General features: G+C 45.7%; 3 protein-coding genes across 4 annotated transcripts in view; 1 reads left to right on the top strand and 2 right to left on the bottom strand.

The window, feature by feature from the left end:
• The window catches only part of LOC149281444 (C2 domain-containing protein 2-like), a 20423-nt gene extending 2100 nt beyond the window's left edge, over window positions 1-18323 (bottom strand). The window contains exons 1-13 of the mRNA XM_089499296.1: window positions 18078-18323; window positions 17033-17131; window positions 14368-14487; window positions 12754-12861; window positions 11892-12008; window positions 10328-10451; window positions 9518-9626; window positions 8338-8402; window positions 7635-7756; window positions 5751-5919; window positions 4298-4405; window positions 3506-3633; window positions 1515-1812 (exon numbers count right to left, since the gene is read on the bottom strand). Coding sequence (XP_089355422.1) covers window positions 1515-1812; window positions 3506-3633; window positions 4298-4405; window positions 5751-5919; window positions 7635-7756; window positions 8338-8402; window positions 9518-9626; window positions 10328-10451; window positions 11892-12008; window positions 12754-12861; window positions 14368-14487; window positions 17033-17131; window positions 18078-18323 — 1813 coding nt within the window. The remainder of the gene's footprint in view (window positions 1-1514; window positions 1813-3505; window positions 3634-4297; window positions 4406-5750; window positions 5920-7634; window positions 7757-8337; window positions 8403-9517; window positions 9627-10327; window positions 10452-11891; window positions 12009-12753; window positions 12862-14367; window positions 14488-17032; window positions 17132-18077) is intronic.
• An 8415-nt stretch (window positions 18324-26738) lies between these two features.
• LOC149281443 (zinc finger and BTB domain-containing protein 21-like) lies at window positions 26739-29819 on the bottom strand. Of its 2 annotated transcripts, XM_089499314.1 has the most exons (2): window positions 28311-29819; window positions 26739-27725 (listed from the first exon to the last, which is right to left on the bottom strand). In XM_089499314.1, exons 1-2 carry the CDS (start codon window positions 29817-29819, stop codon window positions 26739-26741), a joined length of 2496 nt encoding a protein of 831 aa, XP_089355440.1. The 2 variants fall into 2 exon arrangements, with proteins under 2 accessions (XP_089355440.1, XP_089355438.1); XM_089499312.1 differs by having other exon boundaries at window positions 26739-29819.
• Window positions 29820-32108: 2289 nt separating this feature from the next.
• On the top strand, window positions 32109-57371 carry LOC149281442 (uromodulin-like 1). Its single transcript, XM_089499295.1, has 20 exons — window positions 32109-32257; window positions 35836-36121; window positions 36523-36673; window positions 42268-42510; window positions 44118-44239; window positions 44374-44560; window positions 45838-45978; window positions 46544-46636; window positions 46911-47168; window positions 47384-47496; window positions 48070-48268; window positions 48460-48600; window positions 49186-49227; window positions 51176-51955; window positions 52501-52751; window positions 53337-53488; window positions 53604-53840; window positions 54908-55067; window positions 56909-56999; window positions 57184-57371. The coding sequence occupies exons 1-20, from the start codon at window positions 32109-32111 to the stop codon at window positions 57369-57371; spliced, it is 3984 nt and encodes a 1327-aa protein (XP_089355421.1).
• Window positions 57372-71553: the final 14182 nt, after the last annotated feature.

Below are 71553 nucleotides of genomic sequence, written 5' to 3'. Positions count from 1 at the left end.
AGTATGAGGGGTATCACAGGGTTCTACAGACCCAATATCTCTCATGGTGTAAGCGTGAGCAGCCATATTACAAATAATTTTTGTTCCGACAGAGGAAGAATAAACAGCGGCTCTCGCGCCATCTGCTAAAACAATCCAGGCAGAATCCCGGAGAACCGCCACAGCTTCCTACTTTGATACCCTGGCTATGTTTGTGATATAAGCAGATGTGACATCCTAGATGGGAAATATAGCCCTGGACAATGAATTAAAGAAAAACTTAAAGCAAACGAAGGCTGGCTTTCGGTACTGGATTCCATTAGATGTGACAGTTCCGCTTTCAGGGTTTTAAATCTAAAAAGTGTATCCCTGACCCCCATGGCCATAAATAACGATGTTCAGCCTTGTTCGCCCGCGAAGCCATGCCAGCGCACATGCTCCAAATCCACGAGCTCCAAATCCAAAGCTACAACAGCTTAAATAAACGCTTTTTCAGCAGAAGTGATATACAGGTTTATCACATATACGCACGAGGAAGGGGTTAATGATTGGAACTTTAAAGCAAAACACTAAAGATGGAGACGTTTTCGCTCAATATTTCTTAATAAAAATATATATTTTAATAATGATGATGAACCCTAAAACCTTGCTGCCAACACTTATAAAACGTATGACCCGTACGGACGCCAGCATAACTTAGACAAAAGGGTTAACTGCTCGCTCCCGATTGGCTTATTTCATACATTGCGCACAATAATGCAAGAGGGCATCACCATATCAGCGTAATAGGAAAGGTCACGCGTGCCGTCCGGCTGGTTTTGTATGTGCCTGAACCAAAGAGCTAACTCTGCCCCACGCGCGGCTGACCCATCCCAACAAGAGGTCATCAAAGGAGGTCCACAGGCAACAAGCCCCAGTGGAATAGGTTTGCCCCAATCTCAGGGTCAGATTCTCAGGGTCACGCAATCCGACTCCTTCCTATTCCACCCCCCCCCGTCCTCATATATAAAAGACTCCTAGTTGGTTCCTTTACTCCCAGTATGTTATGGTTTCTATCCCTGCTTGATTGCAGGTGACTCAATTAAGTGTATCTTTAAATAACGAGGTCATTTAAAGATTTCCATGAGGGCCGGTATTAGAAACATTTGTGGTTAAAGCACATTTTGTGAGTCACTACATAGAATTCGCTATTAAAGGGTTAATAGTCGGGGTACAGTACCAAAAAATTAATTAAAGGTGCTGTTCCACCTAACGTGCTGGACGAGTCGGCCGAGGTTTTGCTTCGTTCAGATTTTTGCCAGGCCCAGTTATACAAGCGGCACGAAAGCAGGCAGCGATAGGCTGTTGCCGCAGAAACGGAAATCGCTGCTTTAAAAGTTTCTGCATTGTTTTTAACGCGATCAGCAGAAATAATGAAAAAAAGGGACAGATCCGCTCAGCACGAGGCAGAGCGCAAACATTTTTTTGTTTAAGTAGAAGAGTTTAAGGTGACCTATGACCTTTCGTCCCCGTTAAGAGAAGAAACTACCCCAAACCTTTGGATTTCTTGACGCTTCCGCTTTCAGAGATGCTCAGGTTGCTGACGGACATCTCTTCGCAGTCTGGTTCCACCGCTCCGTTGCCGGCCCAGTCCTCCTGGCGGCTGGCGTTCTCCCACTCCTCTGGGCTGGGGTCTCCCTGCAGCGACACGGATGCCTGCGAGGTGGGGGAATCGTCGGATGTCTCGGGGGTGGCATCGAAAGCCTCGGAATCAGGATAGCTTCCGCTCGTGCTGTCCATGGCGGCCGCGTAGTTAAGCATCAAAGTGGTTTCATCGTCCTGAGAAATCGTCGTCTGCGGAAAAAGCAATAAAACCATCAACAAGCGAAAAACAAAATCCGAATAATGTGGATATTTTAAATAGCGTACATTCCGGCGTATAAGTCGACTTTTTAACCCCAGAAAATCTTCTCAAAAGTCGGGGGTCGTCTTATACGCCGGGTACTAACCAAGTACTCACCGAGCCGGAGATTCCCACAAAGCCACGAATCTCTAGGGGAGGGGCGAGTGGAGAAGCCGCCTCCCCTGGGCCGGTCTCCAGGGCCACGCCAAGGTAGGTGCAAGATCGTGATCTCCCCAACTAGCCCTGATGAGCAGGGCTGGTTGGGGAGATCACGACCTCCCTCTAACTAGCCCGACATTAGGGAGCTCGAGGTCTGGCACTTCAGACCTCGGCTTCCCTGCTCCCTAATCACTACGCGCCGGCTATTGATGCCGAGCGCGGTGATGACGTCATGTCCGGGGGCTCGGCATCAGTTGCCGGCGCGTAGTGATGAGGGAGCAGTAAAGCAGAGGTCTGGAATGACAGACCTCGCGCTCCCACAACTGGATGGAAGATAGAAGATGAGAAAGTTAAGAGATGGGGAGAAAGGGGTGTGAGTGCAGTGTATGTGTATATCTGTTGGTGTGAGATGGTCAGTGTATGTGTATGGTCAGGTGTGTGGAAGAGCAGTGTAGGTATTTGTGTGTTTGTAAGCTGGTGTGTGTGTGTGTGTGTGTGTGTGTGTGTGTGTAAAGGCGGGGGTGTGTGGTGAGGGCAGTGTATAAATGTGTATGTATGGACAGGCGTATGTTAGTATGTGTAGATATATAATGTGTATGTATGTATATGTCTGTATAACAACCAGCCAATCACCTGTAAGGTACATCTCTTGCCGTGATTGGCTGGTTGTTGTATACTGGGTAGAGGGGTAGTCTTATACGGCGAGTATAGCCCAAACGCTATATTTTAACTGGAAAAGTTGGGGGTCGTCTTATACGCCGGAATATACGGTAATTTTATAATTTATACGTAGAGCATTCTGTGGGATATAATCAGCGGTATAAACGCTCCTTTATGTCACACCTACAAAGGATTGGGGTCACGTCGCTGTTTTCATGGAAAACAAGGACATTTCTGGCCGTAACATAATTACAAAATAATTTTCTAACTGGATCAGCGAACACAACGTGCCATTGGAACCCAGGAGTGATGGGAGTGATAAAGGGCCATTGGAACCCAGGAGTGATGGGAGTGATAAAGGGCCATCGGAACCCAGGAGTGATGGGAGTGATAAAGGGCCATCGGAACACAGGAGTGATGGGAGTGATAAAGGGCCGTTGGAACACAGGAGTGATGGGAGTGATAAGGGGCCGTTGGAACACAGGAGTGATGGGAGTGATAAAGGGCCATTGGAACACAGGAGTGATGGGAGTGATAAAGGGCCACTGGAACACAGGAGTGATGGGAGTGATAAAGGGCCTCTGTATGCTTATGAAGAGATTCCATTAAAAATCAGTTTCCAGCTACAATAGTCATTTACAACATTAACCCCATCAGTGCTGGATTTCTGATTACTTGCATTCCATGAAAAACAATCCCCTATCTCTATGCAGTAAGGGAAATGGATACAGTGAAGCTGTATCGGCCCGAGAGAAGACGGGGTCTCTAGTCCGGTCCCTTAAACTTCTGTCTAGTCCCTGTGCAATCGCCTATAGAGAGCGGTACCTTTGAAATGCCCGATATGATGATGGTGCTCTTCTTCCTCGGAGATTTCAGCGACTGCCGGGAAGATTCCCGAAGCTGCCGGATAGCAACCTCCGCAACAGGATCGGAGCCGTTCAGCATCAGAAGCTCTGGAATAACACAGATCAAGAAGAGCGAGGGGTAAATAACCTAAAAACCATGTTATGAATCATACAGTGTGAAGCGATTATTCCTTAGCACTTACGGGGGAAAAAGGGATGACGGCAGCTGCAGCAAAGCAGGACCGAGTACCGGACCTAAAACTAGGAATCTGAACGTTAAAAGGACGAGGGGCCCTGTGCCGCCACGCCGATGCAGAAGGTATATTAAATAGGGTCTTTAACATGGATTCATTAAACGTGTAGGAAAACAATAAAAGCCTTAAGGAGAAGCTACAGCTTCAGAGAACTGCGGGTGCGGGTCTATCCAGACCTTTGTGTACATGCGTGGAAAGCATTCCTGCCACCGATCGCCTGCTTCAAGCAGCCAATCACTGGCATGAATTATCGGAGCATGGAGGAGGACGACAGCAGGAAGAGCTGCAGCTTCTACTCAAGTGTTTTTCCCTCTTGTGCTTTTTAATGACAGATATTATAGCACTCCGAGGTCTAGGGGTACACGCAGATGTATTTCTTTTTAGAAGGGGGGTGTCAGGGACCCGTCACGTGATGACTTTCCCAGCTTTAAACAGAAGCTTGGACTGCTCCAAAGTCCTGGAATCGCCAGAAAACGTAACAGAAGCCGCCCTCTCCGCGTTACGATTTGGACGGTTACCTGTGTCGGAGGACGACAGGGCTTTGCTGACCCCGGCACTGTGGGAAGGACCTGCTTGATCCGAGAGATCTGGCTCCATCACTTTCGGAGACATCTTCGCAGGAGAATCTTTAATAAAAGACGAGGACCGTCAGACAGAGAAACAACTTTGAGATGCAGCATCGCCTAAACAAAAAAGTCTTCCATCATTAGCGTATCGACAAACTTCTCCAAACAGTAGGTATTCAATACTATTTCTTCATACGACTTACACATGGGACCGAAGACACGGGTCTCGCCTGCTCTCTCTGAGCCTATAGAGTCATTCAGGGGACGGCTGGCAAGATGGGCAAGAGGGCCACTGACCCAGAGCCGCTAAGGTTTAAATAGTCTTTAGAGAGTAATGTAAGAAAGGCCCTTTACCAGCTTCTATGTGAGTTTTGCCTGCAGTTCCCCCAGTGGCCACCAGGGGTCTAAAGAAACCGCAGATTCATGAAACGTTTGTACCCGTGCGGATCCATTCTGTGCTCATTGTATGGCTTTTCTTTAACATTGTCTGTGTGTATCAAGCTCTGCCCCGACTATCGAGAACATTTTAACTGAATGGCTCATGATACGCCCTAAAAACTCCAGCATGGCGGCTCCAATCAATAACAGCAGGAAACGTATGGTTTTAACACTTTTACTCGGAATTATGCCGCGCGCCCCGTTAGCCTGACTGACAGACATGCCGGCAGGATTCACAAACCTAAACTCTGCCCCTAGGAGACAATACCCCGGGTAACTGCATGTAAAAGTACCCCTTGGAAAAGAAATATCGCCATTAATGCCCTCCTGAAAAAACAATTAAATTCCGTCCAACTTTTGAGACGTATGTAAAATTTTCACTATATGGAAACCGTCCCTTTTAAGAGCCGGCCGGGCCTCCATTCACCTCTATACACGGATCCGCTCCCCGACGGAGAGCCACTAATTAATTATAATGAAAAACGGTGGGGTGTGCTACACCTTATAAGCAAATATATTCACTTATATCAGTCATGTTACGGTAATCAATAAACTCTGCATAATACACGTAAAAAAGAAAAAATTTAGATCACATGGGACAATTAAAAAATGTATACACCTGAAATGCAAGTATTATATTTATTTTTTTTATTATATATTATAGCTCTGGCTGCGCACGTACATTTCCATGCATGCAAATGCCGAAAGGCTGGCGGTCAAATGTCGGGAAACGCTCGAGTAAACCGAAAAGGGAAAAAAAAAAAAAAATTACAAAATAAGCGGCGCGCCCTCGAATGTTTGTGTAATGGTTGCTTAGCAACAGTAACAACATCCCTTATTCCCAACCCTACATTCTAAGCCGATCCTAGAGAAATCAGACAATTACGGCCCGACCTCTCGCTGTCCTTCTGCTGTTGCCTGGTCTTCAGATCGTGAGTTTCTAGGACCCCGCCGCGCGTCTCCTCACCTTGGTTCACCGCAGGGCCCTTCCCTTCCATGCGCGGCTTGGACGTCACGGACGTCACGGTGGTCACCACCGTACCGCAAGGCATCACCGTCCGGTCCTTCTCCACTTTCTTGGCCGAAACCGGGGCTGGAATTGGCCATTTCACTTCGTAAGGTTCCACGTATAAGAACTTCAAAGAAAGACACAAGAGTTTGCATTCAATACGCCCACAGCCGGTAACGACGACGCAAACGGGCGAGGAGGGTCACAGAACCGGGGGACGGCCCCTGGGCCTCGTAACGACGGCTCCTACCAGAGCTATTTTCTGTCTAACATTTCAAACCTAAGTTTTACGAGAGAAAAGCCGAAGATTTATCCGACTTAATAGAGAAACAAAGAACCTGCCGGCAGATCGGCCCCATTCCGGCCCCCGTCTAGTTGCCCGTTTCTCCTGCTATAAAGTTTTAAACCTTAATCAGTCGTTGGTCTCGTCTTCAGGAGCAGTATGTCTGCCCCATGCATGTTTAAATCCCCTCACTGTATTACCCTCTACTGCCTCTGCTGGGAAGCTTTCCCACTTATCTATCACTCTTGCAGTAATATACTTGACGCAATAAAATTTCTCAGTACCCTGAAGCGTTGCAAATACCGTATTTGCTCGATTATAAGACAACCCTGATTATAAGACGACCCCCCCCAATCTGAATATTAATTTAGGAAAAAAAGAAAAAGCCTGAATATAAGACGACCCTATAGGAAAAAAGTTTTACGAGTAAATGTTAATTCAGCTAAACTATTTTTTTTTTAATAAAAGCTATGATTGAGAAAAATATTTTGGTTTTATTTCCTTCTATTTTCCAACCTGCCCCCCAGTTATGCACATCTGCCCCAGAAATGTGCACATCTGCCCTTATACCCCCTATATGCCACTGTGCCCCATGATATGCCTTTTGACCCCCTATGTGCCACTCTGCCTCCAGAAATGCCTTATACCCCTATATGCCACTCTGGCATTTAGAGGGTTAAAAAGCATATTATGGGGAAGAGTGGCATATGGGGAGGTTTAAGGCATTCAGGAGGCAGAGTGGCGTATAGAGGGTTAAAAAGGCATTTCTGGAGGCAGAGTGGCATTAAGGGGGTTAAAAGGCCCCCCATTTAACACATCCCCCGTCCCCCACCCCAAACTTATTGGTGCTTCTAACTTCCCTGTCATGTACCCGGGGCAGCGTGTAGATCCCACGCACGTACGCTGCAGCCGGAAGGAGGCGTGGCTAGCAGCGGGGGTTGTCTGCGTCCATCGCGCAGACCTTCCCCTACTGTCAGAGATCAGAGTTCCCCCCACCGGTGCCGCGGAACTCTGATCTCTGACAGTAGGGGAAGGTCTGCGCGATGGACGCAGACAACCCCCGCTGCTAGCCACGCCTCCTTCCTGCTGCAGCGGAAGTTGTCTACGCGAATCGCTGCCCTAGCTACACACCGGGGACTCAGAAGTACCGGGGGGGTGGGGGGGAGACAGGAGGATCCAGGTCCCCTGCAGCTGCGGGGGACCTGGATCTTAGTCGTCTCATAGTCAGACCTATTTGAGCATTTGCTCTGAAAAAAACCTCGTCTTATAATCGAGCAAATACGGTACATGTGGATTTTTTTTTTTTATTTACATAGGGCCAACAGGTAACCTAATGCTTTGCATTTAACAAACAAAAAGGTACAATAAGTGCAGAAATCTTGCCAGCAGAACATACATATATACATTACTTGGCGTAGTAGATACTAGGAATACCCTCCCAGTACAGGGGAAGCAATTAAAGAAAGCCTGGGATATTCATAAAGCTCCCCTAATGAATGAAGCGGGCGGTGATTTCTTTGGCCATCGTTATCTGTGCATTTAAAGTCTTCATAGCCCACCTGTGCAGTTACCGATCCAGATTCACCGGCGCCAGACTCGCCGCTCAGCGGGAAACTCTGAAACCCAGAAGGCTGCTTTCTGAACAGATCCAACGGCACCGAAGCCCAGGCTACACGCGGACCTGCGATGGCAAATCACCGGGGTTACACAGAATACCCGGAACCGAACCCCGAACTCCCGGACGCCCTGCAGACGGAGCCGCTGTTCCGCGTCACGGCAGCCATCGCTAGGGTTTTGGCTTATCGCGTCCGCAAAAATATAAACGCAGCCGACAGCCCGCAGAATGGCGACAAACAGCGAGCGGGACTTTCATCAAACATGGAATTTAGACCCAAAACACAAGAAGGTAAAGAGCGAAATTTAAAGGGACACTCCAGCCATTCTCTGCGCTTCTACGAATACGATGGCCGAGTACCCGCTCTAAATGATGTATACGATGGCCGAGTACCCGCTCTAAATGATGTATACGATGGCCGAGTACCCGCTCTAAATGATGTATACGATGGCCGAGTACCCGCTCTAAATGATGTATACGATGGCCGAGTACCTGCTCTAAATGATGTATACGAGTACCCACTAAGAGGGGCGCTGCAGCTTCTCCTGAATTAATTTTTGTTCTACTGGGACTCCGGGGCGTACGGTTTAGTTTTATTTTATCGGAAGCCGGTCTGCCCCCCATTCCTTGTAACGCATCACACTTACCCTCCGCTGGTTTCTCAGCATCCTCAATTTGCAGCAGCAGCTCCCTGGATTTAGCGCTGAGTTCCCTGAAGGGAAATATAATTTCATTAATGAAGGGTTAAATTTCACAAGAAGGGTTAATTAACTAAAGGAGAGTTTGCAGGAGCGTTTACCAAGCGTAACCAGCAGGTTTCTCCACCGAGACAGGTTGAGCTGGCCCTGTATCGTGTATAATACAATGGAGAACTCTCGCTATTCATTCTACCGCAGAAGCTCATTGGAGTCGGCTTGGTGCACGGAGAAACCACAGCTCTCCGGCAAACTCTTTTTAGCGAATAAACCCCAACGAACGAAGAACGAAAAACAAAAATCATGCTGACCCGAATACGCCCGGCCGCACGCTACACAGGCACAGAAACAACGCGCGCGGCCCCTCATACCCAGTACGCCATCGGGGGCTGCCAGGGCCACCTCATCAGCCCCAGGGGGAAGGATATTCCAATGGTTGCCATAGCAACCGCTTTGGTTTTACAATTCTCCCCATTATTTCCTCTTATAAACAAGACAAAGCACTGGATTCTCGATGTTTACGACGCGACCTGCCGGGGCCACGCCGATTATGGTGCGGAGCAACCCGTCGCAAACCACGGAGGGCTCTTTATCGATTTACCGTATATTTCCTTAGTAGGTCGGAATGTTTTAGGAAAGAGACAGAAGAGGCCTTTGTGCTCCCTTTGAATACCTGACATTATTGCATGTCAGCGCAGAGCCATCCGAGGAATGCGTGTGTGAGACCCGACCCGGGGCTCTGTATAGATGTTTATCTTAAATCTTTGGTTTGAGCGCCCCCCCCCCCCCCCGACCTTTCCAAGAAAGCACAGCGCTTCCCGGAACATTCGCTACGCCGGTCGGGCTGGAAGCCGCAGGACGAGGGGTGTAATAGTGGAAATACCCGGCGTTTAGTACACCGAACCCAAACAAAAGCTCTCTTTCTGCGGAACACTTTTGCCCCGGGGGCCTTAATTGTTCTCAAAAAATAGTCCCAAAAAACCCAAAAAGTATTTGTAAATTATCAACATTATACCGTTCCAGGCCCCGCTGCGTACACCCGACGGGCGAGAAGGATTTCTACGGGGGCAGTTATAGCACAAAGAGATGAATATAGAGCAATAAATAATAAACACTCTTATAATGTACTTACAGCGAGAATTCTTCGTCCCAGGAAAGGCTCGCCGCCTTATTTACAGCCGCAGTAGTGACTTTCTGCGCCGGGTCATTGAGCTGGATGGAGCACGCAACGCGATCGAGCCCTAGAATCATATGACATCATCAATATTATTTAATATAATTATTTGAAATAATGTTAACTAGAAAAAATAATAAGTGTTATTAAATGGCAACTATTTAACATTACTATTCTTATATTTAATATCAGTAAGAATATTTAATATTAATAGAAATATCACTTTTATCATTACTATTTAACACTATTATTCTTATATTTTATATTGATATTAGTAAGAATATTTAACAATAAAAACTTTTAATCATTTCTATTAAATATTGAACTTTTTTTTTTAACAAAAAAGTTAATTATCACTACTACTAAATAATAATAATAATTTTAAGAAACAGGTGCTTTTTATGAATAAAAGTAGAGCTTCCCAGCCCCTCACCTTCTAGGAGAGACGGACAGCTCCTATATACAGCCCCTTAATACAGAAACCCTTAAAGGGACGGTATTTAAAGTTAAAAGCGATAAATCCCACGGAGGGACCAGCTATAGTCCAATTTGCCCAATATTACCCTCTGCTACGAGGGCAAAAGAGACCAGATAGAAAAATATTTATTCCCAAAACAGAAGTCTGAAATGAAACCATTTAATATTATTAACGCTAGAGAAGTCACTATTGCAATAAACGGAATTATTTGTTGCCAACGACAGTTTAAGGCATAGAAGGTTCTTGTACACGTATCCCCCATCACACGCGTGTTCAGCTGAGTACCGTACCGGGGGGGCACGAGCCGTCGGGTAACGACGCCTTGATGTTCTTCACCTGCAGCTTCAGTTCGTGAGCCCTCGGAGGTTTGGGGGGGCAGATTACCTGAGACGCTCCCCCCACGCCAACGACATTCTGGAAATAAACGTGGAACATTCTCTTAAGTTTCAAGGAAACGTGGAACACGGAACAATCATTGCTTCACCAAGTAGATCGTTGGAATTTTACCGTCACCCCCCTCGAAATAAATTATTTATTAAACAAAACTTACAGCCTAAGGGGAAACGAACCTAAATGATATGGCCCGTGACGGTAAGTTGGATACATTGTCTCCCTGACAGAACGGTTCGGCTGAATTAGGTTGCCGCGGTCGACCCACCGGACTATCTGCCGGGTTTATTCGTAATAAGGACCAAAGACGTCCTAAGAAAGGTCCCGATCGTTTCCGACAGTTGCCCCCCAAGGCGACATATAACAGAATTTAGTGCTGACGGCCGATGCTGCTGGGGGCAAATTTAGCAGCAACTCCAGTCTGACGAGTTTCTGACAACTCCAGAAACTATGAATTTACAGAGCGAGCGATGGGTTAATAGACCCGTGTGAACCCAGCGCATTCCGAGGGTAAAGCGCATCCAGCGATTGGAGCCACATACCCCTTCCTCTCCTGAACTTACGCCGACTAGACCCAGGGCCGGCCCAAGGCAAAATGCCGCCTGGGGCGAATTTTAAAATGCCGCCCCCCCCCCTTATCTACCCTTCCTCTCCCTCCGTCCCTGCCGCCCCCCCCCCCCCATTATCTACCCTTCCTCTCCCTCCATCCCCCCCCCCTTGTACTTACCCTTCAGCAGTCCTGCGGCGAGTCTCCCTGTTCGGTCTCGGTGCCGGCTATGAGGAAATCTTCCGGCACTCAGCATTACAAGCCGGCACCGAGACCGAACAGGAAGACTCGCCGCAGAGGAGAGAGAGAGGGGCGCCGAGCGGGGACTGACAGCTTGGTAAGCGAAAACCACTCGGCGCCACTTTCTCTCTCTTTCGCTTTTTTAAAAAAGTGCCGCCTGGAGCGGTTGCCCCACTTGGCTCCATTGTCGGGCCGGCCCTGACTAGACCAACGGTAACACTGTAGTTCAGGTCGAAAAAAACAAACAAAAAAAAAGACCTAAGACCAAGTTGCCCCCGTCTGCTGACCCTGCCTGCTGCTGGAAAAATTCCTTCTTGATTCCAAGAGTATCAGATTTCTCCTCAGATGGAGAAGCTCTAAAATCTTACTGTCTATTCCATCGTTTATACCCCTGTATGTTCTGCTTTTTAACAGTTTTGGTGGCATCCGTAGCATGTGAAAGAACCCCCTCTCTCGGCTGTGAATTCCGTAACTTCACTGCCCTCGCCGTAAAGAATCCCTTCCATGAAATCTTCGCTCTTTCTGTCTCAGAGGATGACCTCGCTAACATTTCTGAACCGGTCGCCGGACAGCTCTTTATATCGGCGTTATAATTTACCCATTTATCTGACATTTTCAGTCTTTATTCATAACTCATTTTGTAGGGCGTCTGTACACCGAAGAAGTGCGAAGCGTACCTGGAAATCCCGGACCTCCGACGGCCTCGCAGTTAATTCCACCGACGGGCGGACGATTCCCATTAGGTTTTTCAGTATATCCTCGAGGGTTTCCAATACAGCGCTCGCCCCGGGACCCTGCCGAACACACGAGAAGAATAAGCCGGCCACCTCCGGCGCGTTAATCCCAACGCATGACATTCAGACACGGAGCGAGAAAAACACGCGGGAACCTCCCGGTCCGCGTACCGATCACGGAGTCTTAACACGGAACGTTCTACAGACAAAACGTTCGGAGGCTTCTGCACAACAGCCCCGGTAATAAAAGGACTCGGACCTTACCTGTATTAACCCGTTAAACACTAGAGGGGTGAACCATGAACTTAGTCACACAACTCAACAGCAAAGACCATTCATGTATTTTTAACCTCTTAAGGACCCAGAGAAATATAGAATCTGCTGGCAGATCGGCACCTTTTCGGCCCCCCCGTCTAATCTGCCCATTTTTCCTGCTGTAAAGACATTAATCGGTCATTGGTCTTAGATTCAGGAGCCGTATGCCTATCCCATGCATGCTTAAATCCTCTCATTGTATTAGCCTCTACCACTTCTGCTGGGAAGCTCATCCACTTATCTACCACACTCTAGTGTTAGATTCTGGTCTCTTGTTGTAACTTCCCTCCTCCTTTAAAATAAATGTCCCTCCCGTACTTTATGTATTTAAATGTCTCTTTCTTCTCTCCGTAAGGTGCGGATGCGCAGCAAGGAACCGTAGCGTGTCAATGTTGGCCCATGCTGGCTTTTAACCCTTTTGGCGCTGTTGGCTAGAAATCAACCCAACTCACAGCAAATAAAACACGAACAACACAACTTACTCACTGACCTCCTGCTTAGCTTTTGGTTGAACCTGGAGATTAAGGCCTGAAAAATCCCCCATGGACCACGAGACGCGGAGGTTCCCACCATTCCCCTCCATCACGCGGAGCTCCAGCTGTAGGAAGCAGAGTCGTTAAACAGATCCGGATGCGTTATCTGCCCCCGGGGGGCATTCACTACAATAACAAGTTCGGGCTTTGCTTTTTTAAAGGGAGTACCTTCTACACATTGTTTTCATGGAAAAGAAGGGAATTTCTGGCTGTAACAGAATCGCAAAAGGAATTCTAACCATTAATCAGCCTTTTAAACTTCAACTTGGATCAGCGAACACAACGTGCCATTGGAACACAGGAGTGATGGGAGTGATAAAGGGCCATTGGAACACAGGAGTGATGGGAGTGATAAAGGGCCATTGGAACACAGGAGTGATGGGAGTGGTAAAGGGCCATTGGAACACAAGAGTGATGGCAGTGATAAAGGACCATTGGAACCCAGGAGTGATGGGAGTGATAAAGGGCCATTGGAACACAGGAGTGATGGGAGTGGTAAAGGGCCATTGGAACACAAGAGTGATGGGAGTGATAAAGGACCATTGGGACACAGGAGTGATGGAGTGATAAGGGGCCATTGCGACACAGGAGTGATGGGAGTGGTAAAGGGCCATTGGAACACAGGAGTGATGGGAGTGATAAAGGGCCATTGGGACACAGGAGTGATGGGAGTGATAAAGGGCCATTGCGACACAGGAGTGATGGGAGTGATAAAGGGCCATTGGAACACAGGAGTGATGGGAGCGATAAAGGGCCTCTGTACGCCTATGAAGAGATTCCATTAAAAAATCAGCCGTTTCCACCTACAATAGTCACAACATTAACCCCATCAGTGCTGGATCTCTGATCCACTTCATGTCATTTTAATGGACAAAATTTGCTTTTCGTTCAAAAAACAAGGACATTTCTAGGTGACCCCAAACTTTTGAACAGGAGTGTATTTCCTAGTTGCTTATCTATTGAACAATTCATTCATTTATTAAGTCATCTGACTTCAGGGAATTTCCATGCCTTCTGGTCTCCTGCCACAAGGAAGAACCTCGCCGTCCGTACAGAGCCCGGGGCGTAATACGATTATATATAGGATGTGCTCGGGGTCTGTGGATCGGGTGTAAGTGCAGCAGCCACAGAAAGATCGAAAAGGTGCCGTTCAAAATCGCAAATGGCGCTCTCTCGTGTATTACCCAGAATCCCGTTAAAGCAACACAGACCATCAAGAAGCTGCTTTTCTGCATCTACGGCAACAACTTATCAGTACCTGCTTTTTTGTCATTTCTACAGCAGTATTTACTTAGAAAAAGTGGGACAGCACCTTTAAACACGGCTGACAGCTTCGCGTTGGCTCACCTACTCCATGAGACTCTGATGAAGGGCATTTGGGCATCTCCTAGTCACACTAAGTGTTGTGAATTCACAAAAAGGGGTAATTTGGTGCAGAATGGGGGGGAATGAGGAATTTCTTTCATTACCATGGAAACCATTTGAATAACAGGACATGCTTCGTCCCACGGATGGGGGGGGGGGGAGATTTGGTCACAGAGGGTATTACGGGTTTTTTTGGGCGGACTCACGTTCAGAAGAAGAGGGGCGACCACCACGCTGTACACCTGGCACCCCGAGTTGGCGGGGATCGTCCGGGTGACGCGGACTGCAAACTGGATGGACTCCCCCACCACGCGGCACGAGACCACCTGAAAGACAAGAGCGAGGAGACACGCTGTAGACCACGGCAACGTACCAAGCACAGAGCCCCGCATCTACACATCCGCTAGTAACCTCCCCAGCACAATGTATAGACTACATTTACTAGCATAGCACCATCATATTCCACGGCCATGTACAGCGATTATTTGCCCTCTTTCCTCGTCTCCAGCTCGGCCTGCAGAAGATGCATTTCAATGGGGTCGCTTTCTTGACTGTAATGGGTGCGAAAGCCTGAACCACCGAGGGGGGCGGTGAGCTGTAGCTCTGGAGCTGCAGCTTCTCATACGGACGTTCCTGGGCCAACGAAGCGTCTTTTAGAGATTCAGGCCATAAAATGGAGACCAGGCAGTAAAACGACAGATGCGTTTCAACCAAGATAAAAGTAAAACGACGCATTTGGGGAAACATACAAGACTTTGGACATCAGCCTTATTTACTCTGGAAAAGGAACGCACTCGGCCGTACCTTCAACCAGTGAACTTTACAGACACCACACGCAAACTTTATATGGGGCTTTGGGGGGAGGGGTTGACGGTCAGGGCAGTTAAGATGCGGAATGAGCGGTCAGTTAAAGTACTTTTGGAGGACTCAGACAATACTTCCGAAAAGCTTGGGTACATCCCGACTCTACAAAAACAATATGCAGCGAGGGGGGCGCACCCTGAAGAGCATACACATTCAGATTCCAGGGTTGCTGCCAGAATAATAATGACCAATAAATACAGAAAACAGAGCGAGAATTCAGCGAATACCATTCAAAGAACACCTAAAGGCATAAATATTGGGGATTCTGTCACACTATACGGCCGTATATAGGGTCGCCCTCCGCTATATCAAAGCACCCCAATTCTGCCCAAACCTTAGGGTTAAGCCGGCCCTCCGGACACACAGAAGCCTCATTAACGGAGTCCAAAGAATGACAAATTGCTTTGGGGTTAAGGTGCAGTCCCACTGATTCCGCTCCTTGGTAAGCAATATAGTCATTAAAAAAATAAGATCAGACTCTCCAAACTTGGGGTACTTTGGCGAAGTGGGGGGGGGGGGGAGCGATAAATAACCCAGTAGTGTGACGGAAACCCCGATACCGTAAGTAACGGAGATACAGGAAAAATAAAAAGAAAAACAGAAGCTTTTTCTGCTTCCTGAATCATCAAATATGGAGAAATCGAGGTTTGATGTTCTCTGTTTCTTTACCCAAACCCAAGTAGCTATGAGAACTTATTTATGTAAAAAAACACATTTCTGGAAACAGCTCAAATCGCTGCAAAACATCCCGAGGGATAAACTTTGGAGACAGAACGTCGTATTTCTTCTCCTCTTTAATAATAAGAGCCGGACTCATTTATAGGAAATATTCGCCCAACCCGCCCCCCCCCCCCCCCCCATTGGGCCAAATACATCTCCTGCATGGCGAATAGTTGGGGGTGGGGGACGCTGCAAAACACATTTGGGGGGATTCCGCAGAAGCCCTCCGCACACCTGCAAGGCAGACCCCATGAACATTTAAAGGGACCGCTCTTATCGCATGCATTAAAGTACATACGAGGCAGGAGCGTCCCTTTAATCTGCTGGCCATAAGCCCGTCACAAAGGGTTAACCTACAGTGCGGGTCCCGCACGAGCCGACTGCTTTACGGCATTGCTGCAAAGTCCTGGGTCCTTCTACTCCTAACTGCCTTGTCTTGTGTAACATTTCTTATGCGAATGGACCTTGGACCCTGCTTGAAACCAGGTGTATCTGTTCCAAAGGCACATTAAAAACCCAAAGGGGGGGTCGAAGGCATCTTTTCTTAAGGAGCAGGAAGTCAGGGGTTAACAAGATTCTACGTCGGAAGTCTCTGAAGATAATCCGCTTACGGGGTCTTCGTGTTTTCAGCGGCAGATGGTTAATCAGCGGCTCGGGGGGCAGCCGGATCGTACGCCATAAGTGCCCCTACTTAACTTAATCGCCGTTACTGCAGCTTCTCTGCATGAAACGAGTAACGAGCATCCACCCGGGAGCATTCATTCAGCGGAGCTCTTAAACACCTCGTTAAGTTTACTACCTAATGAAAAGAGGAATCTGCCTGCCGGCGGAGCTGTAATAAAAGATGTCATCATGACTGCTGTATACAGAGTACATGGCATAACGGGGGGGGGGGCTTATTTACCACCACCCCCCCCCAATAGAGAGGAAAAGGTTTGATATCAGGGGCATTTGGATACAGAAGTTGGTTACTAGAGGGAAATCCTGGTGCTAAACTATAATAAAAAGAATTTCTGGTACAAAAAGTTAGAAAAATAATCACCATAGCAACCAATCGATCGACAAAGAACGGCCCAATTCGTCCCCATCTAGTCTTTTCTAGACTTAATCAGTCGTCGGTCTCGTCTTAGATTCAGGAGCTGTATGTCTATCCTATGCATGTATTACCCTCTACCACTTCTGCTGGGAGGCTGTTCCACTTATCTACCACCCTTTCGTTCTTCAGACCCTACTCCCGCAGTCACCCTCTTGGCAGAGTTCACGGTCACTCATATCTCCGCTTCTCACCTTAACATTTTCAGACTTCACAAAGCTGTCGACTTCTTTCACAGACAGCTCGAGGGGGCGGTCGGCATCGTCTTCCTCGAACGCCAGCCGCAGGGAGCCCTGTAACATGTATACGCATTATTAATATAATGATATATAGTAATAGGGAGCCCCCCCCAGAGTCAAATCACCATCACTCTCAGCCAGCACCCCACATTCATGTTCTGGGAACAAAAATTGGATATATCTGTCTTAGAGAAGAGCCCGGCTTGGGGGTGCACAGCACACGTTCTCCGACACCTCTGTCCGGAAAAGCCGGGCAGTTGGGAGTCGGCACCAATATGGCTCATGGCGGGCATTTACGGGGGTCTGCGGTGCCAAAATACGGCGTCCTATCCCGGTGGTCTGTATATCTTTATGAGAGTACGTCTGGCCTGTCCCTTTAAACGCAGTAGTGGATCTATAAAAAATGCATTAAACAGGGCTGGGGGTTCCCAGGGATTTGAAACAAAATGAATGTATTTTCTTTCCTGCTACATTGTATCCGAGAGGACGCAGCCGCCTTTTCCTTCCACGGACAGGAGTGGGCTCACATCCAGCCGCATTACTACAAGAGCCGCCCGTAACCCTCGCTGTGCCGGGAGCCATTCAGATACACAGATTCAGATACACCCCCCCCCCCCCAGGTTCTAACTGTTTAACTGCAGAGTGACGTGAAGGAGTTAAAATGCTGCCATAAAAGACTCAGACCTTAACCAGTCTTTGGTCTCATCTTAGATCCAGGAGCCGTATGTCTATCCCATACATGTTTAATACCCTCACTGTATTACCCTCTACCACTTCTGCTGGGAGGCTGTTCCACTTATCTACCACCTTCTCAATAAAGTCAAACACCACTCCATTCCATCTAAGCCTCCGACTTGTTTTAGATTATGATTTCTTGTGCATCCAACATGAGCGGACAGAACAGCGATCTTTATTCTAGAAGGGATGGGAGATGGAACCCGGCCAGAACACGAGAACATCACCGTAGACCCGGAACATATAGCATGTATACGGTACGTACCCCTCTTTTTCCAGCTTCCTCGTTTAGAGCTCTAATCCAGGCTCTCAGCCACTGGCTCTTCCAGCTGTGCAGAGAAAGGATCCAGGACAGGAGAGAGTTGGCTTCGCTGCGACTCGAATAGGAATCCCCTCTATAAGCCCAGAAGACCCTCGTGGCGTACTGCAGCAGATACACGGCGAGCGTGACGACGGCGGCAACGAACAGAGACACCAGGACCAACCACTGGGCTTCCCCAAACCACGCCATGGCCGGGCATAACGTGCAGCGAGGCCACAGGAAGAAGGCGGTGAGGAACTTTGACTAAAGCCAAGGAAAGCTCCTCAGGGAGTGCGGGTGGGCATCAGAACGAGGCTAAAAATACTAAAAAATCGTTAAAACACGGCGTGGGTGCCCAGCGGGTCTCGTTCCGGACTCAGTGATCCAGATTCCAAAGTAACGCCATCAATCCGGAACCCGTACCAGCTAACCGGAGAACCCGGCGGCATCACCGGTCCAAGAACAATTCGGCATCAGATCCTCCGAAGGCACGCGGCACCCCCGGCCCGCTGGGGTAGTCTTTTCTGGGGTGCCCCAACCGGCAGAGCTTCAGGGGCAAAAGTAACAACAATTCCAAGAGCGTCGCCTGTTCCCTGCGAGATCGTTACGAGATCTGGAAAAAATGCATCCTTCCCGGAACGCCGGAGATTCCCAGCAGACAGGAGCCGTGATCACTGTGAAAACATGCGCAACAAACACGTTAACCCAACACGCTAACCCATCGAAAGACTGTCCTGTCACTATATTCATTAGACAAATAACCGATCCCACATCCCTCCCCTTTCGCCGCACATCCGCCCCTCTAGATTGTAAGCTTGCGGGCCGAGCCCTCTCTACCTCATGTATCGGTTGGTATTTGTTTAGTCTGTTCTAGCTCTGCCGGACCCTCTGAATGTAGCGCTGTTGAGATTGTTGGCGCTATAGAAATAATATAACTAATTATTAGAATATTTTAAAAATATTTATAACAACATTTTAACAGTATATATTAATATTTTTATTACCAATAATAATATTTTAACATTTTTATTATTATCTATTTTTTAAACATTTTATTATTAACTAATAATATTTTAAGCGTTATTTATTAATAATACTAATACCAATACCAATAATAATAATAATAATAGACATTTTTAGATACATAGAAGTATCGGTTTTTATCCGCCCGTTTCTCCTGCTGTAAAGACTCGTTGGTCTCGTCATAGATTCAGGAGCCGTACGCCTATCCCAAGCATGATTAATACCCTCACGGTATTACCCTCTACCACCTCTGCTGGGAGGCCGTGCCACTTATCCACCAGTCTCATATCACATCCAAGCCCCTTGCGGCTCATTATAAGCGGAAGCGTCAGAAGGTTCCGCGGGTGTAAAGACGTCACGGCGCCGCTCTAGAACTCGCAGTTTTTTCAGTTCCAGTAAAGCTTTGATGACGTCACAACGATCTCATTTTAAAATGAAATGAAAAGCGTTCGGAAACAAAGCGGCGTTCACAAAAATCACATGACCGGCGGGGGGGGGGGTGTATTATTTTATAAACAAAACTGAAATTGTCAAAACGTTAGGTCTCTGGGTTTGTTTTAAGTGAAAGAGCGTCAGCTCCGCAGACAAACGTACAATTTTTATTTACGGGTTTCATTAATGGTTTGCCGAAGCGCGCGACAGAACCGCTACGGGCCAAAGCCGGGAGCTTGTCACAAAAGAATACAAGTGGAACAGCCTCCCAGCAGAAGTGGTAGAGGGTAATACAGTGACAGGATAGACATATGGCTCCTAAATCTAAGATGAGACCAACGACTGATTATTGGCCGAGTCTTTAACGGGCGACTACACGGGGGCCGAATGGGGCCGATCTACCAAATACTATGTTTCTAGAGCAGGGTTGGTCAACAGCTGTTGGACTAGATCTCTCGTGGGCTTCCCCTGGCAGCCTGGAGTTGTGGGAGTTAAAGTCTTCTGACTGTACCCCATGTCCGTCGTATTGCGCAGGTTTACTAAACGGCGCGCGGTGTCTCCTGATAACGTTTTAATCGTTCTAAAGATAAAAAGGACAATGAGTTTATCTAATTAGCTTCCCGGAACCCGCGGGGACTTCCCTCCGGGGGCCACCCGGCAGAATCACATCCAGACACGACGTTCAGGTCCCGGCCAGACGGGGGCAATTAATTAGCCAGATAATGAGTTTGTCAGCTAACATATTTACCCCTTAAAGGAACGCAGAACCTGCGGCAGATCAGACCCGCTCAGCCCGTTTTTCCTGCCGTTTCCATAGATTCAGGAGCCATAGGCCTATCCCACGAATATATTCATTTGTTCGCTGTATTAGCCTCTACCACCTCCGCTGGGAAGCTGTTCCACTTGTCTACCACCCTCTCAGTGAAGTAAAACTTCCTTCCGTTCCCTGTAGTGTCAGACGCTGGCCTCTTGCCCTCCTCCCCTTGAATAACCGTCTCTCCTGTACTTTGCTGACCCCCTTTCAGCACTGAAATGCCTCTCCCGTTACACGGAGGGCGGGCTGGTGGCGGGGGGGGCTCGTTAGAGTGGGAGGCTGAGTGTTACTTCCTGACGGAACAAACAGGAACTCGGTCCTTATTGTGAAGATCCGGAGCTGTAAAAAGTCACACCGAACACGGAAGCAAAGGTTACCCCGAGGTGCCCTCAGAGGGCTCTCACCCACACGGGCCCACAGAACTGCCTCCCGCCTCGGGCACTCAATAAACGGCGGGGTCTCCACATACAGTGACCTCCTATCAGTCATGATACGGGGTAACCGCTATCCGATACCCCTTCACTAATACCCCGCCGTGTTTATACCCCAGTGCCACTGATATGCCCTCTATGGCACCCACCCAGTGCCAATGTCACCCCACGCAGCGCCCACACACGAGTGGAACCCCACTTCCTACCTGTGCATGTGACTCAGCAAGCCCCGGCGCCAGGCCCGTTCTCCGTGTGCCACAGCAGCCGGTGGCCGCCTGATTACACAGGGCACGGGAGGGCGGGATCTGGCTACTCCGATTTGCATGACAAGAATCAGGCACAGCTACTGGTGGACCAGCTCAGAGGGCGGGACTTGACGGCCCTGATTTGCATAAGCGGAATAAGGGAAGGCTACTGGTGGAGGCGTGGTCTGACTGCTATGATTTGCATATCCGGAATCAGGCTTGGTTACTGGTGGAGAAGCGGCAGCGGGCGGGCTCAGAGAAGTAGGATTTCCCTAAACTGACTGGAGAAGAAGCTGGCTGCGGTTACGGGGTCCTAGCGCTGACTATAACCCTTAAGCGCCCATGATCCTGCCTATGGTGAACTACAAGTCCCATAATTCACCAGTAACAGTCCACAGAACATTTATGCAACAGCACCCTCTTGCCGCCGACCACAACTCACATTAACCTTAGCAAGCTGGATGTTATGGAGGGAATGGCTGGGCCAGGATTAAAATAAATAGCCATTCGTTAAAGAGAAGGCATGTACAGTCTTAGACTACAACACCCATCATGCTCCCAGATCGCGATCTTACATCACCGTGTCATATATCATTTGTTGATGAAATAAGATTATGCAACAATATTATCAGAGTGGTCTTCTTAATATCAGAATCATTTGGTTAAATGACCCATTATATACTCAGTATACATACCTTTTAAAATTGAACTTATATATTTCATCCCTCACAGTCACTCAGGATCAAAATTGTTCTCTGAAAAACCCTTGTCTTATATTACAGCAAATACGGTAACTTCCTATTCTGATGGAACCTTCTTTCTCCTCATTACCTTTTTTTTCAAATGGCCTTCAGACCAATGGAGCTGCCGCCAAAAACGAATGAGACCCCAGCCCCTGAGAAAAGGGAGCTAAAGGCATTCACAGGTTTAGTTAGGGATCAGATCTGTTTGTGAGATGTAGTAGTAGGGGCGTGTACCCTGCTCCCAGCAGACTGGCTCTAACGCCTTTAGTCTTGTTAATTGCTCAGCACACCTTTTCTGTTGACCGTCCCTGTGGTCTGGGTTACCCCACAACAAGTTCAAAGAGTTCGCACCCAACCAGCCCGCGGATCAAAGACTATCCCCCTCGGTCAACAGCAGTCATTATCTTCAACCACTTCAAATATAACCTAGCAGCGGGGGTCCTGACCTCACACCAGCACATGCAGACATCCCCCTTACGTATTACAAAACACCAAAGCTTTGGGTCAAAAGTCCAGCTTTTCATGAAAAGTCCTGATGTGTGAAATCTGACTACTTTACACATTATACAGGGCCCAGCACATCCTGCAGCTCAATGGGGGCGGTCCTTCATAATGTATAGCGAGGTCTAGGAGTTCATAGCGCTCCCTTTAGTGAATAAACCCCAGCATCAGTCATGGGATTTATTCCAACATTGGCTGTTTTCTCCAGCGAGGTGCGCAGGCCCTGGGCAATGCATAGTTTAATAGATGAGGAAGCTTTGAAGGAATCTCAGTGATTTAACTATACATTATATAGGGCCAGCTAAGCTCTTCCTGCAGCAGCTCACTGCGGATGGATACTGAAGTCAAGGGGTTAAACCCACAACTCACCCTTTAGCGAACTGACCCACAGACCTGGGAACCCCAATCTCGGGGTGTCAGGGTGAAGGGGCAGATTCTCAGGGTCACACAGTGTTGAGCTGACGGCTTCCTATTCTACCCCGCTGTGATCATATACGAGACTCCTAAACCGGTGCTTTTGCTACCAGTATGTTATGGTTGATATCCCTGCTTGAATGCAGGTGACTCGGTTCCAAGAGGAGTGATAATAGGGTCTTTTCAGAAAGTCACTATGTAAAATCTGCATGGTGGGCTACGAAACGGTTAATATTTAAAGAGCCCGCTCATATAGAATGTCCCCATTACGGCTCCATAGAAACCAAACGACAGATCATGATAGATTGTAAGCTCCTGTGAACAGGCCCTCCTCACCTGTTGTCTCTGTTAGTCAATTTGTTATATTACATGCTACTTGTTATGTCCTGTCTACCCATTGTACAGCGCTACGGAATTTGATGGCGCTATAAAAAACAATAAATAATAAATCATGAAACCGACGAGTAGCTTTAAATCAGATCCTTACATCCTGCGGGCGATGGAGCGAGCCTCAAAACACCGCAATCGCGTCTGTATAAAAACGCACACACGTCAACTCCAAAAAGTGTAAATTTATTGGATTTAACATTTCCTGGTAAACAGCCAAGTAAAGAAAAACACAGTAGAAAAAAATCTGTACAAAGAAACAAAGAGATAAACAAGGAAAGGAAAGAGTCGGCCTAACAGACTTCAGCTCTAACGAAAGGAGAACCGACGCCGCAAACCCATTCGTGTGCTGCGCTGCGAGCGATAGAACAATGGCGACTAAACGTAGTGAAATCAAGTCAATCTATCCTTTATAGCGAGCAGGGATTAAAAAAACAAACAAAAAAAAAGTGCATTAAATAAATAAAAAAACAAACAAAAAAAAACAAACAAAAAAAAAACGATGAATATTACATAAAATAAAAATAAAAAAATTGTTATATGTTTAATACATCAAAAAAAAAAAAATCAGGCTTCACCGGATGTTGGTCTTTGTGGTTTTAAAGAGGGGTGAAAAAAAAAAAAAAAATAAAAAAAATATATATATATATATATATATATATATACTAGATACCCTGCTTTCCACTAATGGAAGAGACTCAAGGTACAAACAAAAACCTGGAGAGGTGCAGGAGTGCAGGGCTCCCAGAAAATTGTCCATTCTAGAGCTTCGCACACTTCTACTCGCAAATAAAGGTTTGTTGAATGCCCGTCGGGTTGGAAGAACTTCCAATGAGGATTCCGGACAAACAAAAATGGCCTCCAGAAAGTTCTTTAACCCAGACAGGCGTTCAATACATTTTTATTTGCAAGTAAGACGTGCAACGTTCTAGAGTTCCAGCCTGCAAAATCACGGCAGAACACAGCAGGGCAAAAAATGGGAAATTAAAACTATTTTCAAATTAAAAATTTTTAATTTATTATTATTTTAATTATGCGGTATTGCAAATACGGCCACTTTGAAGATCTGAAAATGTAGATTTTGTCAAGCAAAGAAGCATCGGTAGTGATGGGGGCCAAAATTGATCCTGAGAAAAATCTAAAGTGAAGTGTTATTTATAAATGCCTGTGAACCAAAACCTCACTTAATCCTAAAAAAAAATAATAAAAAAAAAATGGCTGCCGCATATCATAACTATCATATTTTCTCTTGCATGTGGTTTCCTTAAACCGTGGAGTTCAGAGACGCCTGGTCATGTCCTAACTTCGTAACACCCAAAATAGGCATTATTTTTTTTTGCACAATCCTAAAAAAAAAATAAAAAAAATATTTAAATAAAAATTTCAAAATATAGGAACTGATAATTTGACTTTTTAGTAATCTATATTTTGCTTCAACCTGCCAACGGGGAGTCTTTCTTCATACCTGTGCTGTTTTTAGGACACTTAGAAGGGGGGAGGGGTATAATTTACATAAGTAAAAAATATACCATTTCCGGAATATTTCGTTTTTTCATTTCCTGTAATGTGAGTGCATTACAGCCAAGATTTCATGGCAAATACAAAAAAAGGCTCACTTTTTCCTCCCAGTTGGATAGCAACTTATACTATAACTCGCTTGGTTATATAGTTTGCTGTATATTTTTTCTGATCAGATCCCAAAACAGGGGTATCTTTGCCACGCTTCTTATCTCTTTACGGGAACCCCCCAACATTTCAGTATAAGGTCCTACTTGTGGAGGCAAAAACCTAAGTGCTACTACCTTTTGGCTTTATTCACTAAACGAGGAGTTGTGTTTCAGCTCCTCGACTTAACTATTCATTAAAAAAAATCCATCACAGGTTCCTCCGTGAGCCAGTCCTGTATAATAGAGAATCGTATGAATTAAGATCTTTCAGTGATTTAGCTACACATTATGCAGGGCCCGCCAAGCTTTTCCTGCAGCAGGAGCTCACCAGAGGTTGGCCCTTCATAATGCGAAGGGACGTCAAGGAGCTGAAACCGCAAGTCTCCTTTTTGGTGAATAAACCCTTCTGCAGAAGTATTTTACTCCTCAAAAATGTTTAGCCAGAGTAACTCGGCTCCATCACCAAAAACAAACCAAGAGACCACCGAGAACGCGATGCAAACCCGGCATCCACGCGACCCCCAACGTCTCGTTTAACAGTTTTTACACAAAGCAAGAAAAAGGAGAGCTTTCCACCGAGGCTCTCTGCCTAAAAAGCAATATGGGCTTCTACAACATATAATATTTCAATGTTATCACATATACGCAGTTTTAGGCACCCTTCACTTGCCAATGTTTATTTTCAGTGACAGATCAATCAAAGCAAACATCAAATCATAAAAAAAAAATAAAAAATTATAATATATTAATCTTCCAACAACTCGAAGTTGGAGATCTCTAGCCAGGTACACGAGGCCTGCAGGGCCCATTCTGTTAAGTCATTATTAATCTTTATATTCGTTTTATGGGTTTCAGATCCATCCGTAAAACTCACATCCAACCACACAATTAACACCTTGTGCTTAAAGACTCCCCAAGATCTAACTTCCGAAAGATACACAATTAGCAATAAAACACATCAATTAAACAAATAATTAAATGTTAAAGACAGGAACAAACTAACAAAACACGCTAAACACGCCGGATGAATTAAATTCTAGCTTTTTAACCCAGCGCCTTGGACTAATATTCAAGATTTTTTTTCATTGTGCTAATCAGACGGTTATATGACCTAAAACTTCCTTTCCATCTATAAAGAGAAAAAAAAAACCAGCCAGGTAGGTGGCGCTGTATTTAATTCAATTTTATTTATTTCTTTACAATTTACACGAAATATATGCTCCTTATTCCTAAACTTGGGTTTTTATGGATGTTTCAGATTTAAGGAGCTCAGGCCAGCTTCTAAATCTTGCTTTTTTAGTCCCCTCCCGTTATCGTGACGTTACATCTAAGTGCGGGAAATTTTGTTATAACACAAAATGCTGTCATATGTCATAAAAAAAATGACCATTTATTAATAAATGTAAAGATTTTTTAATGAAAGTACATAATAACAACCGTGGTTTTGCCAAACACGAATAGTCCTGGTAGGCCAAGACGCACCATATCTCTCTAAATCGCTTATCCTGCTTTTTGCCTAACTACGCAATTATTTAAAGAATACGTTATTCCGAACTTGAGGTTTCTGCGTAGGTTATTGCTATGGAAACAAGAAAAAAAAAATTAACTGACTTCACTATTAAGTTTTTTTTTAGATTAAACCAGCCTAAATACTGAGTCCCAAAGAGTTGTGAGGTTTACAATATTGTCAAAAACAATGCTTTTCGCACACGATTAACCAAGAAATAGGAAAACCAAAAATACTTTTTTTTTTTTTTTTTTTTAGTTTAACTACTTGGGTCGGTCTCGGGTCGGAGGTCATGCAAACGATCATTAGGCATTTCCTTTAATACTCGCTTATAGTACTACACGGTAACGATTGTTAAGTAGCAACGTTATCAAAAGGTGGTCGGGCTTCGTCCGCGTCGGAGATGGAAGAGTTCCCAAGAGCAAAACGTTTGAGGTTTTAGCACCAGAGCGTGGAGAGCTTTAGTTGTGCGTCTGCTCGTGACTCCACAAACTGAACGCCGTCTTAAATGTCCGGTGACAAAGTTTGCACATGAACTGCCTTTTAAATGTAATCGCCGAGAGGGGCGGCGCGTGGTAGAAGAGGGTCTCCGACTCTTGAGGGGCGAACTTCTTCTCGGGAGGGCTGTGCTTCTCTGGGTAAGACGCGGTGGTCTCCGGTTCGATAGGCTGGATTTTAGGCAGCGGAGGTGGCGGCGGGTGAAGCGGCGGAGGAGACGGCGAGCTGACGGGCGCGCAGGCGTCGGATTCCCGGAACGACGCCTCTTCGCCTTGCGCCATGTGCGACTGAAAGTGACTCCAGAGTCTGAAGTTGGTCCGGAAGGCTTTGTTGCAGACGTGACAGATAAAAGGTTTCACGGAGCACAGCAGCTCTTGGTGTCGCTCCAACTGCTTGTGCACGGTAAAGATCTTCCCGCATTTTTCACAGGACCACATCCCACCTTCAGAGTCGGACGTTGCCTCTTTGTGGACGTAGCTCGAATCGGGCTCGTCCTCCATGTCATCCGCAGGTTCATCCTTGATCTGGGCGTTGAATCTCTTTGACATGCTGAGATCTTCAGGGAGACAGTTGGAATCATCGGAGTCGAAGTTCATATGTTCCGAGGAGTCGCTGTAGGCGTCGGGGTCATCTTTTGGCATGAGGAAACTGTTTACTTTTCTAGATTCCAGTAAAAGCTGCTGTCTCGCCGCTTTACTGGTCTCTCCGTTGCGATTTAATAGCGGCAGCGAGAGGTTCTCTGTTGGCGCCATGGTGTTCTGATTATGAACTTCCACCTGATGACGCCAAATGCTGAACGAAGACTTAAACGTTCGCATGCACTCGAGGCATGTGAGCTTTTTGTACTCGCACTTGGCTTCGTGTTCGGTTTTCAGCTCCGGAGAAGAGAATCGAAGGCTGCAGTAAGGGCACAACGTAGCGTTCCTACACATCCGCTCGTGATTTCCTTGCTCGACGAAGGAAGACAAAGTTGCGTTGCACAGCCGGCAGTGGAACACCTCTTTGCTTTCCACCGGACTCTTTGGGGATGAAGATTTTTTGGGCCGAATGTTCTTGGACAGAGCAGCTTTGTCTACGGGATGCATTTTAGCGTGCTGCTTGAGTTGAGACAAGAAACGGTAAGATTTCCCACAATAGTTGCAAACGTAGGCCGCTTTGGATCTTGACCTCAGGCTTCTTTTCATGGCTTGCGCTTGGCTACCCGACGGCCCCTGGTAGCCCTGCTTCCCCCTCCGTAACTTATACATAAGCGCCTTTTTAATCTCCCGCTCTCGAACAATGTCAATTAATTTCCTTTGGAATTTTTCATCCAAAACCCCGTGAGCACTCGACGCGGGAGAAGGATTTTTGACTATTCCGTGTTGCGTCTGACAGTGTGTCCATACCTTGAAGTTTGTGTGGAACCTTTTGTTGCAGATGTCACAAGCGTACGGTTTTTCAGGGTTATGGTACATATTTATATGGCGGTTAAGACCGGCGGTGGATCTGAATATTTTAAGGCAATGTTTGCATTTAAATTTCCGGGCTTGCCCGACCTCCTGCGTGTCGATGCACATCTCCTTGCTGTCGTCGGAATCATAGAAGTCACCTTCAAGATGAGAGGGCCTACGATCAAAGCTGGTTTCGGGCTCTGGTGCAGTGCTTGCTTTGGCCTTTGCTCTTCTAGAAGCCAACATTCTTCTGTCGCTGTGAAACCTTCTCTTGGCCGGCGGGCTGCTTGCTTCAGGAGTTTCTTCCATTTTCACACCAACGTCGCAATTACTAGCTTGCGCGGCATCTCCAACAGTAACCCTAATTATTTCCGCGGGTTCTGAAGGGGGAGGACTTTGGGGCTCAGTTTTTATTTGTATCTTATCATTTTGAAACGAGTCCCTGGAAGAGGACAGAGTAGATGCAAAGGACTTTCCGCGATCTGCGTTTTTGTCTTGTGCCGCGTCCCTTGCTCTTTTAAGCAATGTCTTCCGAGAGCATCCATCGGGCGCAGCGTCTTTTGAGGCATCTTCTATAGAAGGCCCCCCTTGCGAAGCCTGAAAGTCAGCATCGTGTGAGTAAGAAGGGACCTCACTGTCCATAGATAAAGATCTTCTGAGAAGACTTTTGACCAGAGGGCCGCTACGATCGATAGTTTGCTTCCCTGGAGCAGCCGACGGGACCGCGGCTCCAAGCTGAGAATAATAATGTAGGTTTCTATCTTCTTGTTTCACAGTGATGTCTTTCCCTGGCTTCTGCATCGGGTAGGGAGAGTCTGTCAGACTAAGCAAAGCCGGCACGTGTGCCATTTTCTTCTTAAAAGCCTCTGACGTATTCCCCCTCATTAAATGCATATCGGCAGCTTGCTGATCCTCGGCAGAATCAGCTGGAAATGTTTTTTTCTGCGCATTTCTTTTCATCCACCCACCTATATTAATGTCATCGGAGTTGTTGGATGATCCCCTCCAATTTCGTTTGGAATATAAACTGTTCAATGTGTCAGCCGACCTTAGGTGTTGCTTAGCCGAAGTACTCTTTCCTTGAGAAGACGACGAAGGCTTAGAAGACGAGCTTATGTCATGCGGGACGCGTCCGACGTCCCTCGCTTCGTTTTGGCTTTGACAGACAATGACGCTTCTCTGTTGGGATCCATTTTCTTCGTCCTCTGAGAAAGCGGCCTTTTTTGGGGGGCAAAAGGGCGCCTGAGGGGTCTTGGAAAGTATATTGGTTAAAAAGGTGATACCGAGACTATAGCCCAGCTCCTGCACGGCTGCCAGGCTGCCCTTCTCCACAAACAGCGAAGAAGAATAGATGTAACTCAACACATTTTCAAAAGCATCGGCTTCGCAGAAGTCCAGCTGAAAGACCGTTTGCGAATCGTTGTTTTTATTGGTGAACAGGCTGTGGAAGTATTCGCTGCTCGCGGCCAAAATGTTTTTGTGGGCGCGGAATTTCTGGTCCCCTACAATCAGAATGACGTCACACAGCTGCTCTTTCATCCGTTCCTCGTTTAAAGAGCTCAACAGGGAAATCGCGTGCGCCGGATTTATGTAATGGAGAAGTCCCCCGTCCATCGTGCTGATCTCCCTAAAGAGGGTGAAAAGAAAAAAATTACCGATGGTAGCATCACCCACATTCCCAGACATAATACTAATCAATAAATAATAATCCCCTTATAATATGAAAATCACGGATCCGAGTTTCTATAATGAAAAAATAACATAAATAATAAAAAAAAGTCATAAAATTGTAAGAAAATAATAATAAAATAGTTGATTTTGAAGAAGCTATTGTTTATCGTCATATACACAGAAACATGGCTTACAGCGGTTCGTGGCCCTGGAACCCAATTTTTTTTGGGGGGGGGGGGAGGGGGGGGGAATTCAGTGAAGCTTTGCGTGGAGAGACTGATGTTATAATAAAATACAGCGTTAAAGGGACACTCCAGCCCGTGCATTCGCCTGTCCCCCCCTACGCTACTTAAAGTGCAGGTGATGTGTTCGAGTGAACGCGATGCTCTGACCCCGCCCCCCCCGTGAACACGCTACCGATTGGCTGCTTCAACCAATGTAGGACCATGCGGGAGAAGGGCACCTGCCACCGCAGGGCTGCCTCCACCGCGACAGGTAGGCGCTTTTTTTTCTTTTTGTGATAAATGCATATTAACCCCTCCACTAACCTATGGACATATAGGTATGTTCTACCAAAAAAGCTGCCAGGATGCCCTTTAGGACGTATCTGTACATTCTGTCTTTTTTGGCACTGGCAGACATATCTCCCTATCTGGCTACCCGCTGACGGTTTGCATGCCAGGTAAAGAACGCCCGATCACGCGATCCCTTCTGGTAGACGTGAACGCCAATACGCACCGGAGGGCAGGAGACCCTCCCGGAATCTGTGATTGCTCCCCTTGCTGGCTGATCGCACGCATAGCGATCAGCAATGAAGGGCATGTAACAGCCGTGCAGTAAGAGGATATGAGACACTAAGAAGCAGCGAGTAAATTGCTGGCGCTATATAAACAAGACATAATAATAATAACAACAACAACATGCGCCATGATAAAAGACAACGCCGAAGGCTACAAATAAGTGTTACATGCGGAAGGCGTGCAAATAACTCATACAGGCTGCGGAGGGATTACGACATCTGCTGTTATAAATATATATACACACACCCCGCATATATAAATATATATAGATTATAAGCTCTTTGAGCAGGGCCCTCATCGCCAGTTGTATATATGTATATATACATACATACATACACACACAGCGTATACCATGGGAAGAGCCCAAACACACACTAGTTACTTCCCTGTATTATGAGGACTTCAACTCCTATTACCCTCAATAGCATGGGTTGTCGCGGTGCGTGTCAAAGCATATAGCCCCCCCAACCACCCCGCTTGGTGACCGCGGGTTGCCTAACGAGGCCAATAAAATGTAAAATTACAGAAAAGCCTTTTACCGACACTTCTGTTACTTTGTTAAATAAATAACAGGAGGAGGGTAAGTTTAGAACAAGAATGCACTTTATTCACTTGGCTTTATTTATCAAGCCATTTCCTGCTGTTTCTATACACGTTATCGGGGCCTTTAGGGCTGTAGAACCCTGCGATACCCTCATACCCAGCAAACATTGGACAAGTGGGACACTTGGGAGGTATGAGATTTTGTGGTAAACACAGTTACTTGTGAAATCATATACATTTAAGGCGGTGAAAATCTCCCTCCTGTCACTCAATGCTTCACAGCTGGATCAACCGATTCATCACCACAACCACAGCGCGCGTCGTCTACGTCATTATCTGGAACATTCCATTTGCGCGCTCACGTCAGGACTAGCCTCCTCAAGCTGTCAAACTGCGCACGCGCGCCCAACGACTACTCGGGATCATGTGACTGACTACATTATGCGGACTGCGCATGTGTCAGCAGCCGCCATGTTGGCACCAGGGAATAACCAGCGCATGCGTACAAACGGCTGGCGCCTGAAAAGGGTGTGTGTATTGAAGAAGGAAAGAAGGGGGGTAAGAAGCAGGGAAACTGACGGCTGTTAGAGGAGGGAGAAACAACTGCCGCAGCTCGGAGACAGGGGAAAGAAAGGGGAGATGGAGAAGCCACCTCAGAGTTACGTCAGGGGAAGCACGGCACCTCTGAGCCGAGGAAATGGAAGGCGGACTGCTTATCGGGCGATAGCGAAGCCCCACAGCTTCGTTTTTACTCACCGCGGGGTCAGCTCGCTCGGCTTCTGCTTAATTTCTCGACTCTCGGATTTCCAATTCACCGGCGCGCGTCTGCCGCCGTGATTCCATCCATCTTGAATTTGACGTCATCCCACACCAGAGATGAGGTCATCGCATGGAGCGCTCGTCACGTGCGCGGCGTTCCGATTGGTCTGTGTTCCAGGAGGTGGAGAAGAGGGCGGGGCCCAAGCGGCCTAGCAGCGGTTCCGAGATTGACAGCCTGCGTGTATTACAGACTAAAGGGGGCACGGGGGCCGTGCGCGGGTCAGGGGCTGACAGGGCCCACTGTGTATATACCGGTATTACAGTCTATAGGGGGTAGGAGGCTGTGTGTGTTAGTCTATAGGGGGTAGGAGGCAGCGTGTGTATGTATTGCAGACTATAGGGGGTAGGAGGCAGTGTATATGTGTTGCAGACTATAGGGGGTAGGAGGCAGTGTATATGTGTTGCAGACTATAGGGGGTAGGAGGCAGTGTATATGTGTTGCAGACTATAGGGGGTAGGAGGCAGTGTATATGTGTTGCAGACTATAGGGGGTAGGAGGCAGTGTATATGTGTTGCAGACTATAGGGGGTAGGAGGCAGTGTATATGTGTTGCAGACTATAGGGGGTAGGAGGAAGCGTGCGTTGGGGGTTACATAGTTCATAAGGTTGAAAAAAGACACTGCCTCCCTTGGAAGTGGATTCCGTACCTTTATTGTCCTCACTGTAAAGAATCTCGTCCTTTGTCGTCTATGAACCCTGCGCTCTTCCAGTCTCAGAGGGCGACCTCTTGTTCTCTGTATGTTTCTGTTAATGAACGTCACTGAAGAGCTCGTTATATTGGCCCTGCATATATTTATATAATGTTATCCTATCCCCTCTGAGACGCCGTTTTTCTAGTCTTTCTTCATAACTAGTATCTCCCAATCCCCTTATTAATTTCGTAGACCTCATTTGCACTTTTTCTAATTCCATAATGTCCTTTTTAAGGACTGTTCCTTAGTTCGGTAATCAGTCCCTCTTCTTGAGTCTTACTGAATTTCGGTTTTCAAACAGTCACCAAAAGGAAATTAGAGATTGCATTTGATTGTAAAAGGGGGGGGGGGGGGGGGGCTGTGAGCTCAACAATGATCACCTTTTGCCTCTATATCCACTTTATACATGGATCCCTTGAAAGTAATTGCCTGCTGTACAAGACAGCCTTTGACAAAACCCGGGTAAGAGGTGCAATAGCCAGATCACCGCTCATGGATAGCCGTTTTGTCTTTAATGTGCTTCATTTATAGGCAGAGAGTCCCCCGTCTCCCCTTATCATTTTATTTGGGGTGTCGGGTGGTTGCTGACCGTCGGGTGGGAGATAAATCCGCCGCCCTGCTGCCTACACAATCTGGGTGAAACAGTTACTTTGGCCGCAGGTGTGAGAGGCTGATGGCTGCTTCTCATCTTATCAGTCGCTCGACTAACAGGCTGGGATTATAACGCTGGGATCATCTATTAAAGCCACTAAACTTTTTTTTGTTCTTCATGATGACCTCATAAATAAAAACTGAAATGAGCAACTGTATGACACACACACAATCCTATAATCACATGGTTAGGTTGTTGGTGCCCCCCCACCCCAGGTGATCGATTTATTTCCTCATATTTTTGATGCTTTTTAACCATTTGATGTTTGTGTTTCTAAAAAAGAATAATTTTTCCCAGTGAGATCCGTAATAGCCCGGAAATCCGGATTACTGTAAGTGCTCGCCTCGCTGAAGACAAAGGATTATGTGTTGCTCTGTAAGGATGTGCAGCGCTGGCACAGTCAATGGTGATGTCATCGGTGATGGCCTGATATAATTACAGCGCATAACATGATGTCATTAGTATGGCATGATATACCGAGCCACTTCTGTGTACGTAAGAAATTAACTCTGGCTTTCCACTGGAGCTTTTTGCCTCTGCATGTCCATTTTACCCCAAATCTTTACTAATTTGCTTGAAAAAAAACAAAAGGAGGCTCATTGCTTAATTATGTTAAATACCCGTAACGATAAAAAAAACATACTATCAATTCTGCATTCTTGTATTTATTTTTTTCTTTAGAAGTAGATTTATATAAAAATGTTGGGACAGTTAGAACGTATCTAGAAAGTAATGTGCCAGGTTCTGGCACTGGAAGAGTTACGGTGACATTAACAGCTTGCTGCTCAGCCGTGATGACACCGGTGATGACTTGGAATAATTATAGTGTGATGTCATTAGAATGGTATGTGTTTTCACAGTTTCTATGTATGTAGGATAGTGACTGGATTTCACGGCTATCCCCCCCCCCCCCCCAAGAAAAAATCTCTAGTAATTCACTATTTTTCCACTTTTATGAGCTTTATTTGTGAGATGCGCTTTGGAAACTGTTGGCGATATATGGTCCGTACGTTCAACGGGTCTGAGGCAACCAGAACCAGCAGACTAAGACAAAGCGATAGATCAGGGGGTCCGAGTAGGTTCTATTAATATCCAGATTTTGGGTGGATTTCCTGACATTCTGGGACTTTATGTTGGTGTTTTAACCCATCCATTGCCAGAGAGGAGAATAATGCTCTGGCACCGGAGGTGTTAAATGTAATAGAAATCCAGGGGCGCTGCGCATGCGCAGGAAATCGGTTATCAGCTTACGTTTGAAGCACAAATCTTTATCGTTCTGATTTATCTGATAAAAAAAAAAAAGCCTAAGAATCATGTCTGGCACCCAGCTTGTAATAATAAATACCATTTATAACGGAAGAGTCGTTTAGACCAGTGGTGGCCACCCCTGCCTGTAAGGCAGGGATTAGTAATGACCTCATGTGTTTCAAGTAGAGCGATTCAGTGCCTTGGACCAGCTTGGGAACCGGCGATGTGGGTAGAGAAGCCACGACCATCCTGATCTCTAGCGGGATGCCGTTTTCGGGAGCGGCAACCAATGAGATGTTCTTGCTGATTGGGTCACGTTAACGCCTTTGCAAAGCCCCGATGTTTCAGGTGTCCAAACTGGGGGCTTTTATTTCGGAGACATGACTTGAGGAGGGGAGGGCAAGTAATGTCCCCCAAATAACCCCCCCAGCGTCACGGAGTATGATGGTATTATATAAAACAATAAAGAGGTGGGAACAAAAGCTTACGATACCCAGAAAGCCACCCGGGAGACCGGCGGATCTCCTCAACAATCAATGCGGGATCCCCAGTGCCCAAACATAGGGACTGTCCCACAAAAAAAACACAGTTGGTGGGTATGTGTTTACCGCTTTCTGCGTATATGGCCCTTTATTTTTTTCTAGATAACCTACCCGGCGCGATAAGTCCTGCGTCAGCGAAGCTCTTTTAGGTGAATTAAAGTTTTATTGAAAATTTTTTTGGAAACATGGATAAACACAATACATCAAGACAATAGGGGGAGAGACAATAATAAGGGTGAGGTAGTGGGGCAGATAATAATTCGAAATCCTAAGAGCAGAGGCAATGTGCTATTACTGCACTTTTTACACAAGTCCGAGTAGCGCACGGTTGAGAAGCAATGCGGAGTGAGGGCGAGGTCAGTCAGACCGCGTTTGCAAGGTGCCGCCTGCCTCCGTGAGAGACCCACATGAAAACGAGAATAGAAACAGACCGACACGAACAAGAGGGGGGGAGGAGGAAGGGAAACAGAGGGAAGGAACGGCAAACACCGGGAGGGAAGAAGAGCAATAGCAAGAAGTAAGAGCATTAAGGCAGAGGGGAGGGAAAGACACCCAAACGCTCAGTGAGCGGTCACTGCCGAAGCAGGGAGGCCAAAACGGGAGAAGATTGGAAGGACAGCCAGCTAGCCCACACCGCGGTATACGACTCCATCCTGTCCGAAGCCAAATGTACCATCTCCTCCAAATCCCGGATCTTCCCCACACGGTTAAGCCATTGGCGCAACGAGGGAACCTCCGATCGTTTCCAGTAAAGTGGGATGAGACTGCAAGCCGCATTGAGAAGGTGGCGAAGGACCGAACGCTTCATCAGCCCCGAGGAGCGCTCCGAGTGAAGAAGAAGGCCCAAGACCGGAGAAGGCCGAAGCGGCTCACCCGTCACCTCCTCCAGACAGCGAAATATCCCAATCCAGTAGGGCTGAAGTCGAGAGCAGCCCCACCAGATGTTCAAGTAAGTACCCCTCTCCACCCCACACCTCCAACAAGTCGGATCACTCCCCGGGATAACCCTACTGATAGCAACCGGAGTCCTATACCAACGAGACATCAGTTTAGAAGCGGTTTCTTGGTACCGCGACGCAATAGAACATTTATGCGTCAAGACGCAGACCTCCCACTGCTGAGCTGTAAGCACCGCACCAAGCTCAGCCTCCCACTTCCCCATGAATGCCGGGGGAACCGAAGAGTCCACTTCCAGAAGAAGGCGGTAGATTGCAGAGATTCCACCTCTAAGGAGGCGAGACCCTGGCCAGCCAGCTGTTCAAATGGGGTAAGGGGCCGAGTAATATGATGTTTGCCCGGGAGAGACCGTACATATCTCGCCATTTGGGCGTAGCGAAAGCGTTGTAACAGGGTGCCCTGGATCGTAGGGCTCACTCGGTCAAGGGGCACAGGGGCAACACCATCCCAGATTGTCGAAACCGTGACGTCAGGGGGCAATTCCAGCGTTTGAAGATAACCGACCTCCAGACCCGGGGCAAAGTCCGGGTTGCCAGCAAGCAGAGTAAGTGGTGACGGAAAGGAGGAGAGAGCGCCGCTAACACATCTTCTCCGCCACACCCCCCAAGTCGCCTGCACAAAGGGGTTCAGACTGAGGGAGGGCTGAAGCGCTTCAGGGCGAAGCCCCAAGCTGCCCCCAAGGGGTATACGCGTATCAGATTGTTCCATCTACACCCAAAGCTTGGAGGCCGGACGGAATCGCCATTCAAGAAAACGCAATAGATGGGTAGCTCTTTTATCGGCGCCGCTTTCTTCGATGACTATACCTTTTTATTAACCCTTTAATGCTTTTTCCATAACTAATAGGGATAGATCATGTTGGATCATTATAGCGCTTGCTGAGACATATTTTCACTGATAATGGGCTTTGCGTGGTTTGCTTAGTAGCTGTCCGGGTCTGCGGTATTTATTAATATTCTGCATTATCCAGAGCGATTCATCGGAGCGTTTCTCATTATTTCCTCCCCGATTTCCTCCCCCCGTCGGTTACGACTCATTAGTTGGCTGGCGATGCACATACGCGGTGTGAAACGCGGTTTACATGTATGCGCCTGGTCATTAAACACACAAAGTGCTCTTTCTGTAATGAATACTTTGTATCCTGGCTGTGGTTTCACTTTTAACCATGGAAGTGCCAGAGGGAAGAGCAGCACTTTATGATGCCTCCATCAGTCCCTCTGGCCGTGGAAGGGTTAATCTCGGCTCAGATCGCTAACGCCGGCTTCCAGCCAACTCGTCTCCTTTGGCAACGTCAACAAATTGTTACGCAGAAGCTATGTTTACTGGGAAAAAAACAAGTTAATAGGGAGCCGAGGGAGCCGTCGCTCTAAAGTGCGTGTAAAGGCTTTTTGGGGAGGAATACGAGTGCCGGAGGCATCCCTGCGATGTGATTGGCTGCGTGATGCACCGCTGGGTGCGATTCACTAAACCACGATTTTATTAATATATATATCGCAGCCTCGCCAAAAATAATTAATATTTAAGTACATTTAATATGCATTCTTAAAAAAAAAAAAAAAACAGTAAGGAGAAGCTGCAGCACCCCAAAATAATTCATATTAAAGTACATTTAAAATGCATTTTAAAAAAAAAATGCTTACCATAGGGAGAAGCTGCAGCACGCATAAAATAATTAATATTTTGGTACACTTAATATGCCTTCTTTAAAAAGAAAAAAAATGCTTACTGTAGGGAGAATCTGCAGCATGCAAAAAATTTTCATTTTTAAGTACATTTAATATTCATTCTTTAAAAAAAAAACGCTTGCTGTAGGGAGAAGCTGCAGCACCCCCAAAAAAATCATATTAAAGTACTTTTAATATGCATTCTTTAAAAACAAAAATCTGTTACCGCGGGGGGAACTTATTGAAATCACCTGGAGCGTCTTCCGTGCAGGTGTTTGTAGAATCCCCCCCCCCATGCATGTGCAAAGAGGGGCAGGGGGTGCCATGATGGCCGGAGTGTCCCTTTAAACCGGCCACCCAGACCCGGGGAAGGCTCCTTGGGCTTCCAGTGCTCCGAGTACTACTCCTAAGTTATTCCACCCCATATGCATCAGGTCCCATTAGCTTGGAAGCTCTAACAAACGGCATTCGACTCTACATTATTTTGTGTCTCATTTCCCCCTGACCCTTCTAACAGATTGCAAGCTCATAAGAACAGGGCTACTGCTTCTCATTCTCTACCCCTATGGGTGCTCGTTTTATTGTTAATTGTAATGTTATTTGTAATTATTCTCCCTCATTAAACTCGTGCTGCAAAACCCCGCTGACGCTCCAAATAAATGCAATAATAAAGATAATCTCTGAATGCTATTTCAGGTATAATCTCAGAGCGATGGGATTTAAAATAAATGTGTTTATTAATCCTCTTATTATTATTATCTTTTATTTATATAGCGCCAACAATTTACGCAGCGACCTATATTTATGGGGTACGACAAGACTGATCTGGAGGCGGCCATTGCTGTCGGTCATGTGATATTTTGGGTGACTTTCGTGCTCAAACACCACACTGAGCTGATGCATTATGGCGATGCTAATGAAGTCCGTTCCTCCATAGACTTTCATTAGAGAGTCCTGCTGGGATATTTAAGACCGAGCCATTCTATTGGTCCCCACAGGCAGTATGATAAGGAGTCGGGGAGTTTGTTTAGTAGATTGGGGCTCAGATAACAGAGCGAGAACTCATACAAGCGGCTAATATTCAGCTGCCTGAAAACATTATATTATGGGGCAAAAACTAGAACTGTTTTAAAGAAAAAAATAACATTTTTGGAAAACTTTTTACCAGGATACTAGTAAAAAAAATTAGGAGTTCCCTTTTAATTCTGCAAATAAACAGCATATTTAGGAAAAGCAGGTAATGGGCGAGGAACTCGTGAGAGGAGAAATCTGATACGCCGGAGGTCAGCAGGATTCCTGGATGTGGGTTTGTTGTCCAATTATTTTCTATATAAAATGTTTAATAAAAAGCCACCTGCTTCTCTCTTTATTTCCGTAATAGATTCTTCCCCACAAAGCAACCGTTTCTCCTGGGAATTCAGCAAAAATTGTTACTTAGGACGGCCTGTCCGTCTGTCCGAGACATACCTGTCCGGATCTCCCTTTTAGAAAGAAAGCGCATGATAAATGATAATATTTATCACTATAAGATAAGGACTTGGTGGGTCTGCTGAGCAGCCGGCCCAGGCTACTAGATCTTGGTATTAAAGCAGGGCTTTTCAGTTCTCACGATCTGGGCGTTTATTCCTCCCCAGTGAGTTATTAAGCACATAATGTCTACTGTTGTGTACGGTAGCCCGGACCCTTAACTATGTGCAGGAAGCCGTCATAGCTGCAAAGGGGGAAAAACTTCATATTAATGTCTATGTATTTAGAATGTGATGTCATCAAAGTCCCCGTTGGTGTAATGGTCAGGTGTCCCAATACTTTTGTCCATATATAGTATATGTCACGATCTGGGCAATTATTCCTCCCCACTGAGTTATTTCTCCCCTATCATTAAGTTGCTGATCGGTTCGGGCAGCCTTTGCAAAGGGGAAGAAGTAAGCAGGGGTGCGAATGAATGATCTTAATTTTCCTCCAGGTAAAAAAGGGCAGTAGTTCTGTAAATTTTATGTAAATACCCTTTTTTTTTAACCCCCTCCTTTCCGCCGCTCTTCGCTCGGCTAGAACGGGCTAAATAAATATCTTTGCATGTCATGCTCCGTTAGTAATTATGGCTCCTTCTGGAGACGCAGGTGTTTCAGCGGGGATTGGGCTGCGAGAGAAAGAAAATAATGAGGAAGCAGAAATCCCCGATGGATTTTCTTTAGCGGCCTCGGCGTGACGGCAGCAGGTAGAGCGCAGCCATTTTTGCAGCGCGGTTTAGGCGTTAGAGTCGACCCTACCTGGATATTACGGCGCCGGGATAATAAAGCCACCGGCATGGAGAGAAGCGTGACTGCGTGCGTGCTGATGGTATGGATGGCGGCTGCGCTCGGAAGCGCCATTGAACCGGGTGAGTATATTAGACCAGAGTTTGTTACCAGATTCTTCTCCTCCGCTGGGATACGGCGCACGGCGCAGAAGGAAAGAACGAGGGATCTCAATATGTCCGGCTTAGGGGGAGAGAAGAGAGAGGGGGATGGGAGAGAAACATTTAAATATATGTTTTAAAGAGGCCAGAATCTAACACTAGAGGGTCAGAGGCTTAGATGGAATGGAAGGAAGTTTTACTGTACTGAGAGGGTGGTAGATAAGTGGAACAGCTTCCCAGCAAAAGTGGTAGAGGGTAATGCAGTGAGGGTATTAAACATGCATGGGATAGACATACGGCTCCTGAATCTAAGAAGAGACCAAGGAGTCCAATCGATTGCTATGATCTGGATCCTAGGATTGTGGTATCCTCGGGACAGAGCGACCAGATCTCCCTCTGCTAAACTGATCCGGTGATCTCATATATAATCCGGAATCACCATGGGAAATCATGAAATGGTTAATACGCTGGGCGTCTTATAAAACATGCTTTCTTTTACATATTATTATCACCCGTTACTATCCGGAGTACCTGCAGACGTTCAGGTGTGGAGGCAGGTGTGGTCATGTGATCTATTTATATATATTTATGGAGACCATATAGATCATAAACATACCCGGGAACCTTCTAAATGAACTGACTCTGAAATATTAACCCTTCAATACCCCATTGGGTAAGTGTGTTACCCAAACGGCTCTAATACTGGTCGTCATGGAAATCTTGACTTGTCATTATCTAAAGATACACTTAATTGAGTCACCTGCGTTCAAGCAGGGATACCAACCATAACATACTGGGAGCAAAAGCTATATAAAAATATACTAGGGAAAAAATCCTAGTTCCTGGGTAAGATCACATAATTCAAACATTCTCGGTCTTGATTTTTCTGGTTCTAGAGACCATCATGGAAATGTTCCTGCTCGCTGGGAATTTACTATTTGACTGTCAAATTCTGGAGGCTATGCCGCTCTCCTCTCTTGCTCTCCCTCTCTCTATATATATGTATGTGAAGTATTTTAGTTTACTAAAAGGGTGGTAGTTAAACGGAACAGCCTCCCAGCAGAAGTGGAGCTAGAGAATATGGCATAGACATACGGCTCCTGAATCTAACACAAGATCAACGACTGATTAAGGTCTGAGTCTTTACAGCAGGAAAAACAGGGGGACTAGACGGGGGCCGAATGGGGGCCGATCTGCCAGCAATTTCTGTGTATTTTACGTAAACGAGGGTCTTTTCAGTTTATATTCTGATTGGCCGTGGGAGAGGTTAATGTCTTCTTGAATTCTGAGGCTGCTGTATGTTGTGAAATGCTTCAGCCCCACCGCTGCGTATGTTGGAATAACGCTTACACAGCCCTTATGGAGACAGACACCCTACTGCCTCTGCAGGCGTCATCTTTAAGGGAAAAAAGAAAATATTCAGCTTTTTTTTTTAAAAAAAAAGCTGTTTCTTTAAGTGACTTTAGAAATTATAATAATAACAGAAGAAGATTTCCAGCCGCTGATGCTTGGACGGCGCTCTATATGAGCAGCGATTCCCTCCGGGGGCTCGTGGGGACACCCGGTGGCCGTATTTATATATATTTTTAATATAGTAAAATGTTTTTCATAGAAACAAAGAATATTCTACACCTGTTTTTCCTGCTGTGAAGACTCAGACCTTAATAGTTGGTCTCGTCTTAGATTCAGGAGCCGTATGTCTATCCCATGCATGTTTAAATTCTCCATGGTATTAGTCCCTACCACTTCTGCTGGAAAGCTGTTCCACTTATCTACCACCCTCTCAGTGAAGTAAAACGTCCTTCTATTCCATCTCAGCCTCTGACCCTCTAGTGTTAGATTCTGGTCTCTTATTGTAAAATTTCTATTCGTTTGAAACAAATTTCCCTCCTGTACTTTATTAAATCCCTTTCAATATTTAAATGTTTCTCTCCCCTCCCCCGCTCTCTTCTCTCCTCCACGCCGGACATATTGAGATCCCTCCGTCTTTTCTGATCGTTTTTATCCTGCAAACCGTTCCCCGTCTTATATATTTTTATATATTATTTATTGTTTCTGTTGTTGTCTCTGTTCCTTTAGTAAATGTCGTGTCTCCGTCGGGTTACCATACCTGCGACTACACGCTGACCAAAAATGTTTCCAAGGTGGTAGCTTTCCAGACGTCGTATGAAGCGAATCTGCCCTGCCCCGGGTGGATTCCATGGCGGTCGTGTCCCCGCACATATTATAAAACCGAATACCGCGCTATAGAGGTTCCGGAGACCACGAGAGTCACGCAATGCTGCGCAGGATATGAGAGTCTGGGCGATTACTGCGCGATCTGTAAGTATGACATCATTCCACAAAACCTGCGCGATCTGCGTCTAAATCAAGCATAATAAATTATTGGATACACTCAGGGAGCCTCACCACCGATATATAACGGAGCTGTATACATTAATAACCCCAGCGCTGTATACAGTAATATAACCCCCCCAGCGCTGTATACAGATATATACCCCCCAGTGCTGTATACAGTAATATAACCCCCCAGCGCTGTATACAGTAATATAACCCCCAGCGCTGTATACATTAATAACCCCAGCACTGTATAGAATAATATAACCCCCCCAGCGCTGTATACAGATATATACCCCCCAGTGCTGTATACAGTAATAACCCCCAGTGCTGTATACAATAATATAACCCCCCAGCGCTGTATACAGTAATAACCCCCAGGGCTGTATACAGTAATATAACCCCCAGCGCTGTATACAGTAATAACCCCCAGGGCTGTATACAGTAATAACCCCCCAGCGCTGTATACAGTAATAACCCCCCAGCGCTGTATATAGTAAAATAACCCCCAGCACTGTATACAGTAATATAACCCCCAGTGCTGTATACAGTAATATAACCCCCCAGCGCTGTATACAGTAATATAACCCCCTGGGGTTTTCTTATTTTTAATCAATTTTAGCTTCTGTTTTATACATTTATTATTCTTCAGCCTTAGAAAGGATCAGCGATTTAACCTCGAGACCCGGGACGTGTCCTGCCGTCACCAGAAGACGTCTGGACTCCAAATGTACAAAGGACTCAGACTGTCCACAACTTCAGAAGTGCTGCTCCTTCTCCAACGGTTCCTTCTGCGTTTCCCCCGCGCCTCCAGGTCCGTCTGTAAACATTTCTGTACAGTGGATGTTACTTTCCCAAAACCTGCGTTTTCCGATTCAAAGTACCGGTATACGTTAAACCCATATAAGGAGATGTAAAGAAAAAATATGTAGAATTAAACCTTAAATGTATAGGAGCAGTCATTTTCACTTCCTGTTCCCAGAATGTAATCTTACATGTATAGGAGCAGTCATTTTCACTTCCTGTCCCCAGAATGTAATCTTACATGTATAGGAGCAGTCATTTTCACTTCCTGTCCCCAGAATGTAATCTTACATGTATAGGAGCAGTCATTTTCACTTCCTGTCCCCAGAATGTAATCTTACATGTATAGGAGCAGTCGTTTTAACTTCCTGTTATCTGAATCAAATCTTAAATGTATAGGAGCAGTTGTTTTAACTTCCTGTTATCTGAATCAAATCTTAAATGTATATGATTGTTGATTGAAAGGGTGATGGGCCAAGCAGGGAGAGGGCATAAGCAGAGAATTCCCTGCTTGAACGCAGGTTAGGTGGTTTTATGACAATCATTCCGACTGAACTGTCTGAAATAGGAATATCTGGGGATCGTGAGCTGAGTGCAGCACTCAATGAATAGAGTGGTACCCCCCCAGCACAACCCCCCAGTAATAATGCGACTCCTCTCTCCTGCCTTCTGCTCGTTTACCCTCTGAATGGGGCACTTTCATGGTAGGCTAGCTGGGTACTCGTCACTTTAAAATAATATACATATCAACATACATACATACATGTGTGATCAATGTGTGTCTTCAGCTCTGGACAGGAATACTATCAAGTATTGGTACAACGGAACGATCACCATCAAAACAGCATTTAATGACCTAAGCCGAGTGGACCCAAGCTTCCTCAATCACTCAAGACTGCTGCACTCCATGGTAAGTAAAGAACCGTATATACCGGTCATTTCATGTCATCTTAAAAATGATATTTCATGATAAAAATTCTAGGATTTTTTTTAAAAAGAAAAAAACATAATAATCATTCTTTTTTTTTTTCTTTTTTCTCCCAGATCACTGGAGAGCTGTCTCCGCTCGACGTGTCCGTTCATCATCTCTCCACCCAACCTGCCAGCGCCTTCACTGTCCAATCACAAGTTCTGATCGGAATCAACCAATCGCATTCCTTGCTGGATATTTCCTCTAAAATGAATAACATTGTAATTCGGCTACCCGAAGTAATCGACATTCTCATGGAGGGTAAATAGTTCTAACTTAACTGCAACCAAATGGGCTAAAGTAGAGGAGCTAAATTGGTAGAATGTCCCCAGAAAACCAAAAGAGACACAGCGGCCTTGAAAGAATAACCAATATTGGAAACCTGGACCCGATGAGTGGAAAATTAAGAGTGTTCATGTAAAAAAAAAAATAATTAGTAAATTGTGATGCTCAGTGAGGCAGGGAACGGCTGGCTACACAGAAAAATGCAGCTTCACCAAAAAGGGACTGCAGCACTTGGACTAGACCCCCCCTGGTGGTAAAAATATGGAACTGCAAGTGACGCACACATAGAAAGCTGCTGGTAGCGCCCAAAATTCACTATTCGGAGCAGCCGATAGAATAGGCAGCGCCGTCCTGGTTATGGGTTCCAGGTGTACAGAGCTCACTTTTCTAATTAAGTGAATTCATCCAATGTGGAGTCTTTAATCAAAGTTGATAGCTTTTTATTGGGGCAATATACACTTATTTGGGGTCACTTAGCTGTTTTAATTGAAAACAAGGACATTTCTGGCTGTAACAGAATCGCAAAAGGGTTTCTAACGATTAATTAGCCTTTTAAACTTAAACTTGGATCAGCGAACACAACGTGCCATTGGGACACAGGAGTGATGGGAGTGATAAAGGGCCATTGGAACACAGGAGTGATGGGAGTGATAAAGGGCCATTGGAACACAGGAGTGATGGGAGTGATAAAGGGCCATTGGGACACGGGAGTGATGGGAGTGATAAAGGGCCATTGGGACACGGGAGTGATGGGAGTGATAAAGGGCCATTGGGACACAGGAGTGATGGGAGTGAAAAAAGGGCCATGGAAAAGCAAGAGTGATGGGAGTGATCAAGGGCCTCTGTGCGCCTATAAAGAGATTCCATTAAAAATCAGCCTTTTTCAGCTACAATAGTTATTTACAACATTAACCCCGTCTGAGCTGGATTTCTGATCCATTTCATGTTATTTTCATGGACAAAATTAGTTTTTCTCTCAAAACAAGGACATTTTTAAGTGACCCCAAACTTTAGAACAGTAGTTGAAGAAGAGACCTCTGAGGTGGTAAAAGCGTATGTAGCTCTGCATCGTTTTCTCCCGTGAAATGTATTAATTTAAATTAAAGACGTCTACCGATGTGGACAGCGGGGGGCAGCTTAGCGCACTGATTCCGGTATCTATAGCACTCAACGGGTTAAGGCAGCCAAGTTTTGCTCCGGTTCAGAACTCCTGTATTTTTTTATGTTTTAAACCTTGTTTTTTGTCTGGTTAGATGTGGATAAATGCCTGTTCCCGCCTCTGGCCCCCTGCTTGGCTAATGAAACGTGCACCAGTCCCAATGACACTTATAAATGTGCCGCTCCGGCTACTGCAGACCCCACAAATTCAACGCAGCCGCCCACCAGAAGTGAAAGTAAGCGACCGGGACGGAGACTGGGAAAAATTAGATAAAAATAGTAAATATATAATAAACAGAGTTTGTGCGCTGGTCGGGAACTAATCTCAAGGAGTGCGTTTTAGATTAGTGAATAAACCCCTCACTATCTATAGGTACGATAGGTACAGGTGAGCCGGGAATTCACCTAAAAGCTTTCCAAGGGGTAAAAAACACAATCAAAATTTCCTTTTTCCCACTGTAACCATAGCAGCCGGAACTCTCAGAGTTTGTGCCCCAATCTCCGGGTCTCAGGGGCAGATTCTGAGGGTCATACAGTCTGGATCTGACTCCTTCCTATTCCCCCCTGCTGCGATCATATATAAGACTCCCAACTGCTCCCAGTATGTTATGGCTGATATCCCTGCTTGAATGCAGGTGACTCGATTAAATGTATCTTTAAATAATGACAAGTCAAGGTTTCCATGATGACCGGTATTAGAGCCATTTGGGTGACACATTTGATACACCCCTGTCCGGTCCTGTCTGGGGGGGGGGTGTTATCTGTGACGTTTTACTTTAACGATTCCTGTCTTTATTTTAGATTTACAGCCGATCCCATCCCCCAAACGCGAACAAACGCCGACCCTTACCCAACCTGCCGTGTCTGGCAACAGCAGCTCCTCCGCTCCCTGCCGTAAGTAGAAGATTCCCGATGTACAATATTGGGCAGAATCTGTAAAAATGAAGAAAATATATAATTATATTAATAGCAGAAAATCCTTCTATACAAAAAAATACCACCCTAGTGTCCTTGTTTTGGAGAGCCAGTCCCTGTTTAGGACCCACGTCCCGCTGTATGCACTATAGCTTGGGGTGCCTATGGCATGGAAAGAGTCCAGCCCGGGATTATTCCAGCGATTCCGGTTTCTGCCAGTTTTAATGAATTGTGTTTTCACTTTTTTTTCCAGATTGCACGAAGTTCTCCGATTTCGGCATCAGCGACGTCACTGCCCGCGGATTTCATGTATCCTGGAGCACGGACTGCCCCGAGAATCACGCGTACACGATACACGTGACGGCGACGAACAGTTACAGCAGCGCCTATAGTGTCCGTAGGACCTTTCTAAGTATAAGTGACCGGCCCCCGGGGGTGCTGCATACGGTGAACGCCAGCTTCCTGGACTGCGGGGGGCGGCTGCAATCACGGGAAGAAAAAGTAAAAACTGGTAATTTGATATTTTCGGGTGACTTTCCCGGCTCAAACACCACACTGAACTGATGCTTTACGGCAATGCTAATGAAGTCCGTCCTCCATAGACTTTCATTAGTCAGAGAGTCTGGTTGGGTGAATAAGACTGAGCCATTCTATTGAGTCGTGGTGTTTGTCTAGTAGATTGGGGAAGGCGAGAACTCATTTCTTACGTCTCTGTTTCCCTTTCAGATGCTCAAATACTGAGTGGAACACTTAGGATCGTGAACTGGAATCTAACGGAGGGTTTACTCAATGACAGCTCAGCCGAGTACTTTGACTTTGTGAAGACGTTTGTTGAAGAGGTAAAGAGCGTCTGCTGTAAACCTTAGCCATGTTTAGGTAGTTCGGGGCTGTCCCCCAGGGCGCGGGGGGTCTGAGAATGGAAGAATTGCCCCGGCTTCTTTGCCCCTAGGAATGGCCAAGGGGGTCTCCCCGCTCTCCCTCATGCTTGTAGCCTCCGCATGTTTGTGACATGTGAAGCACTGAGATTTGACATCATATCTCGCCGCAGAGACCGTGGGGGTGATGGAGAGAACTAATCAGAGGCTCACCCAAGTGCAGAGCCCACGATGGGAACCTGCTTGCCCCTGCCTAAGGGTGGCAATAAGGGACTTACTGATTTTGAAATAGCACAGGAATAGGCTAAACCCAAATATAAAGTGGATTTGGACCCTGCATATCCAGCTGGTGGTCATTTTTGGTCGCCTCGTCATCCCCAGTGCTGCCCTAAAATATGAGCCCTTCTCCCACCCTCACCCTTCTCCTTTGCTTGTTTCCACACCCCAGCCCAGGGGCTGTGCATGCGCACACAGGAGCTTGCACTCATGCGCAGACACAGGGTCCTTCTGACCGACCCGTCTCTTTATCTCTACCAGGTAAAGAAATCTCTGTCCAAAGAAGTGTCTCCCGAGGAGCTGACGGTGGAGGTCGAGTCCCTCAGCGCTGGGAGTATAATCGTCACTTTCCATTTAATCATCAACGGCACGCAGCACGTTAACATCACGCCGTCGTCACTCGTGTCCGTGAACCAGAGTGGGATTTTCAGCATTGACCCGCAGTCTGTGATTATTACAGGTGATGATAACACTACAGGGATTCCTGAGAACCCCCCACCATGCATTAGTAAAGGGGACACCATGGAAATTTAAAGGGACCTCTTAGCGATCCTATGCAGTAAAGAGGGCCCTTCCACTATGGCTGCTCTTCATTCTTTCGCAGCGGCAGCCCGGCTGTGGCTTCATTGTCTGTGTTTCTTCTTCTTGCAGATTTCGATGAGTGTTTATCCCCTCGAGACAACGACTGCGACGAGAACGCAGAATGCAGAAACCTGTGGGGATCCTACGCCTGTGACTGTAATAAACCTTACGTCGATGCCGACCCTTCCAGACCCGGAAGAGACTGCCAGGGTGAGAATTCCTCTTCACGTTATTATTATTACTACTCTGTTCAGCAGAAAAAAATACACATTATTTTCTATTCTGGAAATGAACTTCCGGCTCGATTTGTCAGAGAGAAGTGGATTTATAGTAAATAGCGATGGCGTTATATACCATTATATATATAACCATTATATAATCGGTGTCGTGCTGGGGGGGGGTTGGTGGCTGGCAACGATTATTCTGGGGGCAAGTGAAGAACATCCAATGAGCTCAGAAAGGATCCAGTCACCATGCAAGTGTTGCTGTAGAACACTGCGGTACACTCACATACAGCAAAGCTACTTACCCCAGTTTTGGGAATTTAGCTCCCAAAAACGGCAACTATCCTGGTAAAAAATGTCGTTTTACATTCAGTTTTTAAACTGAAAAGCTTTTTTATAGCTTGGCACACGCGATGCAGTACAAAACAGGCTGTGCTTAAAGGTAATTAGGGTAAACGATACGGGGGGTATTATTAAGAGGGACTCCATATGTCTTCTGTTCGCCGGCACTCTGGGCTAAACGGTGCGATGAACGAACTAAATTAGTTTTTCTTGTATATTATTATTTTAGATGCGGTTACAGGCGGAGGCAGTACTTACGCCACAAGCACAGGTAAGGCAGAAATTATAATAGGCAGCTTAGAGAAAAAAATATATACTTTCAAGGTTTGATGGACAGATTATTTTTCTTAAAGACCCCCCTCCAATATACCGTATTTGCTCGATTATAAGACGAGGTTTTTTTCAGAGCAAATGCTCTGAAAAATACCCCTCGTCTTCTAATCGGGGTCGTCTTCTAATCAGACCTCAAATAGAGGTCTGATTATGAGACTAAGATCCAGATCCCCTGCACCGCTGCAGGGGACCTGGATCCTCCTGTCTCCCCCCCCCACACTTACTTACCGGTGCTTCCTGCTGTATTGCCGGGGCAGCGGGTTGACGTCTACGCGATCCGCGTAGACAACGTCCGCTGCAGCCGGAAGGAGGTGTGGCTAGCAGCGGGGGTTGTCTGCGTCCGTCGCGGATACCTTCCCCGACTGTCAGAAATCAGAGTTCCCCGCACAGGTGCCGGAACTCTGATCTCTGACAGCCGGGAAAGGTATCCGCGACGGACGCAGACAACCCCCGCTGCCAACTCCACCTCCTTCCGGCTGCAGCGGAAGGAGACGTCAACCCGCTGCCCCGGCAATACAGCAGGAATTTGGAAGCACCGGTAAGTGTGTGTGCGTGTGTGTGTTAAATGGGGGACATAGGGCATTTCTGGAATGCCTTATACCCCTATATGCCACTCTGGCACTTAGGGGGTTAAAAGGCATATTATGGGGCAGAGTGGCATATAGGGAGTTATAAGGCATTTCAGGAGGCAGAGTGGCGTTAAGGGGGCATTTAATAGAGCACTCTGCCTCCTGAAATGCCTTATAGAGTGCTCTATACAATGCCTTTTAACTCCCTTAATGCCACTGCCTCCTGGAATGCCTTATACCTCCCTATATGCCACTCTGCCCCATAATATGCATTTTTAACCCCCTAAATGCCAGAATGGGATATAGGGGTATAAGGCATTTCTGGAGGCAGAGTGGCACATAGGGGGTCAAAAGGCATACCATGGGGCACAGTGGCATATAGAGGGTTAAAAGGCATATCATGGGCCACAGTGCCATATTGGTGTGGCAAGCCTGGGGGCAGATGTGCGTAACTGGGGGACAGGTTGGAAAATACAAGGAAATAAAAACAAAAAAAATATTTTTCTCAATCATAGCTTTTATTTAAAAAAATAGTTTACATGAATTAACATTTACTGGTAAAACTTTTTTCCTTTAGGGTCGTCTTATATTCAGGCTTTTTCTTTTTTTCCTAAGTTAATATTCAGATTTTGGGGGGTCGTCTTATAATCAGGGTCGTCTTATAATCGAGCAAATACGGTAAATTCATTCGCTGCTGCAGTACCGCTCCCAGCCTACAGATGGCGACCACTATTCTTCTTTGCGTGTATATGAAATACGGATATTGTGATGCGTCGATACATGGGGGGCGACTCGCACCAAAATAATATGAATAAACTGAATTACCGTTAAACGTATTAATGGGGAAGAAGCCGTATCAGTGCTGAGAATGAACGCAGCGGTTAATCTTGGTGGCTTTTATTTGGATCTATGGTTTGGAGGGACTAAAATGTTGCAAAGCATTGGTGTAATTAGTAATTGTTGGACATAGTTTTCCCATTTCTGATTTTTTGCTAACAAACAAAATTTTGGACCATACCGTTTAGATGGCACTGTATTACCCCCTACCACTTCTGCTGGGAGACTATTCTTCCTATGCTATACATTCTCACATGAAATCTGACCCTCAACCTTTGGACCTTTTTTTCTTCCATCGCAGGCTTTATTAAAATTATGCATTTTAATGTGATTGTTAGAAACTGTATTTTCCTTGGTTTGTTTATAACAATTCTATTTTTATAAAAATGACAAAAAAATGATTTTTTTTGCCTCCAAATGAGTTAACTTGCAACCCAACAAGATCAATGGTCTGACCGTCTTATTTATGAACCCTTCTAGGCACACATATTCCTTCAGCATTGCCGTATATTCCATACACAGTCAACCCAACAGATAAAGTGACATCTATAGAAGCGGAGAGTCCGTCGCTGACCACCGGGAACGCGACAAGCTTTACAGCCAATGTTATTGAGACAAGTACCGCAATCCAGACCGAGACTCCTTATACGCCTGGATATATCCCGAGCTCACCTGAACCCGATACAGCTCACGATCTACGGAATACCACTGCTGTGACCTCCACGCATACAACGGCAGGAACGCAAGAACCAAATACATCAAGCCTACAATCACGAAGCACCAACGACACAGCTCGAGGGGACACACAGAGCACCAGTTCTCCTGGAGAGCACCTTGCCAATGCCACCATATTGAATGTAACTATGGAGGTCATAACTCGCTCAACACCAGTAACTCAAGATCTAAAAGCATCAAACACAACTTTGCCACACACAGTGTCTACAACGGAAGGAGCTACAATGAAGACAAGTTCTTCTACCGACCGCGCTTCCACCATCGCCGCGCTAAATCATACTACAGATCTCCCGGGGCAGTTGACGTCGGAAAAATACGGAGCGGTGACGTCAGATACCCCTGCGCAACGTTCTACTGGAATCTCAGCCTGGAATACAACTGAGATCCACGTCTCCACGTATAGCGCAACGGGGCGAGCCACCGGTCACACGTTAACCGACGATCCCAAACATCTTCACTCGGTCAACGCGTCTTCAAGACCCACAGCCACCAATTACAGTCTATGTGTTGGTGATAATCTCATTGGTACGTTGGCCGAATCCTACAAAAGGCATTCCACAGTGATTATAATTCCTGGTCGTACTTACGTAAAGCGCTCTTATTGGTTATTTGTAAGCGGAATACCCGTGGTGGGCTTTCCCAATCTTCCCAGGTACCAGAAGTGTAACTTATTAAATAAAATTGACAAAATTTCTCAGGACTCAAAAAAAAATGAATGAAAGAACGAAAATATTTAATATAATATTTTAGGGAGTAAGCTAATTATTGCATGTCGCACCCAGGTCTCCAGGCCCCGGCCAAATTCACCTCCGTCCAACACCCAACATTTAAATACTGTTTTAGGCTAGCCCCACCCCTACATGTTCCTAGCACCGCCCCTTTGGATGGCTAGCCCTGCCCCTTCACAAAGCCACTCCCTGAGATGGAGGAGAGCTCAAGGTAGCCCACTTAGGAGTGGCGACTGGGCAAGTAGCGATTTATAGAAATTTATACAAAGTAGACAAAATAATAAATAAAAAATAAACAACTTTAGTTATTTTTAAATAAAACTCACATTATTTTCAATTTAGGAACCGCGAATTTGGGAGGCACCGAAACACCGCAGTCCGCGCCGGCCAGCATGTCGTTGAAGGACGCGAGCAAAGTGATATGTGAAATGGGCAGGATTGGAATCGGCATTCAGAAGGCGTATCTGAAAATGATGTCCATCTCCGAGTCCTCTCTGTATCTCGGGAGCCCCCAGTGCCGCATTAACTGCAGCACCGATGCCCTCGTTCTGCTGCAAGCCAGCTGGGAGGAGTGCGGCACCGAGGTCAAAAATGTAAGTGCGGCCACGTTGGGCCACTTGGCATCCATCCATCACAACACAGGCTGGCGGCTTTCAGTCCCAAGGCAAGGGTAGCAAAGCGTTTGGAAAAGCGTTGCAGGGTGCTGGGGTGTATGGTCAGTGGCATAAATAGCCGGAAGAGGGAGGGGGTTCTAACACTTTACAGATCTCTGGTCAGACCTCACCTAGAGTATTGGGGGCAATTCTGGAGACCCCCATCCCCAGAAAGATATTGACACATTGGAGCAGGTTCAGAGGAGGGCGGCCAAAATGGTGAGTGGCTTTGAGGAGAGAAGAGAGAGGGGATGGTGTAGAAACGTTTAAATACCTGAAGGGATTTAACAAAGTACGGGAGACATTTTTTTTTTTGTCCAAAGTTGGAAAAATGTTAGCAAAAGAGACCAAACTCTAAAACCAGAGGGTCAGAGGCTTGGATGGAATGTAAGCAAGTCTTACAGTAACTGAGTGGGTGGTAGATAAGAGGAACAGCCTCCTAGCAGAAGTGGTAGATGTTACTACAGTGCAGGGATTGGTGCCTATTTTCTATTCATTTTACCGTTGATGTCGTTCTTCTTTCAGAACAAGACTCATATGGTGGTGAACACAACATTATACATTAACATTTCCTCGCCATTCTATAATCTGATGCATCGTCCCCAGCCAATAGGATCGATCCGCTGTGTATTCCAGAACGATATCTTGATGTCCACCGGATACAATCCTCCCGGAGGGTAAAGTATAAGAAACTTGTCACTGTGATTCAAAAGTTTGGGGTCACAAGGATGTAAATGGAGATTTTAAGAAGTGGGAGAATTTGGAATGTATCAATATTCCATTTATTTTCAGGTTTTTCACCATCATTGAGAACCTGGAAGGAGATGGGACTTTTATCCCCGAATTTCAGCTCTTTAATGGGGATCAGCCCATAAAGCAGAACTTCACGCTCTCCGCCAGCGACGACATAAAGGTCCAGATCAGAATTAAAACCGAAGACCCGCAGTATAAGGTGGTGATCAGCGAATGTTGGGCTACGCCGAGCACGGATTCCCAGGACCCCATGTCCTTCCCGTTTATTAAAGACAGGTACGTAAGCCGGAGGGTAGCGCATGCATTGTGTCCTCGCGTCAGCCTCATCAATACAAAGATTTTTCTCTGATCTTGTCCGTTAATTCTTCACATACCAAACCTCCCCAACCCTGATCTTCAGATTATCTGAGATTACGGACGATTACGCTAACGTTTTATGTTACAGGGTTATTTATATTTCCAGCAGAACTGGTTGACCCAATATCTGGATTTCTATCTCAGATGGCAGGATATACATTACCGTTTGGCATCACATAGAAACCTCCTTGTTTTTGAAAGAAACACAAATTTTGTGCATTAAAATAACATGAAATGGATCAGAGATCCAGCACAGACGGGGTTAATGTTGTAAATGACTATTCTAGCTGGAAACAGCTGATTTTTAATGGAATTTATCACTCCCATCACTCCTGTGTTCCAATGGCCCTTTATCACTCCCATCACTCCTGGGTTCCAATGGCCCTTTATCACTCCCATCACTCCTGTGTTCCAATGGCCCTTTATCACTCCCATCACTCCTGTGTTCCAATGGCCCTTTATCACACCCATCACTCCTGTGTTCCAATGGCCCTTTATCACTCCCATCACTCCTATGTTCCAATGGCCCTTTTATCACACCCATCACTCCTGTGTTCCAAAGGCCCTTTATCACTCCCATCACTCCTGTGTTCCAATGGCCCTTTATCACTCCCATCACTCCTATGTTCCAATGGCCCTTTATCACACCCATCACTCCTGTGTTCCAAAGGCACGTTGTGTTCACTGATCCAAGTTTTTGTGCAGTTACATTGATTTATTTGACAGGATTTTTACTTTAATCCTCATCTATCAGACCATCTGTCCGGCGGAATATTTAGTCCACCCCATTCATGCGGATGGCACAGGGGGCACTGGCAGGGTTCAATCCTGAATAAGGCCAACAGAGAAGTAAGGATTGGAGGCACATTCACAATGCCCGCGCATGCCCAGCGGCTGGCAGCAGCTGCCGGTAAACATTTGCAATCAGGGCATCAGTTTAGGTGAACGGTTTTTCTTTCAGTATCCCTGTTTTGAATCTTTTTTAGCTGTGCTCTGACGAACACGTATACTGTCATCTACACGAACGGCATCTCCAGCAACGCTACATTTCAAACCAAGATATTCTCCTTTGTGAATACTCCTATCGTGTACCTGCACTGCAGACTACATGTATGTAAAGAGGCCACCCCCGGCGCCTGCAAACCGGTACGTATGATCATTAACACGGAGCCACTGCAGATTAATGCTTGCATCGGCCCCTCTGATGCGCAGGGGCCACTGGAACGCCTGGACTGGGTACGAGGGCCACTGTGCCTATACTTCATTCCAGATAGCAGCTGATCCTCCCCGCACAGGCTGGTAAATGCCAGAGAATTTTATTGTTTAGTCTATATTTCATTATTTGTCCTATAATTTACCTGGGGTTCCATAGCATGCAGGGGTGCGACGCTCCAGAGGTGTACGCGCATGCGCAGTGTGCACTCTCCAGTGTCGCAGGATTGTGCTCCTGAATCCCACGGTCTCACCTCCATCCCGAAAAGCGGGACAGCAGGGGGTAGCCAAAAACCTTTGACACAATTTTATAGATTACAAAACATATTCAGCCTGGATCCAGAAGTTCAAATCCCTAATCTGCGGAAGTGGAGAATATAAGAAAGTCCGATCCCATCTGCAGTTATCTGATTCACTTTAGGATCTTTAGATTCATTTTATACAGTTAGGTAAATATTTTTAGTATATTGCTGATACTGTTCTTAACTGTTCTTAATATATAGTACCGTTCAAAAGTTTGGGGTCACTCAGCTGTTTTCATGGAAAAGAAGGAAATTTCTGGCTGTAACATAATTACAAAAGGGTTTTCTAACCATCAATTAGCCTTTTAAACTTAAACTTGGATCAGCGAACACAACGTGCCATTGGAACACAGGCGTGATGGGAGTGATAAAGGGCCATTGGAACACAGGCGTGATGGGAGTGATAAAGGGCCATTGGAACACAGGAGTGATGGGAGTGATAAAGGGCCATTGGAACACAGGAGTGATGGGAGTGATAAAGGGCCATTGGTACACAGGAGTGATGGGAGTGATAAAGGGCCATTGGGACACAGGAGTGATGGGAGTGATAAAGGGCCATTGGGACACAGGAGTGATGGGAGTGATAAAGGGCCATTGGAACACAGGAGTGATGGGAGTGATAAAGGGCCATTGGTACACAGGAGTGATGGGAGTGATAAAGGGCCATTGCGACACAGGAGTGATGGGAGTGATAAAGGGCCATTGGAACACAGGAGTGATGGGAGTGATAAAGGGCCATTGGTACACAGGAGTGATGGGAGTGATAAAGGGCCATTGGGACACAGGAGTGATGGGAGTGATAAAGGGCCATTGGGACACAGGAGTGATGGGAGTGATAAAGGGCCATTGGAACACAGGAGTGATGGGAGTGATAAAGGGCCATTGGTACACAGGAGTGATGGGAGTGATAAAGGGCCATTGCGACACAGGAGTGATGGGAGTGATAAAGGGCCATTGGAACACAGGAGTGATGGGAGTGATAAAGGGCCATTGGAACACAGGAGTGATGGGAGTGATAAAGGGCCACTGGAACACAGGAGTGATAAAGAGCCATTGGAACCCAGGAGTGATGGGAGTGATAAAGGGCCATTGGGACACAGGAGTGATGGGAGTGATAAAGGGCCATTGGGACACAGGAGTGATGGGAGTGATAAAGGGCCATTGGGACACAGGAGTGATGGGAGTGATAAAGGGCCACTGGAACACAGGAGTGATAAAGGGCCATTGGAACCCAGGAGTGATGGGAGTGATAAAGGGCCATTGGAACCCAGGAGTGATGGGAGTGATAAAGGGCCATTGGAACACAGGAGTGATGGGAGTGATAAAGGGCCATTGGAACACAGCAGTGATGGGAGTCATAAAGGGCCGTTGGAACACAGGAGTGATGGGAGTGATAAAGGGCCATTGGAACACAGGAGTGATGGGAGTGATAAAGGGCCATCTATTAATACAATGATCTGATTTGTATTGCAGAGTTGTAGTAACGCCCGTTCTGTAAGGAGTAGCGGGGAAAATGTTTTAACAAGCCTTACGCGAATGGGACCGTTACGCCAAGCCAGCCGACGTAAGTAGCGAGAGCGCCGCACTTGAGTATGTGTCAAAAATAAATAAATCCTTGTTTAGATTTTTTTGATCATTTTGTTTCTAAATTAGCCGGCGGGATTACCTCGAAGAACTCCTCTCTGTAAAGCGGAAAGCGTGTCGTTCTCGTCCTGAGAGTTTGCATAGACTCTTGTCTTGTTTTTCAGCAGCGGGTGCGGCGTCCCCGAAAGATGCAGCCCTTGGAACCGGATTGATCGCTCTTATCAGCGTAGCTGTGTTTGTCTGCGTGGCCGTCGTGGTCGCCATACTGGTTTGCTGGCATCAAAGACGAACTGGAAACTACAACTTCAAGCTGAAGTCCAAAGATGTCGGATATCAAGTGTTCTATAACTAGATTCCGTAAAATACCTTATCCCGTTTATTAAGTGCCTCTACGTTCTACAGCAAATTTCTGTTAAGCCCCCTGTCCTCTAGTCGCTTGGCTTTGGTACTGATTTAGGTGGTCAAAAGTTGAGTCGGCTTTATCCTCATTGGTATTGGGTATAACGTAACGTAGGGACTACTTCTGAGCCCCGAGTCCTTGTTGCGCTTCAGTTGATCGCAGCTCCTGCTGAGATGGTCAAACTTTGCAGCTCTCCATTGACTTGGGACTTGGAATGGTCCCATCTGAAATGAGATATCAATACAGTTTTAAAAGTCTAGGAAAGATGGAATTCTAAACTTACGAACCTTTGGCAATTTTAAGATTAGCAGATAGATCCCCTTTTATCGCAGCTACAAACCATAAACATTTCAGGCGAGCCTTTCTTTAACGGCAGTCTAGGAGAACAGCTTTTGATGAGAGGTTCCAGGAGAAAGCTACGATTGTAACTCTCGTCGACTGGGACATAGAATGAAGCCCGATGGGGAATATGCTAAATGATCATCATGGGAGAAAAAAACGATAATGTAGGGTATTTTTGTTATTTCTTGATTTATATATCTCCAACATATTCCTTAGCGCTGTACAATGGGTAAACTGGACATTATAATTAGCGCAACCACGCAACAGATTACAATCCAGAAGATATGAATAAATAGTAGATTATATCATTTTCATATTTAAAGATCCTCTAAAATGTAACGTTCTTAGTGCATTACTCTAGAAGCCATGTGTAGTTGCAAACAGTCTCGAGTTTTCTCCAAACCTAGCAGCTTTGTAGCGATATTTGGTTGTGGTGAGGAGGGAACGATAGACATTACATGAACCAAAGCACCAAGAATATTGTACCGTTCCCCACCGTAACAGAATAAAAATCAATAGCAAGCTGCATGGATGTGTCTTTGGGTGAAGTAAACATGGCGGATCAGGGATGATGGTCTTATCTCTCACTGGCCGTCAACGTCTCTGCCCTCCGTCAGCATGCTGGATCCTAAAAGAGTTTACTAAAAAGGAGCAAGGAGAAATATCCATATCATCATCAGGCAGCCCCCGGCCCTAAAGCGCTAGGGCCGGCCAGCCATTACCAGCTTCAACTCTTCTGCAAATATAATTACCAGCCCACCCCACCATCAGCCCGTGAATTCTGTGCCATGCAAGGCAACGGAGAGCTAAAAGACATCTGGAACCAGGCAAGCGCAGGCTTTAGGTCCATCACGCTGACCACGAATGAGAGATGAGGTCCCATTGCCTCCATGATGGTCGGGTGCCTATGGGACAACCCTACTAACTTCCCAGGGCCGGCTGGTCCGAGCTGCTTCTTATATCAAATTGAAAGAAGAAGAAAAAAGAGGTGAGGATAGGGATGGCGTTGGGGGCCGGGGCCCCTGCTCCCAGTTCCATTGGGCTCCTCTAATTCTTGGTGTTGTAGAGAATTTACATGAAAAGTCAGTTTACCAGCTTTAACAAAATTTTAGGAAGTGTCTGGCAGGAAGAATGAAATAAAAAGGCTTGATATTTAATAAAATAATAAATAAATAGTATATAATTAAAAAAAAAGAGCAGACAAATGATTTATGTATAGAAGAGACAAAATATATATGTTTCTATTTTTACTATGAAGTAATGTATTTTATTACCTGTCACATAACGATGTCCGTTCCGTCCTAGTAAAAAAAAACATTATTATTCTGTCCACACTAGGCATGGTTATAAGTATCCGTGAATAAATCTGCAAATAAATGTGTATGTTTGACAATTAAATATTTGTTGATTTGTAATTGTTGGAAGTTAAAAAAAAAAAAAAAAAAAACTCTCCAAAAAACACAGCACACAATCTGCAGCTAAAAAATAAAAAAAATATTATATGATATTATTGCATATTTTGGTTAATTGCACCAAAGCAATAATTAAAATTAAATAAGTGTTTTCATATGTGTGTTTCATTCAGGTTTGGTCTAACAGATTATTAACTAAGCTTCAAATGTTGATATCTAAGACCTGGGAGCATTCAGTTGCCCCCCAAATACATTACGGGTGCCACTGGTTCTGGTCGGGGGGCTTGGTTAATTATCCACCCAACACTTTCCATGAGGGCTCCGGGCAGGGCTGTTTAGAAATCAGGCAAAAGATTGTAAAAATTGTAAATTTTTTTTTTTTTTTTTTTAGTTTTCATGGTCTAATATTCTGTTTAATGTAAAAGGATTGATTCCGATACCACATTTAGTCTTATTAACTGACGGACCCTTCCTAATACTTGGTTATTTCCAGTGGTTGGTAATAAAATGTCTCAAACCAGAGATACTTTTTTCCTGTAAACCCCCCAATTTGGAACTTGGACCGGGGTCTTCAAGCTTAAAAAAAATCTAGACAAAGCAAAGCAAGAATTCAGCAAATACCATTTAAAAAAACTTCTTCTGAGACATAAATATTGGGGATTGCGTCACACTGTAGGGTTATAGGGGTTCACGGCTATATCGATCACCAAGGAGCTGAATAAGCCCTGTAAAAAAGAAATCCAGTACAGATTTCTGCAGAAAACAATCATGTATATCGAAGGACGTCTTCTTTATATGATTACCCAGCCCCCCCCCGCCCCCCCCCCCCGCTTTTCAAACAGCCATTCAATGTAAGTAGACGTAGAGGAGCGGCTAGGAGCTTTACCATGATCCAGAGGCGTATCTAGTGAAAATAGCGCCTATGGCAAGCACTGAAATTGTGTCCCTGTCCAAACTTCCACACATTAATTCACACTCTTTACTACCCCCTCTCCCTCCCTTGTCACTTTCTAACCTCTCCCCCTTTGTAGTTCTCTCACCTTGCGGTCCAGCGACGGGAGTCTTCTGTCTTCCTGCACTGCTGCGGTGCCCGCTGCTTCACTGCTGAGCGCCGTAATATGACATCATATTTCGGCGCCCAGCAGTGAAGCAGCGGGCACCAGCGAGCGGCTTTTAAACGCTGTCTTTTTTTTTTTGATGCGGGGGAGAACGAGGGGCGCCGAGCCGTTGCTAGGCGCCCCTCTCTCTCCTCCGCATCAAAAAAAAAAAAAAGACAGTGTTTAAAAGCCGCTCGCTGGTGCCCGCTGCTTCACTGCTGGGCGCCGAAATATGATGTCATATTACGGTGCTCAGCATGAAATGCCGGCACCGGGACGGAGGTAGAGGGCTCGTGGAGGAGAATGAGGGGCGCTGAGCCGTTGCTAGGCACCCCTCTCTCTCCTCCGCATCAAAAAAAACCAAAAAAAAACACGGTGTTTAAAAGCCGCTCACTGGCGCCCCCTTTCAAATGGCGCCTATGGCACGAGCCATAGCTGCCATACCCTAGATACGCCTCTGCCATGACCTTTATCACAAGGACAGAGGGACGCTTCTTCTTAAAGAGGGATGTTTCCCAATAGCTTTGCTTCTGTTAATGTTCCCAATCTTGTCCTCAAGGCACGCCGGCACCCAGTTTGTTGACCGCCTCTGTTAGAATTGATTATGGGAATCCCTGTTCTGTTAAAGCTCCTTGAGGATTTGGTTGGGAGCCCCCGGCGTAGAACATCTTTGAAACATGCTTTCTATTTCTTTCGACTTCCGCTTCAGTTACAGGCATTCCCACAGACCGTATTGACAGCGTCCGCTATCCTCGTCCACCTCTCAGGCTTCCGTGCTTGTGAACCGGTTAGCCAGGCACCATTACTGCTTCACCAATATACAACGCTCCTCCAAACTGGAAGCTGCCCACACACTCTCTCTCCTTTTGTCTTCTATTCTTTTCTACTTCCCTCCCTCTCATCTACTTTCTTTCCCTTTGCGAGCCCCCTCTCGCCCTAACCACTATCCTATGCCTGACCACTAGGCCTGCATCCATTTCATTCCTGGCCATGTTTTCTCACCTTCTTGACGCAAAAAGCAACCTAATGAACCTTAATTAATTGTAAAGCTGCTGCAGAAGTTAATGCTAACAAGCCCTGCTATAATGGCTGTTCTTGAATTTTCTTCCTTGAATTTTTTTGTAGAAGAAAAATAATAATTGTATATCTAGCTACATATACATATGTAGGGAATGACAAAGTATACTCCAAAATGATAAGATTCGAATGCCACTATATATATATATATATATATATATATATATATATATATATATATATATATATATATATATATATATATATATATATATATATACTGTAGACATAGTGGCATTCGAATCTTATCATTTTGGAGTATACTTTGTCATTCCCTTTCTGTCCACTAGAGGGCAGGTTTGTGTAATTTCTTTAATATGTCTCATCTATAGTATATATCAGGGGCGTCCAAGTTTTTTCTGCAGTGGGCCACTTCATCAGAATTGTATCCGTGCGAGGGCCGCACTCATTTTTCACTGTGAGAAAATATGGCCTTTAATAAGATATGCAGATTAAAAAAAAGTAAATGACACAAAACCTTTACTTTTCCTCTCACTGATTTCTGGGCCTAGAAAGTTTTGTGACTACAAATTCAGGATTCTGGATAAGTAAAAATAAAATAGTTCTATTTATCCTAGGGATGCACCGAAATTAAAATTTTGTACCAAAACCGAAAATTCAGGGTTCACTTAGCCAAAACTGAAAATGACCCCCCCCCCCATACTTTTAATAAAAGTAAGTTACACACCAAAATTGTACAAAAAAATATGTATTATGATTGTTAACAGCAATCTCAGGCATACCCAGATTCCAGCATGTACTGGTTGGCTGGGCATTGTATTTTTTGTCCAATTTTAGTGTGTAACCACAATTGGACAAAAGAAATCAACAATATGACTTGGCATGATAGGAGTGTGATTGCTAACAGCAAACACTCTCTTTTTATACCCAGGCAACCAGTAAATGCTGGAACCTAGGCATGATGGGACTGTGATTGCCGTTAGCAGTTAGCAATCACACTCCTATCATCCCAAGTCAGCCAGTACATGCTGGTACAGGGTGGCTGTAAGTGCAGACCCCATTCTGCTGGCAGCATCAATACACAAGGGGGCAGCTAGCCAGGTTTCAGCATGTACTGGCTGATTTGGCATGATAGGAGTGGGATTGTTAACAGCAATCACAGTCCCATCATACCTAGGTTCCAGCACTTACACATCCATGCTATCACACACACAAATTCATTCATTCACAGATTCATTCCCTCAATCAGGCATACTCATTCAAACACCCTCCCCCACCCCCTTACCTGCACTACAGCTCTCTCAATGCCGATCACAGACTTCAGCAGGGGGCGCGGCCTCCCTCGTTCTCCCCACAGAGGAGGCAGGACTGGAGCAGAGAATAGACCCTCCCACCAGGGCCGGCCCGACAATGGAGCCGAGTGGGGCAACCGCTCCAGGCGGCACTTTTCAAGCCCTTTTTTTTTTTTTAAAGCGAAAGAGAGAGAGAGGGGCGCCGAGTGGTTTTCGCTTACCAAGCTGTCAGTACCCGCTCGGCGCCCCTCTCTCTCTCCTCTGCGGCGAGTCTCCCTGTTCGGTCTTGGTGCCAGCTTGTAATGCTGAGTGCCGGAAGATTACCTCATTTCAGGCGCTCAGCATTACAAGCCGGCACTGAGACCGAGCAGGGAGACTCGCCGCAGGACTGCTGAAAGGTAAGTACAAGGGGGGGGGGAGGGTAGATAATGGGGGGGGGCGGCAGGGACGGAGGGAGAGGAAGGGTAGATAAGGGGGGGGGGGGTGGCATTTTAAAATTTCGCCCCAGGCGGCATTTTGCCTTGGGCCGGCCCTACCTCCCACAAGTAAGCAGCAGGGCTCTTGTGATCCTGGCTGCCGATCTCACGCGGGCCGCACCTCGAGGTCACGTGGGCCGCATGTTGGACGCCCCTGGTATATATAGTATAGTATAGTATAGTATGAGTGCAATTCATCACAGTACATTTATTTATATTATGTGAATTTTAAACTAAAAAAAATAAAGCAAAATCTGTCCTTTTTTACAAAATGACTGACTTTACAAACCACACATTTTTCTCCCTGATACATGGAGTTATTGCTACCATAAGCCCCGGATTTATAGGGGAAAGCCCAGTGTTTGTGTGATGGGGAATATAACAAATTTAGTTGAATAGGCACAAACTTGCTGTGCACTCAGATCCCCCAGTCACACCCTTTCCCCTATTATTATTTTCAGTATTACAGTTAACCCAGTTAAATTTCATTCCCGCACTCACTAGGCATATGTAATATATTTAGTAATATTTTAGCTTAAAACTAAATTTGTAAACAGCTCCACAGAAAATATCCAGACCTTCCCAACAAAGATTCACAAAAAGCAGGTTACACAACATTTCCATAAAAAGGCACAGAAAGGATCCAGACACGGTGTGAATGCTGCATCTGGACATAGCAGACATTAGGAATTTCAGGTAAAACCCACTTGTGGATCCCTTAGAACGGTTGTTGTCAAACTTTTTAGCGTGAATGCGGTTTTACTAATTTCTATGATTAGTGGTTCGATAAATACTTCTACTATTTCAGATTATTTATATATTCTCGTCATCTGTTTGTTTTGATTGGCAGACCTGTTTAATCCGATCTCAATGACCTTTGCAATGTATTATTCAGCAAATAAAAGCTGAGAACAATAGATGATTTGAACTGATGTTTTGCGTAGTTTCACTTTTTATTCATTGGTGTTGTTGCAGCCAACTGCTTTATTATTGGCTTTATTTTTGTATCGTTTTTCATTAGAATGTTATGTGTTTAATAGCCGACAAATGTTCCCATGGAATACCTGCCTGCGGTACCACGTGGGCATACAGGTGACTTAGCTGGCGTGTTACACACAACATACATGTGAGTAAAGAATGCAATCCCCACATTTTTTGTTAAAATAAGAGGTCATTATTTAAAAGTAGAGGGTCAGAGGCTTAGATGTAATGTAAGGAAGTTTTACTTTACTGAGAGGGCGGTAGATAAGTGGAACAGCCTCCCAGCAGAAGTGGTACATACAGCGAGGGAATTTAAACATGCATGGGATAGACATCCGGCTCCTGACTCTAAGTCGCTGGGGAAATGGGATTGTGAAAAAATGCATGTCTTAGAAAGTAACATTTATACCCCTCCTCTGCTTCATCCCTATTTTCGGGGGTCACTGCCTGGCTCCCCCCCCTTTAATTTTTGCTCCCACAAAAGGCCCCTGAACCCCTATTAAGTCTAATGGTAAATTTTAGACATTGGATTGTAGGCATAAAACATATCCATTGTAGTCAACATGATTATAATAAGGTAATTTAACCCTTACAGGACAAGCAGGGCCCTTTTCTCCTTTTGAACCAGGTTATTATTGTGTGTGATTTTAAATTATTTGACTGACTCTGTTGCAACAGCGCTACGGAACCTGCAGGCGCTATATAAACAAATGTTTAGAAAAAAAAAATACATATTTATGCAAATTTAGAAAAATGGCTAGCGGGTGATGCTAAATGAAATAGCATATGCAAAGCACCAGCATAGAATGTACGTGTTTATGTGACATATGGCTGCTGATACCTTCACTGCCCGATGGGGAATCTGGTCCTAATTTGGGTACTATGTGGTTATTCAGCAATTTTGACAGCGAGATCAATGTTTAAAATCCCCCAGTTACTAACAATTAACGAGATGTTGCCCAACAAGAGTTTTGCTTCTCCTTATCAAACGATCTCTGATTAGATATGTGATTTGTGAATGTATTCTGAGGGGTATTACTCGTCGCCTGAGGCCTGGGGCCGGAGCCGCTCCTTGCCTTTAAGCTAATACCAAGCAATTCCACGAGGCTTAAAAATAAACCTAAGAAGCAAAAAGTATTCAGTAAAGGTTCTACACGAGCCAGAAGCATTCATACCGGCCGCCCTACAGGTCCGGACTGGGGATAATGAGACGACCCCGTCGCTTTAAGGACAGCGGCCGCCGAGTGACAGAAGCGTGGCCAATGGCTGAATATGACCGGCCTTACATCTTAATGCCCATGTAGCATGTGGCCGGGCAGATCCAGCCAGCGGCCACATACTGTTATCTCTAGCGGTGGCCAGTCCGGCACGTCACCATTAGAGCTCCCAGGCATGAGTCTCCATTTCTCGCTGTAACATTCTAAGGCTGTAATTGTCACCGTGACAGCTTGGCCGTACTTTCCCAACCAGTAATTACTGTCCGTTGCACAACCCGACAGCCTTAAAATAAATTCTCTTGGGTGAACTGAACTCTTTAAGAATAGCTAGTAAATATTTTTTCACATAGACGTTATCTTGGGCCTTTCTTGAATCCGAGTCGCTCCCTGTTATAGTCAAAGACCATAAACGTGAACCAGTAGCACCAAAAGCAAGACAAAAACATATAAAAAGAAACAAACAATTGTGTTATTTTTATACTGTGTGTTCACAGCTCATTGCAACCATGTACATAATACAGAATGCTTTAAAGGGCATTGTTCAAAATTATTTTTGGATTAAAAACGTATCAACGTCTGTAGATGGTTAAAGTCCTATAGAAGTCTGTGGTTGAATGGGGACATTTGTTACAGTAGGGCGAGCCTGTTTATAAGGAGGCACCGATCCATGATAATGTATGGTAACATAATAAATAATAATACTTGTTGCTATACAGAACCTTCTTACAACAGAAAGAAAAGATTTTCTTAAACCCATGGCATTTAAAACTAGATCAAATCTCTTTAATTCCCTAGAAATGCAACCAAATTTAGGCAATGAGGTACCATAGCCAACTAAGTCTACGGTGGCAGGTCCAGGAGCCTGCTCAATGGACCGGTTACAGGAGAGATCTCTAATCTCCTCAACTGGCCCATTTTTGCAACGGAGGCTGTTCCGGCTCAGGTATGGTCAGAGAGGTAGGATATGAACCAGGATGGAGCCGTATCACGGGTGCCACAGGCATGGAGGGTTTCTAGAAGGAAGAGGGTGGTCAACTGTGTCAAAGGCTCCAAAGAGGTCCAAGAGTATGAGTAGGGAGAAGTGGCCGTTAGTAACTTTAGTGAGTGCGGTCTCGGTGGAGTGCTGTGGACGGAAACCAGATTGCAGAGGTTCAGCCAGAGAGTTTGCGGAGAGAAATTTAGTTAATTTTAGGTAAGTTAATTGTTCCAGCAGTTTGGATGCCAAGAAGAGAAGAGGAACTTTATGGTTGTTTAATGAGGATGTGGGATCAAGGGAAGACTTCTTTAGGATGGGAGATAAAATAGCATGTTAAAATGAGGATGGGAATATGCCAGAGAAACATTAAAGGTTAGGGTTGGGGCAAGGACATCACAAAGGGGTCATAGGAGGTTTGAAGGAACAGGGTCGACGGTGGGGTTTATTGAAAACTGACGCTAGCGTATGGTTATACGGAGCTGTGGAAACATCAAGTACAGGAGGAAGAAGAGATGCTTCAAAAAGCAGAAGTGTGGCAGAAGTGCGTTAGCTGTAGAGTGTTAATGTCATTGAGGTTTCGGTAGGTTTGTGGTGGTTTTTAGGTAGAGAAGGTATGCCAAGGTAACTATTAACAGGCTGTCGTCAGACAGAGAGAAGGGAGAGTTGGAGAAATGAGATATTGAACAAACGTGGGAGAACACTAGGTGAATTTTGGTGGCCATAATTTATGAGGGTCCATTGCAGAGACCAAGCATATGAGGATGGGACATCAGCCGAGATATTGAAGTTCCTCAGGATTAGTGTTGGGATGGTGGAGCAAAGAAAGTGGGAGCCATGTGGCAAAGTGATCAAAGAATTGGGAAGTAGAGCCAGGAAGCCAGTAGATCACAGCAACATACACGGCAAGTGGAGAGAAGAGATGGACAGAGTGTACTTCAAAAGACGAGAAGGAGAGAGAGGTAATTGGTGGCAAACATTGGAATGTGCAGTGATGGGGAGAGGAGAATGTCAATCATTCCCTGTCTGTCTGTCTCAGGTCGATGCCTGTGGCTAAAGTGTAGAACGTCGTAAGAGAGAGCCGCAGGAGAGGTAGTATCTGAGGACGTTAACCCCTTTTAGTGAGTGGAAAGAGACTGAGGTGGTTAGACATGAAAAGGTCGTGGACAGTTGTGAGTTTGTTGCCCACGGAGTGAAATAAGAGAGATTACAGTAGTTTGTGTAAGCACAGAAGGTAACCGACGGAGGTAGGATGGAATAGCGGGTCCAGGGTTTGATTCGATGTCCCCCGCACCACAGCACTGCCTCCGTGCCTGTTCACTTTCCGTGCCCACTACCATGCAGGAAATAGACTGTTCCGCCTAATAATGACCCCAGGCGTGACAGTAACTGTAAAGATCCAGAAAGCCACTTATTTGAACATTCTCTTCCTTATCAGATCATCGGAGACCTAGACCTGCTTTTTTTTAGGCACTTCCTTAAACAAATATCTAAAATAATATTTTACTTGCCTCGAGGTTTGATGCCACAATTCAGTATATCAGTGAATGCTATCAAATGCCTAAAATAACACAACGTCACAAGCGCCTAACATAGTGACACCTCGGCTTATGATAGAATGTTTGCAATCCCCGCAATCCAATATCAAACAAACACATACGGAACTAGAAATTCATTTAAAAGAGTTTATAGTAAATGTCTGAAATCTCGGGGTTGTGCAAGATGCGAAATCCCCCTCTTTCCCTCTTCATTCTCACTCGCAGTCTCGCTCTTATTCAAAGCCTCTTACTCTCACATTCTTTCACTTACCCTCACGTTCTCTCACGCACACACTGTCACTCATCCTGTCTCACATTCACACTCTCTCACACTTTCATGCCATCTCAAGCTATCTTGCTCACTTATTTACACTTTTTTTACACTCTCATTTACTCTTTCACGCTCTGTCACTCACTTTTATTCATGCTCCCTCAGACTCTCATGCACGCTCTCTAATTCTGACTTACTCACTCTTAGTCATGCTATCTCACGCTCACTCAGAGTCTAACTCTTTTCATGCTCTCTCACATTCTCTAACTTACTCTCACGCTGTCTCACGTAAGCCGGGACACATGCTGTGACAAAATCAGGACAGTTGTCAACTATGACCTAATTTATACAGTTTTTAGTATCGTTGGATTTTTTTCCTTCTTGAGGTGGCAGGATGGGTGAGGCAGGCAGATGGAGGTGCCCCCAGCACTAGCCCCCAGCCCGTTCACTTACCATGGCCACCGACAATGATCTCCCACTTTGCACACCTGAAATACTGGGAGGCATGCAAGAAAGGGACTGATCCGCTTAATAATGACCCCTGAGAGCCAGGCTGACGTGACAGTAAATGTAAAGATCCAGAAAAACATTTATTAAGATTCCTTTATCAGATCATCGGAGACCCAGCCCTGCTTTTTCTTGGCACCTCGTCACACAAACATCTAAAAATATTTTACTCGCCTCAAGGTTTGATGTCACAATTCAGTACATCAGTGAATGCTATCAAAAGCCTAAAATAACACAATGTCACAAAGTGACACCTGAGAGTAAGCATGGTAGAATGTCTGAAAACTCCACAATCCAATATTAAACAATCTTATATGGAACTAGAAGTTTTTTGAAGGTCACATAATGAAAGTACTTTCCATTACATATGGTGCTTGTTTACTAGAGGCGTGCAAATGGGTTTGAGGTCCAATATGTATCTGATGTGAGCGCTGGTTCAGATCTTAAATAAAATACTTCAATAGTTTACAAGCACTTTTAAAGAATATCTTTAAAAGCAGCACTGTGTTCCACCTGCTGACAAGCCACCTAACGCGTTTGGCCTAAAGGGGGCTTCTTCAGAGGTGAATGTGTAACAAAGTCGGAAATAACATAGTGAAGGAACAGTAACCCTGAAAGAAAGGAGGAGTAAAATAACGATCATATTTAATGTCTGTATGAAGTATCTCAAAACGATAACGTGATGTCTGCAATATTGGTTGAAAGGAATGAAAGAAAGAAAGAAAGAAAGAAAGAAAGCCTAAAGCTTCATGGCGGGCATAACAATAGTGTATTATACGCATAGATCACATATGGATGTTTCAAACTATGTAGTGTCACCAATGCGTATAGAAAGAAGCAAAAGGCATCTGAACATAAGAAAATAAGTCCCTTTCGTCAAGATAACTAACTTCAAATTCCACAATTTGGTCTCCGAGAGTCCCTGAGAGTCCCGTTTTGTATCTTCCAAAGATGCCGTGGCTTAAAGGTGTGCAATGAAGAGATATAGATGGGCCGTTATTGAGCTGCGATAGTCGTCCATCACCTCCGACGTGGCTGGAGAAAATGCCGGCTTGTAGCGAGATGTGCCAAATGTAGAAGTTCAAATGGACCCCTTGTACCCACCTCCCCAAAAACAGTACTCCTTTCCAAGGCCAGGGCACGTAGTCTGTATGGAGGAGGCTGGCCCTCAGACCCCACAGGGCCCTTTCCTAGGTAATTGCTCCAGGGCCCAAATCTCCTTAATCTGATTTACCGTAGCTGATGCTTTGTGAATGCCAAGTGACAAGTGACTTATGTATTGTTATTATATGAGGATTTTTGCGTAACGGTAGGAGTTATGGAGGCGGAAAGATGTCAGTGATTAGAAATGTGTAATATGCCAAAAAAAGAAACATTTTTTCATTCTTTTTCTAGCACGTTCTAGATACGTTTCATGGTACAGTGGATAAATCAACACGGTACTGCCAGAAGACCACTATCTACCGGAATGCATTGTACCTGCTGGGAAGTGTGGTGGAGGAGCGATAATGGTCTGGGGCTGTTTTTCAGGGTTTAGACCCCTTAGTCTCAGTGAATGTGAAAATTTAGACAATTTTATGCTTCCACCTTGGTGGCACCAGTTTGGAGAAGGCCCCTTTCTATTCCAGCATGACTGCCCCAGAATAAAAAACATTCTCCATAAAGACATGATTGGATGAGTTTGGGGTGGAAGAACTTGCCCAGCCACACAGAGCCCTGACCTCAACCCCATCGATCACCTTTGGGATGAACTGGAACGGAGCCGGGCGTCTCATCCAACATCAATGCCTGACCTCTATACCTGGGAACGCTCCGGGTTTCGCCCGGTTTCTGGATCACTATGGAAAAACTCTGGGTCACGAGAGATGCGTCCCGCAAGGGGAGCTCTGGGCAGCCAGGCATGCTGACCTCATAAATGCCCTTTTGGCTAAATGGGCAAACATTCCCTCTCCAAAATCATGTGGAAAGGCTTCTCAGAAGAACGGAGGCTGTTATAGCTGCAAAGGGTGACCAGATCCATATTAACGCTCTTGGTTTTGGAATGGGATCCCAACAAGCTCATGTAGGTGTGATGGTCAGGTGTCCACATTGTTTGTGATATATAATGCAGATTATACAGTAGGCATATAATAGGTACAGATCTAATATACCAACACTAAACAATGCATGCATTGCTTTGCATGTAGTAAGTTAGTAAAATGTGTTGTGTCCATGCGAACTGGAGCCTAGCATGCATTAAAAACAAAAGGATAATTTTGGTGACTAGACAGTTCCATTAAAAAGTTTACACAATATACTGTCATGGATGGTGACTTTTTATATCACTAACTTAACTAACTAATTAATCGTGCATATAAGCATTTATAAAGTGTGCCCTCCAGCTATTGCTCTCTCGACAGCTCCATTTCTACTCCTAACATTCTCAGCCGAAGGGGGTCTCTTGGAAGAGTTACTGGACTACTGACCGCCCCTCCACTACCGCAGTAATTCCATATTTGCTCGAATATAAGATAAGGTAAATACGCCCTCGTCTTATAATTGGGGTTGTTTTATAATCAGACCTCAAATAAAGGTCTAACTATAAGACTAAGATCCAGATCCCCCGCAGCGCTGCAGGGGACCAGGATCCTCCTCTCTGGCAGACGGTGGACGTCTATGCGATGCACGCAGACAACCTTAGCTGCTGCCGGCACTTCTGCTGGGGCTTCTATGACGGACCACCGGTGACATGACCTTCCAGTGCTCCACCATAGAAGCCACGGCGGAAGTCCCGGCTGCCCCTACTTGACCAGGGTACAAGTCTAGGGATGCTCCCAAAAGTGGGGTGGGGGGCATATAGGAGGGCAGAGTGGTAAATAGGTTGGTATAAGGCATATCAGGGAGGCAGAGTGGCAAATAGGGGGTTTAAGGCAAATCTGGGGTCAGATCAGCATGTAGAGGGTATACTGCATATCGGGGGGGGCAGAGTGGCATATCAGGGAGGCAGAGTG

This window comes from Sceloporus occidentalis, unplaced genomic scaffold (genome assembly GCF_023333645.1).
Source record: "Sceloporus occidentalis isolate IW3139 unplaced genomic scaffold, rSceOcc1.0.p SCAF_132, whole genome shotgun sequence".
NCBI classification, from domain to species: Eukaryota; Metazoa; Chordata; class Lepidosauria; order Squamata; family Phrynosomatidae; genus Sceloporus; species Sceloporus occidentalis.
This window is presented reverse-complemented; position numbering and strand designations above follow the sequence as displayed.

Coding starts and splice junctions, on each gene's coding strand:
- LOC149281443 (XM_089499312.1), bottom strand. CDS start 29,819: ATGGACGGGGGACTTCTCCATTACATAAATCCGGCGCACGCGATTTCC.
- LOC149281442 (XM_089499295.1), top strand. CDS start 32,109: ATGGAGCGCTCGTCACGTGCGCGGCGTTCCGATTGGTCTGTGTTCCAG. Junction 44,561..45,837: donor AATCGACATTCTCATGGAGG/GTAAATAGTTCT, acceptor TTGTCTGGTTAG/ATGTGGATAAATGCCTGTTC. Junction 57,000..57,183: donor GTTACGCCAAGCCAGCCGAC/GTAAGTAGCGAG, acceptor CTTGTTTTTCAG/CAGCGGGTGCGGCGTCCCCG.